The sequence below is a fragment of the Mustela putorius genome, unplaced genomic scaffold (assembly GCF_011764305.1).
Source record: "Mustela putorius furo isolate JIRA1106 unplaced genomic scaffold, ASM1176430v1.1 tig00000765_pilon_pilon_pilon, whole genome shotgun sequence".
In the NCBI taxonomy this organism is placed as follows: domain Eukaryota; kingdom Metazoa; phylum Chordata; class Mammalia; order Carnivora; family Mustelidae; genus Mustela; species Mustela putorius.
In genome coordinates, this window is record NW_025421470.1 from 1,552,244 (window position 1) to 1,620,166 (window position 67,923).

General features: G+C 55.8%; 6 protein-coding genes across 7 annotated transcripts; 2 read left to right on the plus strand and 4 right to left on the minus strand.

Moving 5' to 3' along the window:
* Positions 1-24,224: 24,224 nt before the first annotated feature.
* Positions 24,225-25,037, minus strand: LOC106006780 (keratin-associated protein 10-7-like). Its single transcript, XM_045084352.1, has one exon. It carries the CDS (start codon positions 25,035-25,037, stop codon positions 24,225-24,227), a length of 813 nt encoding a protein of 270 aa, XP_044940287.1.
* A 4,073-nt stretch (positions 25,038-29,110) lies between these two features.
* LOC123393183 (keratin-associated protein 10-4-like) lies at positions 29,111-29,938 on the minus strand. Its single transcript, XM_045084351.1, has one exon. The coding sequence runs from the start codon at positions 29,936-29,938 to the stop codon at positions 29,111-29,113; it is 828 nt and encodes a 275-aa protein (XP_044940286.1).
* Positions 29,939-36,732: 6,794 nt separating this feature from the next.
* LOC101688789 (keratin-associated protein 12-1-like) lies at positions 36,733-37,322 on the minus strand. Its single transcript, XM_004762270.3, has 2 exons — positions 37,151-37,322; positions 36,733-36,961 (listed from the first exon to the last, which is right to left on the minus strand). Exons 1-2 carry the CDS (start codon positions 37,213-37,215, stop codon positions 36,733-36,735), a joined length of 294 nt encoding a protein of 97 aa, XP_004762327.2. The 5' UTR covers positions 37,216-37,322.
* A 3,455-nt stretch (positions 37,323-40,777) lies between these two features.
* Positions 40,778-43,192, plus strand: LOC101689060 (keratin-associated protein 12-1-like). Its single transcript, XM_004762271.3, has one exon. The coding sequence runs from the start codon at positions 42,259-42,261 to the stop codon at positions 42,835-42,837; it is 579 nt and encodes a 192-aa protein (XP_004762328.2). The 5' UTR covers positions 40,778-42,258; the 3' UTR covers positions 42,838-43,192.
* A 21,043-nt stretch (positions 43,193-64,235) lies between these two features.
* On the minus strand, positions 64,236-64,839 carry LOC106006779 (keratin-associated protein 12-1-like). Its single transcript, XM_013061279.2, has one exon. It carries the CDS (start codon positions 64,752-64,754, stop codon positions 64,470-64,472), a length of 285 nt encoding a protein of 94 aa, XP_012916733.2. The 5' UTR covers positions 64,755-64,839; the 3' UTR covers positions 64,236-64,469.
* Positions 64,840-66,781: 1,942 nt separating this feature from the next.
* Positions 66,782-67,561, plus strand: LOC123393191 (keratin-associated protein 12-1-like). 2 transcript variants are annotated; one of them, XM_045084358.1, is made up of 2 exons: positions 66,782-67,006; positions 67,115-67,561. In XM_045084358.1, the coding sequence occupies exons 1-2, from the start codon at positions 66,932-66,934 to the stop codon at positions 67,340-67,342; spliced, it is 303 nt and encodes a 100-aa protein (XP_044940293.1). In that variant the 5' UTR covers positions 66,782-66,931; the 3' UTR covers positions 67,343-67,561. The 2 variants fall into 2 exon arrangements, with proteins under 2 accessions (XP_044940293.1, XP_044940292.1); XM_045084357.1 differs by having other exon boundaries at positions 66,782-67,561.
* The last annotated feature ends 362 nt before the right edge of the window (positions 67,562-67,923 follow it).

A 67,923-nucleotide genomic window follows, 5' to 3' on the forward strand; every position in this document is an offset into this window, starting at 1 on the left:
ACGCCTGGCCTGGTGGGCGAGGGAGCCTGAGCACCATGGCACTGCCTTTCCTGCTCCTGGCCTTCCTGTTCAGTAGCTGTGGGGAGGGCTCTGGGATGGAGCCATGGGGTGATGGATCCCAGGGGGTGAGAGCACCTAAGATACTGCTGTTCCTGGAAAGAATCCTCCTGGGCCCAGAGCCAGTACAAGCATGGCCCTTAGCCTCAGAGTAACCTCAGTGGCTTGGGGTGGCAGCTTGGGTGCCCCATCACAGTCAGGCCAGGCCCCGTTCAGCGCCCGGTGTCTTCCATCCCAGGACCCCCAAGTGGCCATAGTGCCCCAGCACCCCACAGCTGGAGCCCCAGCAAGGGTGGCCTGCTGACCACGGATGGCCATACCCTGGCCACTGGCCCTTGAATGGCTGTGCTGACTGGAGGGCCCACTATGTCGCTAGTAAGGGTGTGGGTGGGCGGTGGGATGGAGTCATGCTGTGGTACCAATAGTTTGTTTTTGAGATACAATGTATATAAAATCAGCCACTTTAACATGAACAGCTTGGTGGCATCTTGGACATTCAGACTGCTGTGCAGCCGTGCTCTGTTCCAGGAAGCCCTGAGGGAAGCCCTGAGCCCGCCAGCAGTCACCCCGTCCCCTACCCTGGCACCCACCAATCCGCTCTCTCCCACCATGGCTTCACCCGTTCTGGATGTTTCACAGAAATGGAGTCCCATGCCCTCTGCTCTTGGGGCCTGGCTTCTCACTGGCACGGCTTCCAGGCACATCCTTGCACCGAGCACGGGTTTACAACTGACTGCCTCAGGGGAAATGGAAGCTCAGTGTGGCCTCCTGGCAGAGGCTGGGCATTGGGGACATGGTTCTTGACCTTCTGTGGCATCCAGCTCCCTGACCTGTTCTGGAGTATGGCATTGTCCCGTCCACGGTTCTGTGTGCCTGTAGGTCTGGGGGACTCAGATTCTCTCTTGAAGTGTTTCCCCTCTGGCTCCTGGGACTCTCCTCACCCATGGTCTCCCCTTCCCAGCCCCCAGCACTGCTGAGAGGTCCCCTGAACCCACAGCTGTTACCAGTCCTTCCCCAGCATCAGAAGACCACCCCCCCATCCCAGAGTCTGGGTAGAGCCCGAGACTTTACCTTGCTACTGAGCTCCCAGGTGATGCCCCCAGCACAGGGAGGACCACCTGCACAGGGAGGGGGCCACGGGTGCTGGGACACAATAGGCACTTTTCTCTGAGAGATGCATGTCCTGCTGAGACAGGGGTTTGGATTTTCCTGTAGTTGGCATGTTCTTGACTGAGTGATATTACAGTCACATTGATAATCACGGCCTTGGCCATGGGAGTGCTGTGACAGCAGGCGACACGCCTCGTGGGAACTGGAACTAACGTTGTCAGCTGTTAATGTGATCTTCGTCAAGTCAGTGCCTGGTCGGACCAGACGGGCAGGTCACGGCGGTGGAAGGCTGATAAGGAGAAGGGCTCACGTGCGGAAGGGCCGAGGAGCACAGCATCCGTGCTGGTGGTTTGCTGCCCTGTAATGTGTCACCCCGCACTCAGTGATCTCAGATCCCCACCGTGTGTCCTCTCTTCTCTGAGGCCTGGGGACCCTGGAGCGGCTCAGCTGGGTGGTCGTGGCTCAGGGCATCTCAAGGTTGCTGTGAAGACATCGGCCAGGCGGCCTCATCCGAAGGCTTAACTGGGGCTGCAGGGTCCGCGCCCATGAAGGCCTCCTGGCAGGCTGGCGGTCGCGGTGCTGGTTGTCAGCCGGGTGTGCAGCACTCCCGGCACTCCTCTCAGATCCCAGCTGCCAGTAAAGGAGCCCAGGCTCTCCTGCTGAAGAGGCTGGGAGAGAGGGAGGCAGGGAGTTCTGATGTGTGTCTTTGTCCCTGTGCGTCACGGGTCCATCAGAAGTACAATGTGAGCCTCCAACCTCCTCCTCCTGGAAGTTGTGCAAAAGTGCAGCAGACGGGACACTGTGTGGAAGCACGGGGCAGAGAGGTGCGGGTGTGGGGAGGAGGGACAGGGAGGACACGGGAAGCATTCTGCCAAGTGCCATTTGGATGTGTGAATCTCCTAGTGCTGACATACCTGGAGGGGCGAGGGCCAGGGCACAGAGGGACCCCCGTGGCCATCTGGGAGTCCTGCCCAGCACTGTCCTCACTCACACAGGACTGTCCCTGGAGCGGTACATCCTCAGGGAGGTGCCAGGGCAGAAAAGGTCAGAACTGCCCGTGTGCTGCCTGTACAGCCTCCCACTGAGGCCCCGGCACCCCCTTTATCACACCACATGCTGCCCTTACTGCTCCAGGGATGTGCCTGTCCCTGAAGCTCCAGGGGACTTGAGGACCGTCACTCCAAGGTTGCGTCGCTTGTCTGGCTGTGGGCATTCCCATTCCCTGTGCTGCTCCCTTGCTGAGGTCACTGCTGCTTTATCTGCGGGACCGTGTATGGCCTCAGCCTGACCAGCTGCTGTGTGCTGGCCGCCCCTGTGCCAATCAAGGGAATCAGGTCCAGCCTCCTGGCTCCAGGACAAGAGAAGGCTAGCTGCAGAATGGGTCTTCCTTACTTTGTGTGGGCTGGGTGGGAAGGTGACACTGGCCAGGGGCTTCCAGGTGACAGGTGGCCCTTGTGGAGGGGCACTGGGCAGTGGCACTCACGCAGAGACTAATGCCCACTCAGTGCTCTCAGGCTTGAGGCTGGACTTTGAAGCTTAAACTAGATTATTCTGAGTAGGCGATGTGTTTGCACAGCTTGAAGCTGTAGAGGGACGCTGAGCTCCTCCCAGGCGTGTCTGCCAGCTGCCCGCTTTGTGCACATGCCGCAGCCGGCTGGCCGAGACGTCCATCGTCCCTGTTCCTCTTGATCACCTGTCTGGGCTCTTGTGCAGTGGACAGTTTGCAGCTGTGCCTCCGTCCTCTTAGTGGCTGCAGAGTGTCCCTCACACAGACATCCCAGCCTTTGTCAAGGCCCTTCCTGACGGACAGTCGCCTTGTGTCCCTCTTCTGCTCTTAGACACAGCGCTGCCCTCATACCTTGCTCACGTGTCTCTGTGCAGACGCAGGAGTAAATCTGCAGAAATGTCCTAAATGGGATCTGCCAGGTCAGAAGGGATTTCTGTTCTGCATCCTGAGGGCCTCACCGGCGGAGCCACGCTGCCTCCGCCGCAGGACGTGCCTCCAGCTTTCCCGCTATTGGTGATGAGCTCATAAGGCCTCTTCTGGACTTCGGGTGCATGTCAGGATGAGACGGTCCTGCATGTTCTTCTCTGCCTAGAGTTTCTGTCCCCTTCTCTCTCCACCAGACACGCTTTCTCATCCTTCAAGGCCTGGCTCGCGCACCTTCTCTTCCAGAAAGCCTCCCCAGTGCCCTGTGAGGCCGCCCCTCCTCCTCTGTGCCCAGACCCCTCCGTTCCAGTGGGCCATCCAGCAGAAGAGGGCTGCCTCTGCTTCTCACATGGGGGAACCTGTGCTGGGCTGGGGGGGGTCATTTGTTTCTCATGTCCTTCTGGAAACATTCCTTATTGTTCAAAATGCTTTATCTGGAACATGACACCTTTTCAATTTATTTCCCCCCAAATCACTCTTGACACTGTTTTTGACCAAAGTGAGGAAACTACAGAGGCTGTGCGGCGGCCGTGTGCTGTCTGCAGCCTGGCAGTGTGCAGGGGCACAGTGTGCGGGGACGGTCCCCTCTTGCCGGCCTCCCGCACACCTGCAGCTCGGCCTGCCTGGGCTTCAAAGGGTGTCCATGCTGTGCAGCCCCTGCCCCGGATGTCCCAAATCCTCTTCTGCCCCCGGATCTCCGATCACGTGCCCCAGCTGGCTCCCAGCCTCCCTGGCTCCCTGGCCCACTGGAGTAGGAGCTCAACCCCTTCCCTAGCCCCTGAGGATGAAGGCCCCGCAGACGCACTCCCTGCTTCCTCCTCTGCGGACCCTCCCCCCCGCCCCTTCCCCTCTCACCCTGCCCCTCCCCCTTCCCAACCCATCTCCTCACCTCTCCCTCTTCCTGACCCCTCCCCTGCCACCTGCCTCTCCCCCTCCCACCCTCTCCCAGCTGTTTTCTGTAAACTCCAGGCTTCTCCCCTAGTTTCCCTGCCTCCCTATCAAGTCACTTCTGTGGGTGTCTTGCTCCAGTCCAGGCCCTCCGCCACTCTCTGCTCCCTGGGCAGCCCTCTGCTCCCCTTCCCTTTGGGGAACACTGGTTTCCACCATCCACTGGGACCGGGCTGGGGCTCCACACAAGCCCAGGGGCACAGCCCAGAGAAGACTTGTGGGGTGGAGGTGTGGGTTGCCGCCGGCCACCTAGGTGTGCGGTGCACAGGCCTTCCTGTGGCCACAGCGGCCCCGACCTCGCCAGCTCCCTCCTGTCCCTGCCCCCTGTCGCCCCAGGTGCTCAGAGATGCGGGTTCCTGCGTTGTCCCTCCGGCTCACTCCTGTGCAGGGGCCTTGGCGAGTGATGAGACGAGGTGTTTGCTCTCCACGAGGGTCGGGGGCTCTGGGCGCGCAGTTGGCGGGACGCCCTGCAGGGAGGGCATGGCTCCGGAGGACGTCGGCGGGCCCGGGGCCCCAGAGATGCGCGACAGGGTGTGACCACAGCCCCACAGCGAGGCTTTCCTGGGGACCCCCGGCGGCTCAGGGGTGAAGCCCACAGCGGGAACAAGGCCTCGCTCCCTCAGAGAAGCCCCGGTCGCTTTCTGCCTTGGCTGCCCTGGCTGGACGCTGTGACCTCTGAGGTCAACCAGCAGAAGTGCCCACGGCTCCTGCTGGTGACTTACCGCTGCTTGAGTTGTGGCCCCAAATATGTCGGAGCCCCGGCCCCCTAGTTCCCGCAAATGGGACCTTGTTTGGAGACTGGGTTATCGCAGATGTAATGAGTTAAGATGATTTCAGGCCGGAGCCGGCCGGGTCCTAACCCAGTGGCTGCGTCCCTATGGGAAGCCCGAGTGGAGACACAGAGAGGAGCCACACGACAATGGAGACACAGCATGGTCTGTTGTGACACAGCCAGGGACCCTGGATCCCCCGGAGCTGGACGAGGCAGGACGGGTCTCCCCCAGAGCCATTACAACAGGCAGAGCCCCGTGCGGTCTTGATCTGGGACTGTCCGGCCTCGGGAATGCGGGAGGACAGGCCTCGCTGTCCTGGTCTGCCCGTGTGCGTGCGTTCGTCCAGCGGCCCCAGAAAGCGAATACCCCTGTTATCTCAAGTCGTCCGGACGCACATGGCCCTCACGGGGAGACAACTCACGCTGTGGTCCCCTGTGGTGCCTGCCTGTGGGTTGTACCCGCCCTGGACCCCGTCGGGGGTTAGAGGCCCCGAGAATTCCAGGAGTGCATGACACGCCTGGTGGGGACACCCTGTCCCCTCACTGCGGATGAGCTCTGCTTCAGCTCTAGGGCTTTGGGGTTGGGCTGACAGTCTCGGGAGGGAGGGTCCGCTGCGGGTTCTGCCCACTGTCTGACTTGGGCTGGAGCCAGAAAACACTGTATTTTTCTTGCCTTTCTATGTTCAGTTGCTGTCAGAAGGCAGGGCCCCTCTGGGTAAACATGCCCAGGGAGCACTGGGCGCGCCCGGAGGGGTGCGTGCTCCGTGCAGGCTGGTTGGAGGGCCTCGGGCAGCTGGACAGGGGAGCGCTGGAGCCCCTGCCCGTCCCCAGAACAGGCCTGGGCCAAGCAGCTCCGAGGCCGTCATGCGCTCTCCGGTCCAGACTACTCCTCCATGTTCCCCATCTTCTGGATCATGTCAGCGACACTGTCCAGCCGGACTCCTGCCTCCCACACAGAGTTCCTGGGCCCCCATTTTCATCCTGCTTCCTGGAACATGAACTTCCCCCCACTGAGAAGACAGGAGAAACACAGCTCTGGCCCGTCCAGGACCAAGGGGCCCTTGTCAGGCAGGTGCGTGGGCCGGCACACAGGTGGCCACGGGGGCCCTCTTCCACGTGCTGCACGGCTGCTGGGCCTGACAGCAGGAGAGGGAGGCCCCGGGAGCAGGGAGCCACCTGGCTTTCCTTGGAGCGAGAGGCTGGGAAAGGGTCAGGTCGGCACGGCCACGGGGAGGAGGGGCCGTTGGCGCACACGGGGCCGTTCCCTCCTTGTATCAAACCCAAGGTCAGCAGCCCGTCGCTTGAAAGGGACTCGAGAGGAGTTTGGATTGGGAAGGACCTGGAGCGTTATTGGGGAGGCCGGCTCCCGGGGAGAAGAGGGACTCGGCCCACACAGGGCGCGCGGCGGCCGCAGGGCTCTCGGGCACTTGCAGACCGAGGGTACGGTTGCAGAGTCGTCCCAGAGCTGGGGGGCTGGGCCGGGGGGTCTGGTTCTTGTTCCATGATGCGCAAGAGGACCCTGTTCTTTCTGCAAGGGGGAGGGTCTGCAGATGCACAGAGGGGGGTCCCTAAGTCATTTGTGTGCCCCGAACAACATTTTGCTGAAAGATGGCCAGACTAATCGGAAAGCCGAGGCGGCGTCCAACAGATTTGCTGGCCTCTGTGGCCGAGAACATTCTGGTCCTTCTGACCTCAGAGCCGTTGTCTGCAAATCTCAGGGAGTCAGTTAATTCTGTTACAGGTCAAGGGCCTTAGGTCAGCAAGCAAGGGTTGGGTCATCGTGAAGCAAGGGAACCCCTGTGGGGGGCTGGCAGGCTGCTGCACCCACACATCTCAGGAGAGGGCTGGGGCGTCTCCCTCCCCCGGTGGCAGGCGGGTTGGCTCTGTGCTTTTGGAGGCTCGTGCGGTCCACTGGAGCCCCAGCTGTGATGAGAGGGTGCGTCTGCACGTGTGCTGGCTCACGTGTCGTGTGTGTGCGTGCGTGTGTAGACGTGTGCGTGTGCGTGCACACAGTTCTGGCTGCTCTGACCGTGGTGCCAAGAGATGGTGTCAGGGAGATGATGGAGACTTTCCATTTCCTCCTTTTTCTCATCAGAACATGATGAAATTTCAACAATGAACCTATTTTTACTTATGTAATAAAAATAAAGTTATTTGGAAAAGCAAATGTGTGTCTAAGTGATGTCACTTCCTGGGGGTAATGGACTAGGGCTGCGGCAGGCACCACCCGAGCTCCCGGGCCCGTCAGGCCTGTCGGCGGGGAACGGGCTGGAGTGCTCGGTGGCCCTTCTGTTCCCGAGAAGCCCTGAGAGGACGGGCAGGCTGATGGCGCGGGGGTGGGGGCTGGCTGGGGACCTGCTGTCACCCCAGAGCCACATGGGGAGAAACGCAGCCCTGCCAAGCCTCAGGCCAGCCCCACGCAGGTCTGTGTACCCACGGTCCCCCACTCCCGCTCGAAGCTCCAGAAGGACCCACGTCTGGCAACCGTGTTCCTGGCTGGGTTCCTGACTCCACTGAAAGCACTTGACTGTAATTAATGACAGCTTGTCTCTTCTGGGATGAGTTGTGTCCCACGTCTTCTGTTGGAATCCGGACCCCCAGGACCTCAGAGGGATGGATGGTCTTTAGAGTCCGGGTCTTGAAGGGGTGACAGGTTAAATGGGGTCACCGGGATGGGGAGGCTGGGCCTGGCCCCACAGGGCTGGCATCCTCACAGAGTAGGAGGGGGGACCCAGCCTCAGGGAGAAGCACCGGGTTCCGCAGGGGTCTGGCCCCGACGCTGCTCCTCCGGGGCCCCACGCCCTTCCCATCTCTCCGTCTTCCTTGGACCGACTTCCACGCCTCCTCCGCTGCCTCTGGGCTACACTCAGTGGCTGTGCCTGCGGGCTGTCCCCAGGGAGCCCGCCCACACCTGTCCCCTGCCCTGCATCCCCCCTTCTCCCCTGGGGGTCCGAGCTCCCGCACTGTTGGGCTGGCCCGCCACCCCCTGGTGCAGGGTGCCCCCCCTGCAGCCCCCATGCCCCCAGCAGGGCCCCTGTGGAGACTGAGCACACGAGGGACACGCAGTTCAGGGTCATGGGCAGGCAGCCCTGCTGGAAAGCACCACAGCCGGGTACCTGGGAGGGCCCAGGGCCTGGTGACAGGAGTGCCTGGGTCACCCTCCCAGCCGTGACCCGAGTATGGCGGTGAGGCCCTGTGGCACCGCCAAGCAGGTGTGTCACGGAGGCAGCAGCTCCTGGGGGGCGGGGCTGGGGGCAGGCGGGAGGGAGCTCGGGGCCTTGCTGGGGCCTTGCTGAGACGCAGGAGCTGCAGCAGGGGGCGGGGACACAGGCGCAGGGGCTGGGGGTGGACAGTCTGACTCCCCAGGCAACCAGCTTCGCGGGGGTGGGGCGGGGGGGTGGAGGGCGGAGCTGAAGCGATCTCAGGGCGCCTGAGGATCCTGACCACGGGAAGGGCCACCCTGGACGCCGGCAGGGAGGCGCGCAGCCCCGGGTCCGCGGGTGTGGGCGCTCGGCCACGTGCCTGTCCACCCCGCTTCGGGCGCCGGGCAGGGAGCGCGCCCGGCCTCGCAGGGAGGGCGGCCCGCGGGGTGCCTGGCGCGCAGGGTGCAGGGCGAGGCCCGGCGCGGCCTGGGGGTGACTCACATCAAACAGCGGGCGCCTTTGTTGCCGCCGGCCGTGCGTGCGCGGGGCTCGGGCTGCTCCCGGGCGCTAATTACAGCCCTGCCCGCGCCCGCCCCGCGCGCCTTTGAAGTGGGAGCCGCCGCCGCCCCTCGCCCGCCGCTGGCAGCTCCGGGCCGCGGCCCGCGGAGGTTCCCCGGGTCTTTTCAGCAGGTCGCGGGGGAAATTACAGAGCAGCTCCCGGCTGGAGGGAACCCGGGCTTTCATCGGGCTGGAGCGGTGCGGCCTCATCTGCCAGGAATGTTAACCACAGGCTTTGCTGGGGGCGGGCCGGGTGCCCGGCAAGGTGCGAATGACAGCCTTGGGGAAGGCGAGGCAGCAGGGCTGGCCGGGTGGCAGAGGCGCCCCCCAGGCAGACAGCCCTCCTGCGCGGCCCCTCGGCGCCGCTTTCCCTGGGAAACTAGTTAATGAGACCAACTTGAGGGGCGCCTGGGGGGCCCCATCGGTGCAGCCCCTGCCTCCGGCTCAGGTCATGATCTCGGGTTCCGCCATCGAGTCCCACATCGGGGTCCCTGCTCAGCGGGGAGCCTGCTTCCCCCCTCCCTCGGCCTGCCCCCTGCTTGTGCTCCCTCTCTCGCAAATAAATAAATAAAACCTTAAAAAAAAACTAACTTGAGTGACTATGAGAATGTGCTTTTGATATTGGAAACAAGCCAAAGCCACTTAGTTGGAGCGGGGAGTGTTTGGTCGTCCTGGAGGACACAAAGCAGGGCTGGGACGGTGGGGGTGGGCGTGGGTGGGCTGCTCCCCCCGTCCGTGCTTCTAGAAATCACCACGTGTGTAACGACAGAGGATTTGGTGCTTCTGAAGTCACGGTTAGCGTGCCTCGGGTCTGCGAGCTCCTGCTCGATGGAGGACAGAGCCTCCCCGCAGCCGCCCCCCCTGCTCTCCACCCCGGCCCCTCCCCCCGGCCGCAGAACCCTGAGGCCCCCGTAGCAAACCTGGCCCAGCCCAGCCCCCTCTGAGGGGAACTCCCAGGCCCTCCTCGAACGGCAAACACGACAGCCTCCTGAGCCCTTAGACGGGCTCGTCTGGGTGGAGTCGGGCTGGAGTCTCTCGGAAGCTTCTCCGGGTTATTATAGGGCAGAACGGCGGGGGCTGAGGCGACAGGAAATAAAGGCCCGAGGCTTGTCATAACCGACCCAGGGAGCGGAGGGGCGCCTGGAAACATCCCGCCACCTGGATCCGCACAGCCGCCAGCGAGGTCCGGAGACCAGCGGTTTCCGCTTGAACTGCAGGAGAGCCGCCCCCAGTGACAGTACACGGGGCTCCGGGTTCCCAGAGCGCTGGAGGCATCCGCGCCCGCTTTCCCAGCCTCAGCCCTGCCCCTCCTCTCCTCTCTACCTCCCCCGACCCAGGGCTGCCCGGAAGGTCATGCAGGAAGCTTGGCTCCTCCTCCAGTGATCTGAGCTCTCCAGGGAGATGGAGCCTCGGGAACCCCTGGCGTGACTGGGGACCAGCGAGTCCCCAGCCTGATGTTAGCAGAGCGCGGCTGGCGGAGAGTGGGGGACAGCCGGAGCTAGAGACGCGGCCTGATGCCAGACGGCAGGCAGAACTGCCCCCTTGAAGGGCCCTTTCTCTTAAGGCCTTTACCGGGTGCGGCCCAGCTCGCTCGGGTTAGGCGGCGGGCAGCCGGCTGCACCCAGAGCGCCTGCTGTAAGTGGGAACCTTGAGGAAGGGCAGGCCTCGGCGCCCAGACGCTCTGGCCTCGTGGCCCCGCCAGGCCGACCCAGACTCACCGCACGCAGCCAGCCGGCGGAGCAGCACTCCGCTCCCAAAGGAAGAGGAAGTTTCTGGCGGGCCCTGAGCAGGCAGGCCTGAGCCCCAGCTGGTGGGCGCCTGTTCCGCGGTATGGACAGGGCCCAGGTCCCATGGGGCACCTGTCCTGTGGTGTGGACACAGCTGGGGTCCCACGGGACGTTTAGCTGGTAAAGAGGCTTCGAGGTGGACAGAGAAGGGGATGGCCCGGCGTCAGGCCCGGGCCGGTGGAGCTCCTGCGTGGGTGTGGGGTTCTGGCACGTGCTTCTGCTTCGGGACTGGTCGGACGTCTCCTCCGTCCTGACGCTTTCCCCAGCTGCCCAGAGGGAGAGCGTGGCTGCGGGCTCTGTGACACCTCCTGTGGTGGCGCCCGCGTGTGTGAAAGCAGACGGGAGGCCAGCACTGTGGGCACATGGCGAGAGCGGCCTGGAGAGCCGGAGCTGCCCCGGAGGAGCCGGTGGGGTAGAGGGGGGAACCGCCTGGGCTCCTCCTGCCCCTGCCGCCCGGCTGTGGTGGGGAACGAGGGGTGGCCAGACAGGTTCCCGCCCCGGGACGTGTGTCCTCGGCAACCTCTGCCGGAACGTCACTCAGGACTTGAAGAGCCTGGCATCCAGAATCCCGGGCGGTGCAGCGGGGCCCCTGCCCAGCCCGCGAACAGCCCCCCTGCCCCAGTTCTGTGGGTGCTGACCCATGGCGCCCTAGACCAGAGGCAGAGGACCGTTCATCCCTCACAGCAGGGGCCGTGGGCAGGGTCCACGGGGAACCCGGGTCTTGGATCAAAGGCAGGAGCTTATTCGTGGGGGCCACTGTCACAAAGCCTAACAAGCCACAGGCCACTCTCGTAGTCTGCGGGCCTCAAGCCCCGTCTCAAGTTTCCCCTGCTCCCCCTGGGGCCCCGGGAGGGACTCTACCCCAGGCTCTTCCCCTGCTGTGTCCGCTGGCCTCCCCGGGTTCCGTGGCTAGCTTCCCGGGGTTCCGTGGCTGGCCTCCCCGGTTCCGTGGCTGGTGCATGCACTACCCAGTCTCTGCCCACACCGTTGTCCGGAGTCCGGTCCCCTTGGTGTGTGCACGCTCGGATTTCCCCTCGCTCCCAGGGTCGTCCTCTCAGACCAGGGTCTCTCCTGCTTCCGTGTGACCTCGTCTGAACCAACACCACCTGCAACGAGTCTCTTACCCACTGAGGGCACATTCTGAGTCCGTGCTCAGGACTTCGACACGTGAGCTTGGGGGACACGATCTGGTCCCTAGCACGTGGTGTGCACGACGGCCTTCTTCTCTGGAGAGAGGCGGGATGTCTGACTTCCAAGGCCATTCCCCAGACAGATATCCTCAGCCAGATGGTTCAGGGCAAGGGCCCACGACACCGCTCAGGCTCAAAGGACAGGAGGAGACACCAGAGACTCAGGGAGACCTGTCGGCCGCCAGGTGCTCGGTGGTCCTTGGGGCTCGCTCTCCGATCCTGAGTCCAGGAACTGCTACAGCGCCACGGGAAACCCTCTCCCTCTTCAGCCATCATGGAGAGTGGCTTCCAAGAACCAGGGAGCAGCCCCTAGAATGACGAGGGTACGTGTGTCTCTTGGAAGGTCTAGGTGTTTGGAGTGTGAGTGAATGACAGGGACACCACCAGCTCCTGTGTCTTGTGCTCCCACGTCTAGGACTAAGAGCTTCCCGTGCGTACTGCGACGTTGACCCAGCCCACGGCCCGTGGACGCAGAGCCCCACGATCCCCGTGTGCTCCTGGGTGACCAGAGGCACGGAGAGGGCCAGGGAGCTGCTCGGGGTCTGCACAGCTAGTAACTAGCAGAGCCGGCACTCGGAGGAGGCACACTGGAATGGTCTGGGGCTGGGAGGGGGCCGTGTGGGGGGGGGCGACACTGAAGTGGGGGGTCGGGCAGCCTCAAACCCCAGGGCCTTGTAGACCATGCCCCGAGCACTGTCTCCATCTGGGGAGCACTGAAGCCGGGAGGGAGACCGGTCTGTCCAGGTTTGGGTTCTGCAGACACTGCCCGCACGGGAGGAGGACCAGAGTGTGCAGGAGACAGCTGGGCACTGACAGCGTGGAGTGAAAGTGGCCGGACCAGAAGGTGACAGGGTGGGGGAGGGCAGAGGTGTTCGGGGATAAACCCAGAGGGCCTCCCTGAGGGAGGTGTCAAGGATGAGTTCTGGGTTTCCGGCCTGGAGCCCTGGGTAGGGACCGTTGGAGGGTGGCTTCGTGACACCCAGGAGGGCGTCAGGTGAGAGCCTCGTACTCAGGACGGTGACGGGGCTGCGGCACACGTTCTCAGCCTTCTGCATTTAGGGGAAGAGGGAGCCTGAAGGGCTAGCTGCGGAGAGCACGAAGAGACTGTCACAGGAAAGCAGCGTCGAGACGGGGTGCCGGTTGGGGTCCCACGGCGTCGCACCGCGATCTCTGTGCTCTACACCGGGGTCGTAAGGTGGCTCGGCGCTCGGGACGAGAGCTCTGTGACTAAGAGCACTGGCAAGTCAAGAGAGAGAACACACGAGGTCATATCCGTTGATGTGCAGATGCATCTGAGGGAAACAAACGTGGTGACCCGAAGGGACATCTGCCCCCCAGAGTTCACAGCAGCGACGCCCACGACAGCCGGACTGCGGGAAGAGCCCGGACGTCCGTCGGCAGATGCACGGACAGAGAAGACGGGGTTCGTCTACACGACGGAATGTGACTCGGCCATCAGAAAGGGAGACGTCCTGCCCTTGGCATCGGCGTGGATGGAACCGGAGGGGACTGTGCTGAGCGAAGTCGGTCCGTCAGAGAAAGACAATTATACGACCTCACTCGTATGTGGGGTTTAAGAAACAAAGCAGATGGACATAGAAGAAGGGAAGGAAAAATAAAACAAGACGAAATTGGAGGGAGACAAACCGTAAGCGATGCTGAACTCTAGGAAGCAAACAGGGTCGCTGGAGGTGGGCAGGGGGTGGGGGGCGGGGGGCATTCAGGGGGCACGTGACGGGACGAGCCGTGGGTGCTGCATGCAGCGGGACTCCCTGACCTCCACCCCTGAGACCAATAATGCACTGTGCGTTAACTACACTGAATTTAAATAAACAATTAAGCAAACATTTGAGAAGATTCAGGGGTCATCCCAGAGAAGGAACACAAATTGGTACACGTGTTACAACGGAGGAGCCAAAGTTACTGTTCTTGGCGGACGGTCGTTATCCAGAAAAACAGGAGATCCTGGAACCCTTAGTAAGGTTCGGGTTGCTGGATACGAGACCTCTGTACTGAAATGAACCAGTTTTCTTTTTACCACCAGTAACCGATTATGGGCAGAAATGGGGGGTGACGTTCATAATGATGATGGGATTATAAACCCACGCAGAGGACACTTGGAGGAACAATTTGACAGAAAATGAGCTGCACGTCTACGCTCGAAAGTATAAAGATTTCTTGACGGACTTAGTGCAAGGTCGGGACAGACGAGAGACGTCCGTGTGTCCGAGTGGGAAGGCGTCGTGTCGTCACTTCTGTAAACGTATCGCCGCGCCAGCAGGAATGCTCTGGTGTTCTTGGCTGTTCGACTTTGGAGGTAGAAATGCAGACCCATCATTTCCAAAGTTCACATGAGAGAGAAAATATGAAAGAGAGAAAGCGAAGCAGCGACACGTTTTGGAAGCGAGGAAGCTGGTGCGCTTGCCCTCGGTCAGAGCTACGGGCCCCTCCTGTACACGCCACGAGGAGTGTTGGCCGAGGCAGCGGCCGGAGATCAGCAGGACGGACATGTGTGGAGGAGCTCCAAGTATGTGCGGGGCCTAACCCGTCGTAGCTGCGCATCTCCAGGTGGCGGGGGAAGGACAGGCATTCGGGGTGCGTGCAGAGCATTTCTGGGAGCGGAGCGCGGGTCGGTGCGTTCCAAGTATCCGAGATCATCCCCGGATGGGACAGGCAGCCAAACCGAAGCAGCGCAGCAGCAGGGGCGTCTGGAAGCTGTGCTCGGAGGCCCATCGTCTGCAGGGACATTCTGTGACTAAATAAAAATGTTGCACACTTGGCAAGTGGCAGAAAAACTGTTTACACCCAACGGATCAAAAAAGAAGCGGTAGGGGAGTGTTTTCAGCCACGCTTTATCCGGACAGAGGGTCACTCGCCCAGCAGCAGAGGACTCATCCCACGATGAGAAAAACAGACGCCTTCTCTCCGTCGGCGACGAGCCCTGTCCTACCACGTCACTTCTGGAGCGGGATTCCCGCCCGTGGTCCTGCGGACAGCGGCCCCACGGCCGGCGGGGGCAAGGCCGGACGCTGCGAGGGGACAAGCTTGCCAGCACCTGTCTGAGCTCACTGTCCCACGCCAGGTACACGTCCCTCCCCAGAGACCCTTTCAAACATCCTTAGAGCCGGGGTCACAGAATGTCATGTTCTGGTTTCCATTCCGGAGGAATTGTCTTTACGGAGAGCCCCGAGGTTCAGGGATGTCCCCCAAGGGACAGCTTAGTCTAACAGAGCCCCAAACTGCGCCGTTGACCTCAGCGTCTAATTTCCCGAACCCGGGCTGACCGTTTCAGATCTCCCCTTAGCCTGTGACTTCCCCGCCCCTCCCTGGAGAAAGCGTCATTCCCCGGGCGGGAGGTGGCCTGGGAGAGGCGAGCCCACGGCGATGCACTGTTGCCCCGTAAGGAGGCCCGTGGTGTGCGAGCTGCTGGACTGACCTGTGTCCCCCGCAGAGCGACCGAGGCCCTCCTTGGTCACCACGGAGGACGAGGGGAGCGACTGTCTGCACCTAAGTCAAAGGAGATGCTCGTGGGGGATAAGATCCCTGTTCCCCCTCTGGAGGCGGCGAGAGCTCCCGCCGGCGTCCCCGGCAGCTTGAGCGCCCGTCCTGCTAGCAACTGGGTAGCTACTGACCTGGGTCCCCAGCATGAACCCCGGCTGTGTAAGCCTCCGGCAGGTGTGACTGATCACACGGTAGCCCCCCCATCTGGGGTGTGTAGGGGGACCCGCTGGTCTCAGCGTCAACACGACTTCCGGGGCAGGTGGGTACGAGGCCAGGGAGCTGGAAGGACCTCCTTTCTCGCTGTGGCGGGCTCTGGGGCCCCCGGGAGGGGCGAGGGCTCCGGCGTACGTGCTCCCTCCTCCTCCTCACCAGCGTCTCCGGGCCCGTGGGCAGCACAGCCCTGCACACGTGCGGCTCCACGGGAGTCACATCCGGCCGCTCACTCACCGGCCTCCCCGCCGTCCTACAGATGTGGAAATTACAGTTTGGAGCATTTAGATGGCTTGTCCGGGGTGACAGGGGAACCAGTCTAGAGAAGGAAGCTCTGAGCTTTCTTCTGTGTTCGGGCACGCATTTTTCTAGCCGTAAACACGGACGGATCTCCACGGATGAGCCCGTGTTCCCCGATGACGGCGCGGCTGGTGTTACTGGCTCGAACGTGACAGGGCCACTTCCCTGGAGGGGCTCAAGGGTTCCTCAGACCCCGTTCTTACAACGGGATGCCTGGTCACTTACCGACAGTCCAAGGTCAGAGGTCAACGGTCAGGTGCAGAGGTCAGCGGGAGTCACAGGGATGGTGCTTGGGTCTGTGTCCTGTGGGAAGTCCCCTGTCTTCCCGGCCCGTGACCACCCAGGGCCCCCGATACCCCCAAATTATCGCCCATGGCTAGGAAGAGAGCGAGACTCTGTTCCGCGGAGACAGCTGTCCTCCCTCCAAGGCGAGGTTTCTGATGGCCGAGGCGTCCCTCCGTCCTCCCACGACGGGCGCCTGCCCGATGGGGTCAGGAAGACTCTGTCCGGGCGCTGGGCTGGCGGGGGTCCCGGGGCGGGGCTGAGGGAGGCCACCAGGGTTTGGGCGCTGTCCGGCCGGTCACGGGCAGCCTCTCCAGGTTTCCCTCCGAGAGCCTCAGCTGACTGAAGTTGGGTGAGTAGGAGGAAGGCGTTTGTCATAGCCGCTGGAGATGTCTGTCTGTCTGTCCGTCTGTCTGTCTCTCCAGCCACGGGCAGTTTCATGCAGAGCCTTGGACATTCTCCCACCCTCTCTCTGTCTCTGTCTCTCTCATCTCGGCCGCCCCCAGGCCCCCAACAAGCCCAAGTCCAGGGCCTGCCCCTGTCACAGACACCCATAGGCAAGCCCCAGACTGGGGACGGTGCCACGGCACAGTCCTTCCGCGGGGAGGAAGACGGCCTTCAGGGGCCCGTAAGAGGGGTCCTCCTGACTCGGGGGAGCCACCGGCACCAGCGGGGACTGCGATGTAGGCCCGGTTCATCCACGCCCCCCACGCCCTGGAGAGGGGTCGGCAGGCTTGGTGCTTTATTAAAAACAACAATCACACCCTTAAACGCCGTCCTGCCTGGGGCAGCATGTCGTGTCCCCTGCGGTTTGGGGAGGTCAGACCTGGGAGGCTCCCACCGCCCTGTGCCTGGCGCTCCCCTCCCCCGGGCGGTCCTCCCCGAGTCTCCTCATTAGCTGTTCCTGGGGAGGACTGGCTCCCCTCCGGAGGGGAATTCCTGAAACCCAGCAGTTGGCAAACCCACACACCCTGGGGAGGGCCGGGCACCAGATAAAAGCCGTCCTCAAAGCGGGGCCCCTCCTGGGGACGGCCGCTGTCAGCAGAGCCCGGCAGAGGCTCTGCGCCCTGGGCCCCGGCAGGCGTCCTCGGGCAGGCAGCCCCGGACCTGCACCCGAGGAAAACAGGTTCTCGGAGTTTTTCTGGTTTGCTCCCAGCTCTCCGCTGGACGATCTATTTCTGTCTTTCCTTTGGGAAAAGCGTGCTTTGCCAATGAGTCATCGCCGCGGTGTGGGGTTGCTGTCACCTGTCACCTGCGTGGCAGGACCCCAGCCCGTGCGGGGATGAGCTAGGCTGCGGCTGCGTCCGGCCGGCACCAGCTGCCCCGCCCCCGACAGAGCCCGCAGAAGCCTTCCCGCCCTGTCCCTGTCACGGAACTCTGGCATGTGGCCGTCACAGTGACTGTCCCCCGGGGGGCTGGCCCACCTGTCCAAGGAGCAGCTGCCTCCCCGCGGGCCGAGGGCAGAGCCGCTGGATGGAGCTTGGGCCCTGGACCCCTCATGTCTGTCCCGCTGATGCTGTGTGTGGTGCTCTTGGCCCTGGTGACCCCAGGCCGAGGCGCCCGGAGATGGGAGCCCTGCACAGGTAAGGGGGTGCCGAGATGGGAGCTGGGTCAGAACTGCGTCCTGTCCCCTGTCCCTGGGTGCCCGGGTTTGCTCCGGAGGTGCCAGCAGCCCACCCGGGGGACAGGGAGGGGAGGCAGAGGCGGAGGTGGAAGGCGCGGGCGTGGAAAGGCCAAGCAGGCGGGGACCGGTTCAGAGCGAGAACCCGCCACCATCCGAAGGCTTCACAAGTATGTACCTGTGGAGCGTCCTGGGGAAGCGCCTCGCACCTGTTCCAGGAATGAGGCGGCCCCTCGCAGGCCGCGAGCCCAGAGAACCCCAGGTCTGCACTTAGCCCAGTCCAGCCCCCCGGCCCCCGCCCCGGGGCTGCTCCGTCCCACAGCCCCAGGCTCTCACGCCAGCGCGGGCGGCTCCTCCGCGGGGCGGTTCTGCTCCCCCCGGTCCTCGTCGTCGACGCGTTCATGACCCCATCGCCACATCTTCCTGCAGTTTCCCCCGAGAGATTTTATTTACCAAACCCAGCATTGAGAACAAAACAACAGGGAAAGGAGCCTGGGAGCCGGAGGCCCGCCGAGCGCGTGTGGCCTCCCCCCGCAGGTCAGCGGCGGCCGGTTCGCAGCCCGCTCCCAGTTCTGTTTGCAAATTACCCGTCCTGGGTCCCCTCCCTGCTGTAGCTCTTTGCGCGGATGGCCCTTGGTTCCCAGTGACATGACCAGGAGATGACCGATGCTGACCCCACTTGGGAATGCTTGGCTGCGTGTCCAGGGCAGGTGGGGGCGAGCAGTCCCTGGCGGGTGCTGGAGCAGCGGCAGTGGGCAGGGTGGCGGGCAGGACGGAAGCCCCTGTGCCCCCTGCTCTGAGCTCCTGCCCACAGTGACTGCCTTGGGACTCAGGATTTGCAAGCGACACCAGAGCCAAGTCAGCCTGTGGCCAAGCCAAGTCCCCTGGCTTCGGAGGACAGAAGGCTGCGGAGCAGAGCAGAGGCACACGCCGGTGCTCGGGCCCACCAGCCCCACGGGACCTCCGGGCAGCCGCGAGCCCAGCTGCTGTCCCCAGCACACAGCAGTCTCCGTGCTGGGGATGACTCACTGACATGTACCTTCACGCTCCCGTCAGCCCTGGGAACGGTGTCAACCCGCACAGTAATAATAAAGCTTATTTATAAAGCCCGCCCCCTCTGCCCCGGGGGGCTGCTGCAGATAGTTAAAAGATGACCCAGTTATAAACACCGGGGACTCGGGAGGGAAAGATAAAAGACGGTAAATAATATTGAACTGTGCTTGGCGTCTGTCCAACACATTTGTGCATGAAGTCAGGACTTCAAATGGTTAAAAAAAGCACTTTGATTCCCTTTTGAAAGGCCCCTGAGCTTCCCTTGCTGGATGGGGTGGGTTGGCCTCTGGGCCTCCCGCTTGGTCTGTGGGGCTGCGCTTGGGGGAGGCACCCGGCGCCTTGGCCGCCACCACACTGGGTTCTGAAGGCCTGGCCCCGAGTCTGGGACACCGATGAGTCTGGAGCTGTGAGGAGCGGGTGACCTGCCGTTCCCAAGGGCTCCTGTGGGGTTGCTGTGCTGGGGGACTGGGCCAGAGCCGCCTCGCACTGCCCTTCTGGAAGGGGTGGGGGTGCCGTGGGCTGCGGTTTCAGGTGTCCCCACCCCGCGGGGCGGCAGAAGCGCCCTTATACCTGCATCTTGGAAAGACGGAAAGAGCTAACGGGGCATTGGGGCGGTCGGTGGGCCAGAGCGGCCTAGCGATTGGGAGAACAGGATCGTTGAGTCCGGAGGGCCTCGAGTCCACGGTGGAGGAGGCGTGGGGAGGACAGGCCGCGGGGCTGGGGCGTGGCGCGAGGGCCTCGTGTGTGCGGCTGCTAACGCAGGGGCTGTGCGCTGGACAGCTGCGGCGGGCCTGGGGTCCGGGCGGGAGAGCTGGCCGGGCTTGCGGGGGAACCGCGGCCAGGGTCACGCAGGCGCTCGGGCTGGTGCCCTTCTGGGGGTGGGGCGCCCCGCTCGCAGACACCCCTACAGGTCGCGGTTCTGGGGAGAGGAGATTGGGTTCAGTGTCTGCGCAGCGGGTGGTGCACGCCCCCCGCTGAGGGGCGGGGCCTGGGACCGCCTTTCTGCGCAGGCGCAGGTGCATCAGAAGCCGGGTCGGGGTCGGAGAGCCTGGGCCCAGCCCGACGGATGACTGGGCGGGCGGTCAGCACGAACGAGGCCATCACCGGGCGGGTGGGAGGAGCAGGCCGGGGAGCTGAGTCTCAGGGTGGGAGCGCGGAAGGGGCAGAGGGGCTGGGGGCTCGGGCTCCCCGGGGGTGAGCGGATGAGCGGGACAGGCGCGATGCTGGGGTGAGATGCCTTTGCTAAGCTGCCGGCCTCCCTGACCCCGGAGCCAGCCTCTTCCCTGACCGCGGGCCCGAAAGCCGCTCCACCGGCTGGGCCATCTGCTTCGGACAAGATGGTCGAGATGGGGGCCCCCAGACCCTTCCTAGCTCCTGCCCGTCGTCCGTGTTCCTGGGCCGCCTGGCGCGTGTGGTGCTAGGAGGGCGGCCGGGCAGTCCTGGGAGAGGCGCCTGGGTGGGCGCTCGTCGGGGGGAGCGGCAGCTGTGGGCGGGGAGGGCTGACGCTGCGCAAAGTGTCCTCCGTCCCACACCCCGCTTGTCTGCACGGGGACGGGAGGCCAGGGCGGTGGGAGTCTGTGGCAGCCGTAATGGGCACCGCTGGACCCGGGACTGGGGTCACCGGCAGCTCCAAGGGACTGGGACAGGGACTGGGAATAGGGGGCATGGATCGGAGCTGCTGCAGGGGTCAGGGGCAGTGTCTTGCCTTCTGCTTGGTGCTCCCCGGAATGTGGATACCCAGGAGCACGCATGGGGGCGGGGGCTCCTCTCCAGGCTGCGGCCCTGGTGGCGCTCAGAGCCAAGTCTGAGAGCGTCCCTTCTCCGACCCCTTCTGGCCTCCTTCATCGGCTCAGTCTCCAGGGCAGATGGTGCTGTGCCCGCTGTCCCCAGTGGTGCAGCCCGCCCCTCGCTCAGACCACTGCCCCGCCAGCCCACAGAGGCCCAGCGGCCGCCACCTCCCCCAGCACTGGAGGGGCCTGGGGGAGGTGCTCAGAGCAGGAGACCTTCTGGGGGACTGTGGGGGACCCCAGAGGCCTGGGTGCAGGAGTGGATGGAGTGGTCAGACCTCCCCGGCGGGGTGCCTGTGGGGAGACCTTCACGCGGGCAGAAAGGACCCACAACACAAGGGTACAGATCTGCATTTTCAAAGCTATGTGGGGTGTGGGGTCAGGGGAAGGGGGCCCAGGGGGCAGAAAAGGGCCTTTTAGGCATTTGTGGGGCAGGAAGCCCTCCCCCGACCGCTGGGCTGCTCTCAGGAGTCACCGACTTTGTCCTCAGGCTTATTGGCCTGGGAAGCCTGCAGGAGGGGGTGCTTCCCAGCCGGGAGCCCCGGGGAACCCCGGCCCCTCCCGGAGGCCCTCGCGCGGGTTCCTGCCGGCACGACGCCCTTTCCCGGCAGTTCCCGGGGGCCGGCGGGAGCCTCTCACTCTCCTGCATCCGGAGGCCGCGTCTGTGTCTGGCGGCTCTGGGTCCGGCGCCCCGGGTGGCCTCCTGCTCAGCCGGGAGCGCGCGGTCCGCGGGGTGCGGGGAGCTTCCGGGCGGGGTGGGAGCAGCCAGAGCCCCAGTCGCGTCTGGGCTCCGCACCCCCAGGCCAGCCTCGCTGGGCGCTGGGCAGCGGGGCGCCCCCGGGGCTGGGAACTGGTGGCAGCGGGGGGCCCTGTCTCTGCGCGGTGGGAATGAGGCTTTTCGGGTGCAGGTGCAGGTTCGGCGACTCGTCCTCCGCCGGAGACCCCGCCGCACCCCTCGCCTTCGTCCCTCCCACGCGCACCCCAGAGACAAGCACCCCCCGCGCTCCCGCAGCAGAGGAGGCCGAGCCCCATCCCGGGCGTCCCACGGGGGCCGGGCTGCCCCCGACGCTCGTTTCTAAAGACCCTTCGGCACTTTCCGTCGGCACAAACGTTAGGAAGCAAGTCGGTTCCTTTTTACTGGAACCTCGTGCGCCGCGGCGGGCCCCTGGCCTGGATCTGTGTCCGCGGCCGGCCTTTTCCGCCGTGAGACCCGCGAGGCCCCCCGACTTCCGGTCTGGACTCGGTCTCCGGCGGTTCACCCGCTCCCGCCCGCGCCCGACCCGCCAGGCTCGGGTGCCCCGCCCCCTCCTCCCCGTTAGCCCCGCCCCTCTCGCCCCGCCCCCCCCCCGCGCACCCCGTGGATTCAGAGCTCCGGGCTTGCGGGCTGTAGAGCGTCCCGAGTCTGCGGGAGCGATGGGGACCTGGTCCCTGGACACCGCCCTCCGCCTCCTAACCCCTGGGATCCGCCCGAAGGCGCCTGCGGGCCCGGGGCTCAGCGAGCGAGCCAGCCCTCTGCGGCCCCTCCGCCGCCCCCGCCAATGCCCCCCTGGCTCCCCAGGCGGAGAGCGGGGGAGTTCGGCCGTGGGAGCGGGTACCCTGCGGTGCCTCCGGGTCCCGGACGCCGGGGGCGGGGCGGCAGAGGCCGGGTGGACTCAGACCCCGGCAGCGCGGAAGACCGGCGGGGCCGGCGGCGTGAGCGCCCGCGAGTGTGTGCGCGTCTATGACCCTGCGCGGCGGGGAGAACCGGGGCGACCCCCACTGCGGTGGAGGCTCCGGTGGCCTTTGCTGGCCCAGGTGTAGGACGTCCCGGGGCGGCACCTGGCACAGGGCTGCGGCTGACCCGCCAGGGTGCAGCAGGCTGAGGGCCCCTGTCGCGTGTCTGGGGTCACCCCGGGGCAGGGCCCCAGTGCTGGTGACAGAGTGCCAGTGATGTCCCTGCAGAGCCAGAGGCACCCGTGTGCAGGCCGCTCGGCTTTTGGGGCTCCTTTCTGGTTAAAGTGGGTGCTCTTGGCCGCGTGTGTGCTCCCAGGGAGCAGTGGGCTCCCCCGTGTTGGGGGTCGGAATTTAGGGCCCTGAATGTTTTCTAACTCTGAGGCAGCCCCCATCCCCCACCCCAGATGCCCCGGGTGGGAGGCGGAGGTGAGGCGGGCTGCCACACCTGCAGCCCCGGGGTCGGGTGACCACGAGGCCACCAGCATCCTGCCTCCGGTTACAAGTGTGCGTCCGGCTCCCATCTGCAGGAGAACCCGCTGCCCCCTTTGTTAGAGCCCTCGTGGGAAAGCGAGCTTCTCACGGCATCACTTGCTTTAAAAGTCTTTTGATAACTGTGTTCACACACTCATCTCCCCTCGAAGTCTAAGTGTTGTGCTGGACGCATTTCAATACCCGTTTCCGGCAAGGGTCTTGGGTTTCATCAGCAGTTAAGGCCCGTGGGCGGGTGTCCCTGGGGCACCGGGGTTCGGGGGCCAGAGAAGCTGGCCGCTAGGGGTTCCGGCTCCATAACTGCGGGGAGAATTGATTTCTCACACGCTCTCTTCCCTAGTAGGGTCTCACGAGGGCAGGGGCAGAGGCCCCAGGGAAGCAGGGGAAGGACTCCCACCTGCCTGGAGCTCCAGAATGTGGGAGGGGGACTGTAGGACACGAGTCTGTCCTCAGCGGCTCACACGACCCGGCTGTGACTGTGGGAAGGCTTATCTGGGGGGGCATCCGCTGCCGACCTCCTCCCTTCGGGGAGTGGCTTGTGGCATCTCATGGCCCCCTAGGAGGAGGCTGGTGTGCTAGTAACAGGCCAGGATCTAGAGCGGGACGGAGCCCTGGGAGAACGGAGGCAGGGGCGTTAGGACGTGGCTCTGTCTAGGAGCGGGGCCTGCGTTCAGGAAGCTTCAGGAAAGGTGGGGGCCGCATCCAGACTGGCCCTGATGGAAAGCCCCCAGAGGGTGGCAGGCCTGGGCCTCAGACATCAGTGTGGACCCTCGAAGTCACTTATCCTCTGGCATCTTCCTCTTGACCTCTTCCACTCCAGGCTGGGCCTGGGGCCGGGGACAGAACGCGTCCCGGGCCTGTGTCAGCAGAGACGGCAGGATCCAGACCTGGGAATAAAACCCTGAAGTTCAAGGGGAGGCAGAGGGAAGCCTGTGGTCCGCAGAAATGTTCCACCCTGGCTGTGGCCCCGTTTAGGCCCTGGCCCAGCGTCCTCCTCGCCCAGAAGTGAACCTGGGCCCCGCCTCCTGGTGCCAGACCGACCGGGGAGACAGAGGCCTGGGGCAACGGGGCCCTCTCGCCCAGGGCTCTGCTGTCCAGGAGGCTGTGGCCACCTGAGTCCCGAACACTCAGGGGGGCCACTGCAGAGTTGCGTGGAGGGACGGATGGGACCACCAGCGTGGGCCTCAGCTCAGTGCCGTTGGAAACGCTCCCGATACAGGCTTGTCAGCAGGGTTGCTGACGTCGGGATTGTTACTCTGCAGGATGGGAACCACGAGCGAAGCCAGGCTGCGAGAGGGGACCAACAGAGGCCACGATGCAAGACTGGTCATTGATTTGGGGGGGGCAGAGGGAGAGAGAGAGAACCCGAGCAGACCCCCTGCTGGGTACAGAGCCCAAAGTGTGGCTCGATCTCACCACCCTGACACCAGGACCTGAGTTGAAATCAGAGGCAGAGGCTTGGCCGACAGGGCCACCCGGTGTCCCTGCAAGTGTGTTTGGTTAGCTCAGGTGTGTTCGGGGAGGAGGCAGACGGCTTTCAGGAGGGGCAGAGATGGGGCAGGAGGCCCCGAGGTCAAGAGTGGGGAGGGCTGCGTCCGGTTCATCTTGGCGTGGTGCGGAGGCTGCAGGAGGTCTCTGCCCTGGTTATTAGGGTCCGAAGCTGGTTTGTGCCACACGCACACCAGCACTTGTGCTGGGTTAGATCCTGAAGGAGGCAGGGGGAGAGCTGGAGGTGCCCACTGAGCCTTCTGGCCCCGGGGGAGACGGGCCCCGTCAGCAGCAGGACTTCTGGGCGGAGGCGGGCACACAGCAGGCGGGCCTGCACACGGGGCGACAGAGCAGGGACATGCAGGAGGACGGTCTGCAGCAGGACGAGGAGCAGGGGCAGGGCTGGCAGCAGGAGGAGGGCCCGGAGCAGACCGGGGTGCAGGAGATGGGCTTACAGCAGACAGGGGTGCAACAGACGGGCTTGCAGCAGACAGGGGTGCAGCAGACGGGCTTGCAGCAGACAGGGGTGCAGCAGACGGGCTTGCAGCAGACCGGGGTGCAGGAGACTGGCTTGCAGCAGACAGGGGTGCAGCAGACGGGCTTGCAGCAGACAGGGGTGCAACAGACAGGCTGACAGGGAGAGGAGCTGCAGCAGGAGGGCTGGCAGCTAGACTGCTGGCAGCATGAAGAGCCTGAGCAGGGGGAGGTCTGGCAGCAGACAGGGGTGCAGCAGATGGGCTTGCAACAGACAGGGGTGCAGCAGATGGGCTTGCAGCAGACAGACACACAGCAGTCTTCCTGGCATGGGGAGGAGCTGCAGCAGGAGGGCTGGCAGCAGCTGGTGCAGGCTGACTGGCAGGGGCTGGACCTGCAGCTCCCAGGGGTGCAGATGAGGGTCAGGCAGGAGGGGGCACAGCAGGTGGGGGCACAGCAGGTGGGGGCACAGCAGGCGGGGGCACAGCAGGGGGGCTCGCAGCAGCTCTCTGGGCAGTCGTCCACCTGCCAGGAGTCGGAGCAGGTGTCCCAGGAGCCGGGCAGGCAGACGCGGCTGCCGTAGCTCCGGTCACTGGAGCAGACGGACAGGGTGGTTGCGGCCATGGTGGGCGGTGGGGCTGGAGGAGGCTGTGAGTGTGTGTGTGTGTGTGTGTGTGTGCGAGTGTGTGAGGCACTTGGGCTCACTTTTATAGCCCTCCTCTGGGTTGCGTGTTTTCCCCGCAGAGGCTCAGGACCGCCTCTTCCTTGCTGGCGCTGCGGCTGGCTCCCAGGGACCCCTCATTAGCGCTGGTTTATTTTCCCAGCAGATGCCATCCAGCTCGTAAACGTCTGCACGAGTGCTGGGTCCTGGCTGAGTCTGCTGAGGGGCCAAGAGAGCACCAGGCAGGGGGGAGCTGGGCAGGTGGGTGTAGCGTGGGAAGGGGTCTCCCAGCCCCCGGACGCTGGCCTTGGGGTGTGGTGACTGGCAATCTGAGCTCAGGAGTAGCTCCTGGTGTGGAAGCCCGTCTCTGGGGCATGTGATCCCCGTGCTTCTGCGTTTGTCACCAAGTCCACAGAGATGAGGGGAGGCGGGTGATACCTGGGGGGCTCCGCCTGAGGTTAGGGCTGGCTGTCCCTGCCTCGGACCCCCGCTTGGCTGGGTGATGAGCTGGCTTTGTGCCAGGGTGACGTGTGTAGGCAGTGGCGGGGGTGGGCCCGTGCCTGGCCAGGCCACCATCATGCTCGGGGCGGGTCTCTTTCTAACCTGTGGGCTCTCAAGACCCTGGTGGCTCTGACCACATGGTCGGCATGGTGGGGCTGGGCAAGAGGCTGCCCTCCCTCGCGCCCCGCCCCCCAGGCTGGCTCGGCTCCGACTTCCCCCTGTGGCTGTCCTACTGGGTGTGCTGCTGCATTTCCTTCCGCCTCCTGTCCCAGCTCCCTCCCTCTGTCGCTCAGACTCCCCACACCTTTGCCCTGGAGGCTGAGGCTGTCCGTGAGCCCTTGGGACACCTCTGTGGGACCCTCAGTGTCCAGGACACAGCGACTTCAAGGTTCTTCGTTCCAGGCACGGGGATGGGAGGAGTGAGGCAAGGGTGGGGTGGGGTCTAGGCTGGAGTAGGGGAGGGAGAGCGGACAGGGAGCAGGCGCCGGGGCTTGTGGAGGTTCAGGGCGACAGCGAGGCAGCACGTGGGGTTCTGGGACGTCTCAGCCGCTGTGGAGGGGTCTGGCAGCCCTGCCGAGGGGTCTGGTGCGACTGGGGCAGTAGGCGGACTCTTGGAGGCTGCAGACACACAGGCATGGACACACACACACACACACACACACACACGTGTGCGCGTGCAAGTGCGTTCGGGGACGGCTGGACCCGATTCCTGCAGGGCAGTGGATTTCTTTTATTGCAATTTTTATCTTACGTTGTCTCAGTGACGCTTTTAAACAGAATACTTAGAAATCACAAAAGCTCTGCTTGTCACAGCTTTGACCAAATGTGTGCATTTGTTTCCTGCGGCTGCTCTGACCCGTGATCACACTCTTGATGCTTTAAAACAACAAAACGTTCGTCTCCACAGTTCTGGAGGCCGGTGGTGTGCAGCCGGCTCCGCTGAGCCGAGATCAGGGAGTGGGCAGGGCCCCGCCCCCTCGGAAGGTTGTGGAAGGAGGAGGTCCCTCCCGCCCCCTCCAGCTTGGTGGCTCCGGCCTCCCTGGCGTGCTGTCACGTGTGGTCGTGTGGTCGTGTCGCCTCCTCGTCTGTGTGAAGAGGAGGAGGGGGCCCCACCTCTCTGGTGTGAGGACACCGGTGCTGGCGTCTAGGACCCCCTGGCTGGCCTGGGATCATCTGCCCGGAGCAGCAGCCATTGCAGTCACCCCGCCAAGACCTCTTTCCGCACAAGGTCACGCCCGCAGGTGTGGGATTCAGGTGCAGCTGTCTCTGGGGCTGATGTGTGCCTCACCCCACAGTGGGCCCCGTTTTCTCTGTATGGCCCCGTGCCTGCCGCGGCTGCGGCTTCGTTGTCTCTGTCCCCTCCCTGGCAGGATGGGATCCCAGGGCGCCCGTGTCATAGGGTCATCTGAGGAGGATGTGATTTAAACACAGCAGGGCCCGAAGGTCCCCAAATCCTCCTGAAGGCAGGGGCAGGCCACTCCTGCTGGCGCTGAATTGGCTCCGAGACTGTGTCGTGTGGAACGGCGCAACCCGGGTACCCATGAAGCTGGAAAAGCCGTGATGCATTTTGCTAGAAAGTTCGCAGCTGCTGTCCAGACCAGAATGTGCGTGGCAGGGCCTGGGGCTTCGGGTCCCCGAGGGCAGTCCCTGTCTAGCCCTGAGGGGAGGTTCACAGGGAATTCTGGGACATGGGGCAGGTTCTGGGGAACCTGAGGTCCTTGTCTGGGCCCCGCTGGGGCTCCTTGCAACAGGAAACCATTGACAGGCCCTGGCCCGCGGCGTGCTTTAGCTAAGCTGAGCCCGGGGAGGTCCGTGCTGTCTCTTCACGCTCAGAACTCAGGTCCAGGGCAGAGCCGCACAAGGACAGGGGGACGCTCGTGGTCTTCGTGGCTCCTATGCCAATGGCTCCCCTCCCCACCTGGCCACTGCCGTGATGATGAGCCACCCTGGAAGACGGGGTCCCCTCTGAGCCATCGACTTCCCATCGTCTTTCTGCAGGATCGGCATCTGCTGGACAGTGTCCATGTTCTTCCCAGAACTCACTCTGTCGAAGAATGTGCACGGGTCCCTGGGAGTCCTCAAAGCAGGTGGCTTTTCCTGTCCCGCCTGGTCTGTTGGCACCTCTGAGGTCCTCATCGTACCTGCCCTGAGAGACCGCTGTCTGGGGAATGGCTGGGGGAGAGGCAGACACGGACCCCAAAGTCCTCTGCCTGATGGAGCCACAAGCCGGGCGCTGGGGAGGGGCTGGGGCTGGAGCAGCTGGCCTGCAGAGCCGCCACGCCCCGGGGAGGCCAGCTGGAAGGTGCTAGCTCAGCTCAGGGGGGCTAGGCTCAGCTCCTGGGTGGGAATCACATCTGGAGGTGGGTATGTGGCCTGGAGCCCAGGAGAAACTCCCGGCTGGACTAGTCAGCAGAGCGAGCCAAGGTCTCAATGCCATAGCAAGGTAGGGGTGCGGAGGTCAGGGTGAAGAGCCCCGGGAAAGTCAGAGAAGTGAGGGGCAGGAGGGCACTGTGTTCTCGAGCCCGAGGTCCGGCTCTGCAGGGACAGGCCCACAGGAGAGGGGACAGGAGAGACTAACTTTAGCATCGGGGCTTTGGAGCCTGGGCTGGGCAGGGGCTGGGGCTGGGGTGTGGGAGGGTGGGGGGAGGGTGTCTCAGTGGAGAGCAGGAGGCTCTGCTCTGAAGGGGGCACAGGCAGTGCCGGGTCGGGACAGCAGGGAGTTCTAACCGGCATTAAGGTAGGGAGGGCTTGTGCGTATGCACCGGACCGGTGGCTCCGCAGACAGGCTAGAGAAGGAAGGAGGGGCCGGGGGCTCGGGTGGCCGAGTCAGGGTGCTTGCTGGCGCCCCGTATCCTCCTGCCCTCCCTGTGGACCCTGTGAACTCTGTGTCCTGCCAGGCTCCCTGTAGGGGGAGACATGCCAGGGTCACTGTGCCCGGGATTGGCTCCCGCTGCATCCCTGAGGCTCTGCCCATCAGGACCAGCTTCTGGGACAGGGGCTGCTGGTGTCATGGCCGTGGCCGTAGTCGCCATGCCGGGGACTGGCCCTGATCTTGTGGGACAGGAGTCCTGTGCCAAGCCAGCGAGGGGCGGAGCCTGGAGGAGACACAGGTGCGGCTGAGGGTGGGCGGGGCTGCAAGGGCCCCGGGCGGCTGCCCCCACCCCCAACTTGATGGGGGACTGGCTAGCCACCCAACTAGAAATGGTCCAAAGAGAGCCACGTGCCATCAGGGTTAAGTTCATGTCATGTTTATTGGTTGATCCAAGCAGCTTCTGAGGACGTGAGACCAGTGAGGCCTCCATTGTGGACATGGTCCCTAGGCATGACCACTGGGACCTTGGGAACAGTGAGGCAGTGGGTATGAGAGGGGTCATCCTCAATTGAATGGGAACCCCCTTCCTGGCCTGAGAGGAGGGGCTGCTATCCACATGTCACAGGGGTTCCTGAGAGACAGACCCTAAAGCAGTCGGGACGCTGGCAGGGGCAGAGCTGGGGGTGCCCCTGAGCCTGCTGGCCCCGGGGGAGACGGGCCCCGTCAGCAGCAGGACTTCTGGGCCGAGGCGGGCACGCAGCAGGCGGGCTTGCACACGGGGCGGCAGAGCAGGGACACGCAGGAGGACGGTCCGCAGCAGGACGAGGAGCAGGGGCTGGGCTGGCAGCAGGAGGAGGGCCCGGAGCAGACCGGGGTGCAGGAGATGGGCTTACAGCAGACAGGGGTGCAACAGACGGGCTTGCAGCAGATAGGGGTGCAGCAGACGGGCTTGCAGCAGACAGGGGTGCAGCAGACGGGCTTGCAGCAGACAGGGGTGCAGCAGACGGGCTTGCAGCAGACCGGGGTGCAGCAGACAGGCTGGCAGCAGTCTTCCTGGCAGGGGGAGGAGCTGCAGCAGGAGGGCTGGCAGCTAGACTGCTGGCAGCATGAAGAGCCTGAGCAGGGGGAGGCCTCACAGCAGACAGGGGTGCAGCAGACGGGTTTACAGCAGACAGGGGTGCAGCAGACAGGCGTGCAGCAGACAGGGGTGCAGCAGACGGGCTTGCAGCAGACAGACACACAGCAGTCTTCCTGGCATGGGGAGGAGCTGCAGCAGGAGGGCTGGCAGCAGCTGGTGCAGGCTGACTGGCAGGGGCTGGACCCGCAGCTTGCAGGGGTGCAGATGAGGGTCAGGCAGGAGGGGGCACAGCAGGTGGGGGCACAGCAGGAGGGGGCACAGCAGGTGGGGGCACAGCAGGGGGGCTCGCAGCAGCTCTCTGGGCAGTCGTCCACCTGCCAGGAGTCGGAGCAGGTGTCCCAGGAGCCGGGCAGGCAGACGCGGCTGCCGTAGCTCCGGTCGCTGGAGCAGACGGACAGGGTGGATGCGGCCATGGTGGGGCGGTGGGGCTGGAGGAGGGTGTGAGTGTGAGTGTGTGTGAGTGTGTGTGTGAGTGTGTGTGTGTGAGACAACTGGGGTGTCTGGGCTTATATACACCTGAGGGCTGTGTGCTTCCGTCACGAGGCCCCGGAAAACCTGTTTCCTTGTTGTGGGAGCAGGTCCCTGTGGATTCGAGTCACAGCCACAGCAGGTGCTCATCATTCATGACCCTGGAGGGGCAGCGGCTCCTGCTCCCGCCCTCACCCCTGTTCCCAGCATCTCTCTGGGACTCTGTCCTATTCATCCCCTGGCTCCTTTACACTCAGCAGAATCATACACATATTTTGTTCTCTTTTTTTGCATATATCATCTTTATCTGGGGATATAATTCTCTCCTGAGTCCTTGAACCCATCAATGGCTGGAAGCCGTATATTTTAGCGCATCAGCAAGTGCGTGTGTAATCGGTCTTCATGCCAGAAAGTATTTTGAGCAGCTTTGTACATGTCAACCCAGTGACCCTTACACCAACCTCGTGAACCTGCTGTGCCCACTCTACCGATGGGGAAACGGAGGCGAGAGTAAGCACTTGCACCACACGCCACACAAGGGCGCAGAAGAGCCAGGTCAGAACTGTGGCACATGGTCTCTGCCGTGGACGCCGGCGCCCCGGGAAGCAGCGAGCCATCTGGCTTCTGGGAGAGGGTCATCGAGACCTGCTGGTGTTGGAGTCTGGGCAGGTGCCCGGTGGGTGCCCGGCAGCGGGAACCACCTGGAAAGGAAAGGAGCTGCTTCTAGGAGAGCAGCAGGACTCGGCTTAGTTATGGCAGGAGCACGCACAAACAGTGGGACATGAGGTCGTCACGTTGGTAAGAGCGAGACTAAGCCCAGCTGGGAGCGAGGAGCGGGGGAAGCTGCTTGGGGCTGGAGAGTCTGAGGGGAGGAGTGGTCAGAGAGAGTTGGCAGCTGGGCAGGGAAACCGCCTGCAGGGGTCCTGGGTGTGGGGCAGGGTTGCTGGCGAGCTGCATCAGTGGGGACAGTGGGGACCCAGCACTTGGGGAAGGAGGGGTCTCGGGTGCCGAGTTCTGGCCAACCTGAGGGGTCTGAGCCTAGTGGAGCATGGCCAGGGGAGGCCCCTGCAGGTGGCCTGGCGGGGACCGCCGGCTTTGTGCGGCGATTGCTGCTGACTGACCCCCGTCGCAGCGGGAGGTCTGAGAAGTGTGCAGGAGACTGGGAGCGCCCAGAGGCCTCGGGAATGGAGGGAGAGCCGGGCAGCTCCCCACAGTTTGGGGTCCCCTGCTGGAGGTGGTGAGGGACATCTCTGGAGAGCCTGGGGGCCCCCATGGGCCTGGCTGGAGCCCAGAGTTCGAACGTGGTGGGGTGTGACTGATGATGGCTTGTGCGGGGGCAGGGGTGGCTGGTCCACGGGCCCCTCCTTCCTGAGCTGAGGCGGGTGCGGGGGCCGGGTGCTCTGCAGCAGCTCCCAGAGGGCATGGATGGGACACACGCGGCCACCGTCAGTGGACAACATGGCCAGACACGAGTGACCAGCGAGGAAGGCAGATTTAATGGAGGGTCACGCAGTAAGACTGGTGTTGCTGAGCAGGCAGGGTCTTTGCTGGGCGGCCGCCTGGGTTTGCGACGGGCCCTCTGGGTGGAGGCCCCTGGCTTCCAGAGAGATCCGGCCGGCCCCATCTTTCCTGATGTGGCATTTCAAAATGGGGGCTTTGTGAGAAACGCCCGCTGCCTCGGACAGACGGGGGCCGTAGGGGCCAGCCTTCTAGGGAGGCCTGTTGTCCAGTGTGGGGTGGGGCTCGCGGGAAATCGGTGCAGGGGTCGGAGCTTTCCAGACGAGCGCTTGGAGGCGAATGCTTCTCCGTCTCTCAGTCCTCGCCTCGGCCTGCAGCTGCCCATGCCTCTTCCGACACCCGCAGAAGGCGCACTTGGGCCCAGGGGGGCCGGCGGTGCTCACACCCATGGCCGTCCAGTGGGTAAGGCCTCTGAGGGCCACGGTGAGGAGCCGTCCCAGCCCGCTGGGGAGCAGGTGCGCGCAGCCAGAAGCTCATCTCCAGTTGAGTCGCCTGGACGTGGCCCTGAGCCCACGGGTGGGACCTCCGCCGACACTCTGCACCCCGAGTCCCCGGCTCGTCTCAGAGATCACAAGCCCGCGTTGTTCTGTGACATTTGCCAAAACTGTGTTCTGGTCCACGTGCCTTAAAAATTCTTTCAACTGCTGGAAAATGTATGTAACATAAAATTTGCCATTTTACGTATTTTTAAGGCTCGTTTAGGGGCCCTGAGTACATTCCCGCTGTGCAATGTTGCTTTCCTCCGTCTTCAGGACTTTACCATCATCCTGACCTGAAGCTCTGTCCCCACGAAACACCACCTCCCTGTTCCGCAGTCTCCCAGCCCCCGGCACCCCCCACCCTACTCTCTGTCTCTGAGTCTGGGTCCTCTAGTCCCTCCTGTATGTGGAGCCAGACTCTGTCCCTCTGTGACATTTCACTCATTATCACGTCCTCAAGGCTCTTCCAGGAAGCAGGGGTCGGCCCTGCTTTCAGTTCACGGGGGAAGAGCGCGCCACGGAATGGATGGGCCACGTTTTGTTGGCCCGCCCACCTGTCCTCGGACCCCTGGGTTGCTTTTACATTTTGGCTGTTGTGAATAACGCTGCAAAGGTCGTCTGAAAGCCCTTTTTCTTTTTTGGGGTGTATTCCTAGGAGAGGAACTCCTGGGGGCATATGGAGAGCACCCAAGTGCTCCCACCGAGGTGCCCCCTCTGTGTTCTCATGGGCAATGTTTGAGGGCTCCAGTCCCTCCACATCCTCGCCAACGCCTGCCTGCTTGTGGGACACAGTCCTGTGGCTGGGTTTGCGTTTCCCCGATGACTAATGACGCGAGGCATCTCTTCATGTGTGCGCTGACCATCGTCCAACTTTGGGGGGAAATGTCCACTCACGTCCTCTGCCTGTTGTCAGACCAGGCGCTTGTCTTTTTGGTGCAGAGTTGTACACATTCTGTGTGTATTCTGGATGTCCAACTCTTACAGATACACGATTTGCAGATTTTCTCCCATCCTGTAGATTGTCTTGTCCCTTTCTTGACGGTGTCTTTTGAGTCACTAAAGTCTTGAATTTTGGTGACGTCCAATTTATGATTTTCTTTTGATCTTCCTGCTTTGGCGTCCTTGCTACGAGGGCATTGTCAGTTCCAAGGTCAGAAAGGGTTTCCCCCGTGTTTTCTTCTAACACAGTTTGATTTTAGTTCTTACGTTTGGGATGTTTATCCATTTTTAGTTAATCTTTGTATGTGGGGTGAGGTAGGGGGTCCAACTTAGTTATTTTGCATGAAGAAATCTGGCTTTTCCAGCAGCATTTTTGAAAAGATGATTTCTCCCCCCATCGAATAGTCTTGAAACCCTCATCCAACACCAGCCGGACACAAATACACGGGTGCGTCTCTAGGCGGTGGCTCTACTCCGTCAGTCTGTCTGTCTGTCCTTTGCCACTTGGTTCATCGCTGCACTTTTGTGGTAAGTTTTGAAATCAGTGATTGTGAGTCCTCCAACTTTCTTCCTTTTTTCCAAGATGACTCTATTCTAGGCCCCTATCAATTCCGTATGACTTTGAGGATCAGGCCTTGAGCTTTCAATACGATTCTGTTGAATGTGCAGGTCGCCTGGGGCGGTACTCTCCCCTTAACACTGGCTCCCATCCATGAACATGGGATGTTCTCCCGTCCGCGCCCGGCGTCCCCGGCTCCGGCAGCACGGTGCCACAGTTGTCTGTGTACAAGTCTTTCCCCCTGTGGTTAAATTTATCGCCAGGTATTTTATTCTTTTGGATGCGATTTTCCCTGCTTTAAAAAAATGTTGAAAATCAGATGACTGCATGAAAAAAGACATGTCACTCAGCTTTAGAAAAACACACGTGCTTATTTAATGTATCTATGACCAATGCTGTGCTGTCGTGTTTGCTGCTCACTTGCACGCTGTTTACACTCTTCTGTCCCCTCTGTGTGTTTATGACATGCTTATGTCTGGAGGCACAAGCTGCATCCCCGTCCGAGGACTTTGGGAGCTCCCTTCCCGAAGCGCTGTTAATGGCAAGTCTGAGGCCCGTCTGATTTTTATTTTTCCGCGGATGACTTCTGTTTGTTTTGTTCTCTGGGGAAGCTGTTAGGAACCACTTATTATCCCTCATGTTCAGCAATTTCTACAGGATGTGTCTGGGTTTTCCCCATTCATTTTTCTTGGCATCGGTTAGTCTTTTCAAGCCTGGAGGCTGTGTCTTCCACTGTGGGACAGGTTCCTCCCCAGGGAAGCACTTCCACATCCCCCTTCGTCCTCACGGTTCTCCCTCCGGGAATCCCACACGGCAGAGGCCACAGCCCCGGGTGGGTCACTCATGCTGCTTTCTTTTCCCTCATACTTTCTACCTCCTCAACGTTTTGTTCTAAGTCGGAGGGATTTCTCAACCTCTCCTTCAAGCCCTTCTATTTAATTTTAAATATCAACAGTACATTTGATATCTACGACTTTTGGGGGGTCAGTTTTCGAAGTGTACCCTTTCACAGCCTCTTGCCCTCGTTTTATGGCTCTAACATCTTGATGGTATATTTAAGATTTTTAAATTCAATTTAATTTAAATTTTCATTTCAAAGGTGGTTTCTTCTTTGTAAACTATATACTTCCTCTGGGGTGTGTTTTTATGTTGACGGTCTCGGGTTTTCTTTCTCACGCCACTGGCTTTGCTCGTGTGTGGGGTGACACGGGGGTGGTCCTTGGTAGCCTGGGCTCCTCCTCCACCATGTGACAGTCTGTGCTGAGTTAGAGAAAGCTCGCCCGTGTGGGGAGGCTGACATGGCACTCTGGGGTTGGGATAGGGGTCTTCTGGGTGGTGGGCTTCACTTGAGGATAAGAAAGTTGGGAGCCCAGAAGCCAGAATGAGAGTTATATCTTTGGGGGTGCCAATAGCTCTCCAGGAACCTTAGCCCTTCCTGGGTAAGGTGTTCTACTGTCCCAGAGATACCGCTGGTGGTGTTCTGTGGGGAGGTGGATCGCTGGACACTCAGCCTGGCTGGGTGGCCCTGGCTCCTCCCCTCCACTGAGGACACACCCGTCTTCATTGAGCCTGTTCATGGGGACCAAGTCCTGTCCCGCTGCAGGGCCCCTGCCTTGGGGTCAGCACACTCGCCGCTTCCCATTGAATTTGCCGGGCCCCTCGCCCATCGTAAGCTGACTTCTCCCCCACAGTGGGTCCCGGGAGGGTTGGGATGAGAGCGGTGGGCTCAGTTGGCCATCTCGAACAGTGGCGTCCACTCTCGCAGAGTGTTGCCTTTCCCACAACCAGCACAGTACTCTGGGTGTTTGGCCAACCCACAGTCCACCCTTACTGCATTGGAACACCGGGCGCCCGTGTGCCGTGACTATTAGACGGCCACAGCATGCAGGCTCTTGGTTTAATCTCCCATCCAGAGCAGGAAACCCATTTGTGTCTTCTGTTTTTTCCTTTAAAGGAACATTTTATTGTAATCTGCTTAGCTCAATGATTATTTTCATTTTATTATGAAATATTTCAGACACAGAAAAGCGGAGAGAATTAAATGTTGCGTGTATCCAGCTCCACGTTCCTCAAGCCCATCACTAACACCGGGCCTCATTCACATTCTTGGACACTCGCCCATCACACCACCCCTCCCTCCGCACCTCGTAGCTCCTTGGAGCATCTCAAAGTACGTCACAAGCAATAGTACGTTCCACTCAAATATTTAGGAGGCATACCCTGAACAGGAATTCAATTTTTATGCTTTTGTGTGTGAAATAATATGAATCTTGGGTGTTTCCCTTGAAGAATTTTGCCAAAGGCATTCATCTGAGTAGCCCAAGCCCCATCAGGACACACATCCTTGCTCCAACCTTCTCAGGGCCCCGGATGTGACCTGTGCCCTCTGCTCAGGCCGTGGACCCCACCACCCTCTCCAGATAGCCTCTTCTGCCAGCCAGCGTCATCCGAATCCTCCAGAAGCAGCCGCTGTTCTGATCTTTAAAAGAAGAAACCCGTTTGCTTGTCTTGGAGCCTCACTTTAAGGGGATCATGCCGCGGGCGCTGTGGCCCAGCTCCGCCCAGCACCGCGTCCTGAGACCCATTCGCGTGGCGGCAAACGCAGAGCGCTCCTCTTCCTTGCCTGCCCCTTCTCCCTCGTGGGACTGTCGTGCCTGCTTTCTCCATCCCTGTACATGGACCTGTGGGTTCATTCCAGGTCTGCCTCTTATGGGGAGAGTGGAGTGAACGTAGCTTCTCTTGAGAAGCTGGAACAACGTCCAGGTGCCCATTATCTGTAGGGTAGCTCTGGCGTGTAGGGAACTCTCTTCTTTGAGCTGAGATCTACGTTCCTGTCCCACTGGCTCCTTGGTGCAACCCATCATCTGTGCCTCATCGGCACTTTCTAGGATCAAAGAACCATGCATGAAGTCCTCACTTGAAACAGTGGGAAGGAATGCCTGGATTCCTTCCTGTTCAGGTTCTAAGAGCCTGGATTACAGCTTTTCTTCATGGGTTTTCCCCAACATGCTGAGGGGCTTGACTGCCCCAGGAGAACCACCCTTGGATGGCGCTTCTCGGGCATTGGCTTGTCCAAGCGAGCAGGTGACTGGGAGAGACAGCTTCAGGGTGAAATCACAGAAAGACACAGTGCTGAGGAGCAGAGAGATTTATTTTTAATAGGTCACTAAGCTCTTATGGGGAAGAAAACACCATCACTGATTCGGTAATGAGACATGGTGGGAGAGGTCAGTAGAGTGATTCGTCAGCAGCAGGTAGGGGTGCCGCAGGGGGCAGGCCTGCAGAGCAGGGTGGGGCAGGAGGGCTGGCAGCCCCCAGAGGACTGGCAGGAGGGAGCCACATACACAACCGGCTTGCAGCTCACGGGCATGCACACGGCTGGCTTGCAGCTCATGGGCACGCACACGGCTGGCTTGCAGCTCACGGGCACGCAGCAGGACGTCTGGCAGGAGCTGGGCACACAGCAGGCTGAGCTGCAGGAGGAGGCCTGGCCGCAGGCCACTGGGCAGCACAGGGACGGGCAGCCGCATGCTGACTGGCAGGAGACGGCTGAGCCGCACGCAGGCTGGCACAGCAGAACCATGCAGGGGGCACTGCAGGAGCCCCCACAGCCTGGGGGAGGGCAGCAGGTGGGGATGCAGTCCAGGGAACCAGAGCAGGACATCTGGCAGGAGCTGGGCACACAGCAGGCCGGCTGGCAGCCCGTGGAGCAGCTGGACTGGCACATGGTGGCGTGGGGCTGGAGTGGAGTCAGGGTGGAGGACGGGGCTGGTCTGGAGGCTCCTTCCCCAGGCAGCCTTTATACCCGGGCTGTGGCATCCTGGCAACAAGCCACACGGGGCCTTCCTCCTGGTGGCCTGATTGTTTTCCTCTTCCTCCTCCTCCCCTGTGCGTCTCTTCCTGGAGTTTCCTGGTGGAAGCGACTCTGTTCAGGAGACTCTGTGACAGCTGGAGGCTCAGCGTGACCCAGCAGCCCCGCGATTTCTCGACCCAGCCCAGGTAGGATGGTGAGGGACCATCGGCTGGGGACAAGGACCCCCATATCAGGATGCTCCAGGTCCTCCCCGAGCTCATGTACCCTGTCCTCTGTCCACACAAGCACCGTCCTGCTTGCCAGACTGGGGATCCCTGTGTTTTTTTTTTTTTAATTTATTTATTTTCAGCATAACAGTATTCATTATTTTTTCACCACACCCAGTGCTCCATGCAATCCGTGCCCTCTATAATACCCACCACCTGGTACCCGGACCTCCCACCCCCGCCCCTTCTAAACCCTCAGATTGTTTCTCAGAGTACATAGTCTCTCATGGTTCACCTCCCCTTCTAATTTCCCCAACTCCCTTCTCCTCTCCATCTCCCCATGTCCTCCATGCTATTTGTTATGCTCCACAAGTAAGTGAAACCATATGATAATTGACTCTCTCTGCTTGACTTATTTCACTCAGCATCATCTCTTCCAGTCCCGTCCATGTTGCTACAAAAGTTGGGGATTCGTCCTTTCTGATGGAGGCATCATACTCCATAGTGTATATGGACCACATCTTCCTGATCCATTCGTCCGTTGAAGGGCATCTTGGTTCTTTCCACAGTTGGGCGACCATGGCCATTGCTGCTATAAACATTGGGGTACAGATGGCCCTTCTATTCACGACATCTGTATCTTTGGGGTAAATACCCAGGAGTGCAATTGCAGGGTCATAGGGAAGTTCTGTTTTTAATTTCTTGAGGAATCTCCACACTGTTCTCCAAAGAGGCCGCAACAACTTGCATTCCCACCAACAGTGTAAGAGGGTCCCCCTTTCTCCATATCCCCTCCAACATATGTTGTTTCCTGTCTTGCTAATTTTGGCCATTCTAACTGGTGTAAAGTGACATCTTAATATGGTCTTAATTTGAATCTCCCTGATGGCTAGTGATGATGAACAGTTTTTCATATGTCTGATAGCCATTTGTATGTCTTCATTGGAGAAGTGTCTGTTCATGTCTTCTGCCCATTTTTTGATATGATTGTCTGTTTTGTGTGAGTTGAGTTGGAGGAGTTCTTTATAGATCCTGGATATCAACCTTTTGTTGTTGTCATTTGCAAATATCTTCTCCCATTCCATGGGTTGCCTCTTTGTTTTTTTGACTGTTTGCTTTGCTGTGCAGAAGCTTTTGATTTTGATGAAGTCCCAAAAGTTTATTTTTGCTTTTGTTTCCTTTGCCTTTGGAGACATATCTTGAAAGAAGTTGCTGTGGCTGATATCGAAGAGGTTACTGCCTATGTTCTCCTCTAGGATTCTGATGGATTCCTGCCTCATGTTGAGGTCTTTTATTTGGAAACTCCATGACCCAAAAGGTCTTCCCAAGGGACCAGAGCCCAGCGGCTGGGCTCCTCACTGGGGACAGCTGTGGCCATGGCATCCACCTTGTCATCCGGTCCCGGCTTTGTGCCAGGTGCCACGCTGTCAGCTCATCACTGACTAGTCACCAGTCCTTGCCGCCATCATAGGGGTAGGGGAGCCCATGTACGCGGATGCACGATTGGATTCTGTGATGCGTGCGCTCTCCCACTGCGGCCAAGAAGCAGGCGTTTGAAGCTCAGTTTCACTCTGGGGTCTGCGGTCATTACCGTTGCGCCAAATTATGCTGGGGTTTTAGGGGTTCAGTAGTGACATATCGTACAGTCGCGAATCAGCTCGCAGAGACAGGAGCAAGAGCGGGAAGATCATGTGTCTTCTGTGGCTTCCAAGCTCACATGGCAGAACTGCCCTCCAAGATGGGGCAGCACCGGCCGGAGCCCGGGAGGGGCGGTGAGGGGCGAGCTGCCCACGCCAGGCTCCTCTCCTAACACCAGCGTCTGGTCCGTCTGGCTCTAGCAAGGCTGGCATGACCTTGTATGAGACCCATCCACTGGGAAGAAGGCAGCGGCAGGGGTGGGGGTCGATACCCCCCACAGTCCCCGGACCCCTGACCTGACATGTCATCTCTAGCACATTCTTCTGAGTTGGGGGCCATTCGGCAGGGGCACTGTCGCTCCCCCTCTGAGGCTGCACCCACTGGGCCCTCTGCACAGGGATGGGCCCCCCCAGTGACAGCAGGTGTGGACAGAAGGGCTCCTCAGGTGGCCCCGTAACAAGCCACACTAGTTAAGTTATTCCAAGACTGTGGTCTTGGGGGCTCCCACCGTGGTCAGAGCGGAGACAAGAACAGCCTGGAGCCCACCTGAGACCACACAGCAGCGTGACCTTGAGACCTGGGGGTGAGCCACGTCCATCCACACGCTCCTCCGTCCTGTCAACAGGTTAAAACCCGTCAGGACCAAGAGGATCCAGGGTGACCACACGTGACCACAGGTCCACATGTGACCTAGTGACGGAGCTGCAGGTTTCCATGGGTCGCTTGTCAACAACGAGAAGGACGAAAACGAGGCTGCTCCTTCCTCCTCCCCTAGGGCTCCTCCCAGCGCCCCCCTTCGGGGTCCCTTGCCCCGCACTCCACAGCGGGTGGCTCTCTTCCTTCCTGTATCCTGGGAGGGTTTCGTCTCACCCTCTTTCAGAGGATGTTCTCTCTCCTTTTGCTACGCGTGGCATCCTTGATTGGCAGTGCCCGTCTTCAGCAACCTCATCCCATTCTCGTCCGTCCTCTGGTCTCTGCTGCTGATGAGAAGTCAGCTGTCACCTTTTCTCCTCGTCTGTGAAGTGATCTTCCTCTCACTGCTTTGAAGGCTTTGCTCTGCATTTTTGGTTTTCATCACGGTACCTATTATGTGCCCAGAGTTTACTTTTTAAAAAAAAAATTTATTTATTTATTAGAGGGAGAGCGAGCAAGCAGGGGGAAGAGTAGAGGGAGAGAGAGAATCCCGAGCTGGCTCTCCGTTGAGTGCAGAGCCCGACAGGGGGCTCGATCTCATGACCCGAGACCCTGACCTGAACTGCAGTCAAGACTTGGACCCCCAATGGACTGAGCCACCCGGGGCCCCTCTTTTTATTTTTCTTAACTCTTCCTTCTCCTTCCAGTCAGATAATTTCTCTCAACATGTGTTCACTTTCACGTCCTCTTTGTTCTTCTGTCTTCAACATCCCAGTGAACGTTTCATTTCCACTGTGTGTTTTCAGTTCGAGAATCTCTCTCCCGCCATCTTTCTTTTTTTTTTAAACCAGTTTCCATTTATCTGTCAAACATTCCCTCTCCATTCAGTCATGAAGATAATACTTTCATTTAATTCTTCAAATGTATCCTCCTCAGACTCTTTACACGTATTTAAAGAGCCACTCTCCCACCATTGTTTGCCAGCAACGTCGAGACTGTCTCAAGTTGCATGACTATTGATTGACATGTTTCTTTCACTGCAGATTCCGTTTTCTGTATCTTTTATGTCTAGTGATTTTTTTTTAATTGTATATTGAAATTAATTATGACACTGGATGTAGGACGTCTGTGTTCTCTTTTACTGGCTGTTGATTTCTGTTCTGGTACACGATCACTTGTTCACTGACTATCTTGGACGTGCACAGCCTGGCTTTACACTTTGTTCGGGGGAAGATCTGTTCCGTCACCTGCAAGTGTCCAGGTGCGTGGCTAGGTGTGTGCCTTCCAGAACAGAAACTGACGGACTCTCCTGTCCATGACAAGCTGTATTGGAAAATTGTAAATGACACCCCCCCCCAACAAAGGGGTCAGTCTTTGTGCTGAGACTGCCCTGTCCACGTGGACCCCAGCAGGTGCTGTCTGCAGGCAGGTGGGCCCCAGAATCTCTGTGTGCAAGGAGTGAGGAGTGGCATGGAGGAGGGGGTGAGGGAGCTCAGATGGCTGTCCCTCCTCATGGAGGAGACCCTGGAATGGGGAACAGTCAGTGTCTCCCTAACAAATGAACTCAGACTGTGAGTATGCTTGGGTGTGGGTGCCTGGACCTCGCTGACCTGTGTGTCCATCTTTGGGCCCTAATCTGGAAAACTCTTATAAATCTGTCCCAAATCTTATAATTCAGCAGCATCTTGCAGGAGTGTTTTCAGAAATACCATCTTCTGTGTTGAATTCTAGAGGCGTTCTCACCGACCTGGGTGGGGTGGAGAAGGGGTGCTAGAGACTGTGGGTTCTTCGTACGTCCAGTGTGGACTCCAGTGTCTACCAGCCAGAGCCCCGGGGGGCAGACAGAGGACCTCCCTGCCAGCTTTCTGGCGATAGAGGTCAGGCGAGAGTCCCTGGAGGAGAGGAAGACCCACCACCAGACTCAGCCAGACTTCCTCGGAGTCCCACGTGACTGTTGACCTCTGTGGGCTGTATGTGTGTGGCTGGTGTTCCCTCCCACTTCCCAGGGACACCCTTGCTTCTGGTGGGGCTGTGCCTCCTGCCAGGAGGTCCATGCCTTTGTTTACTGTGCTTCTCTAACAATGAGGCTTTCTCAAGACAAGGATCCAAGGTTGTTGCCCGCCAGGAGTTCTCTGTGACCCACACCCTTCCGTCCACTCTTGTGCTGTGGGCAGCTGGTCGCCGTGTCCTTCCTTCATGTTGGCCGTGCTTGACCTGCAGCCAGAAGCTCCTGGGACACTCGGACATGAGCCAGACATACCCGTTCTCTGAGCACTCGCCTTGGAGCCTTCCTGACGTGGGGTAGGCCGTCCAGGGGCCATCATCATGTGTGCAGGGGTTGGGACACCCATGTTTTCAGAGTCACACAGAAGTGGCTCCAGAGAAATCATAAGGAAGGACGCAGAATCCGGCTGGTGCCAGTGACACACCTGGGCACGTTTCCAAGTGTAACTTGCATTTGGAGAGGGGCCAATTAGTCATGAGGGTTAGGGCCAGACAGACAAAACACCTGCAGCAGAATCCAAGTTCTGGGACACAGCCCGGAAGAAGCACAAACAAGGGAGACAGCAGCTGCGTCCTGTGCTGCCCGGACCCCCGCAGCGCAAACATAAAGGCTGCCCGGGGCAGGAGCCTCCAGAACTCACCACGCTCCTCTCTGACTCCACTCCAGCCCCACGCCACCATGTGCCACACCAGCTGCTCCACGGGCTGCCAGCCGGCCTGCTGCGTGCCCAGCTCCTGCCAGACGTCCTGCTATGTGCTCAGCCCCTGCCAGACGTCCTGCTGCATGTCCAGCCCCTGCCAGACGTCCTGCTGTGTGCCCAGCCCCTGCCAGACGTCCTGCTGTGTGCCCAGCTCTTGCCAGCCGGCCTCCTGCACCCCCAGCTCCTGCCAGACATCCTGCTACGTGCCCGTGAGCTGCAGGCCCGCCCTGTCCGTGAGCTGCAAGCCCGCCGTGTACGTGGGCCCCTCCTGCCAGTCCTCTGTGTGTGTGCCCGTGAGCTGCAAGCCCCTCGTGCTCATGGCCTCCTCCTGCCAGTCCTCTGGGGGCTGCTAGCCCACCCGCCCCGACAGTGAGAACGCCTCTAGAATTCAACCCTGCTCTACGGACCCGTCTCCTGTAGCACCCCGTCCTGCTTCTGACCGGGATCCCCCCCAGCTGCTCCCAGGGCACAGGGGGCCACATCTGCGCCCCTCCTGGAGGAAGTCTTCAGCACCCTCCGGGTTCTGCACAGGCAGATGAAGAACGTGCCCAGCGGACCTTCGAAAGCCCATGGTGAGGATGTGGCAGGATGAGCTGGATCCCTCTGTGACCCAGCATGTTCCCTGTGGGAGGCCTAGTTTCTGGGGTCCTCTGTCTCCAGTGGGAACCAGTCATCTGTGAGCCCAATAAACCATGCTTTCCTGATGCAGCTCTGCGTGCCTGTCTTCTGTTTCTGCACACCCTGTCTCTGCTACAAAGTGGGGAAGGCTAAGCCCCTTCTCACAGCGGCTCATGGAAAGTGGGAGCCCCTGTGGAGGACTTGGTGGTGCACGTGGCTGGGGGGTGGGGCGTCACGTCAGATGTCCTGTGTCCTGGCTCCTGTGTTCCGGAAGGTTGAGTCCAGCTCCTAACTCTTTGTTACATTAGATCTGCAGAACCCGACCAGGACTGGCCCCTGGATCATGACTCACTTCTGTTGCTGGTCCATGTGTGGCCCATTTTTAGCCGGATGGATGATCAGTTACTGGTTATTATAATACCCCCAGGTATCTACTCCCTAACGTGGATGCCGGGACAGCATCAGCCCTTCACCGCTGGCTTCTCAGGGTGGATCTGTGCGCTCTCTGCTGCCTTTTGAGACAGAGTGGAGCCATACCTCTGTGCCCTGGAGAGGCATGCTTTCTCCCACAGCCTCCTAATGATGGTAGGAGGCTGTCCTGCATGTACTGGCCTTGAACTCGCTTCCACCGCATGCGTTCTTGGGAGGATTCGTGTGCATGCGTCCTCTTGACACTTCCCTGCTGCTCTATCTCGGGTCGCTGCTGTACAAGGGCAGGTGTGGGTGCCGGGGGACGGGGGCAGGGGGGCCGGACCGTGTGCTGCCTTGTCCCACCTTTGCCGCCTGGGACCCTTCCATCGAGGCCAGCTGACACCCTGTCTCCCCCTGCGGCAAGGCCAGCTGACGCCCTGTGTCCCCCCACGGCAAGGCAGTCACCTTGTGCATGTTGGGCAATGCGGCAGGCGGGTGCATGGGGCCAGGCTGTGTGGTCAGGGACACAGCTTCCCCCTTGCCACCCTGAGAACGGGCACCATCTGGAAGCCCTGGGCCATGGTGGAGATTTGGGGAATTCGGCTTCTCAATCACCTGGTCTCTGCAGACAACATAGCTCCATGCCTTGTTTCTGGGGGTTTGTTTTGGGATGAAGTTTCTGGGTCAGAGAGTGGGTGCACTTGAGACCCACTGGCCTGGCACCTCACTGGTGTGTAGCAGGAGGGGGCCTGGCTGCCGGCCACTGGGCAGCAGAGGGACGGGCAGCCACCGGCCAGCCGGCAGGAGGCACGGCTCAGCCATGCAGGGGACACCACGTAGCGGGCACAGCAGAAACTCCCCTGGCCTGGGGGAGGGTGTTGCCCAGGGGTCCTGCAGCAGAGCAACAGGCATGGTACACAGGGGCTCGAGGCTGGGCTGGGCCCGGGCAGGGGGCATCAACACAGAGCAGAATGGCCGTCTCCCTAGACATTCCCCTGGACGTTCCTCTGGACATTCCTACCACCCAGGTGTCTGCATTTGATGTGTTGGCTGTACCGCTTGGCCCGCGACACCTGTCACAGGCTCTGCAGCCTCGCCCGCCACAGGGAGGAGCCTGGTCCTCTGTTTCCGGTCAGTTCTATACTTGACCTCCCAAGCAGGTGTGGCGTGGACAGCACCACTGACATGACTCAAACCTGCCCCAGTGTCTCGGACATCAGAGGACCGGGAACCAGGAGACAGCCTGGGAGAGGCCCCTGAGCGTCCCTCCCCAGACCTGCTCCACTGGGCACCTTCTGTCTGTCCCTGTCTTCCGCCTCACCCACCTCCACCTGCCTGTGCCCTAGACAACACGGAACTGCACACACAGACATGAACACGTGCGTACACGGCATGCACACGCACACACACGAACAGGCTCACACTTGAGCACACACATGGGCATGCACACACGCACACCATGAGCACACACAGGCACACACAGGTCACAAGGGCACACAAACAAGCACCCACACACGCATGCACAGAGGTGCACACATGTGCACACACACATACAGACACACTTGGGCACACACATGCACACATATGGCACAAGGGCACACACACGAGCATGTGCATATATGGCACACATGGGCACACACAGAAGCACACACACATGCACACAGAGGCACTTGCACACAGAACTCTGCTGGCTTACCAGGCTCCCTGGTGAAACTGGCTGGTGGGAATTCCCATGAGGCTCATGGCGTAGGTAGGACACTGGACGCCAGCGTGGGGTACCTTCTGCTCTGTTGCTGCACGAGAGGCGTGTGGCAAGAGAAAGGCTGCTGGCAGAGTCTGGGGAAGGGAGAGGAGTTTTACCGGGTTAGAAAAGCCATCCCTAGCGCCCCTTGCAGGAACCCGCTTGAGATTGGGGTTGCTCACCCCAGTGCACGTCTTCACCGATGTTCTGAAATAAAGCAGTATATTCTGGCATTTTTTTAAAGCATTTAAATGGCATCATAAGCCCTGCATCCTTTTGTAACATGCTTTTCTCCCCTTAAACGTTGTGTTGGAGCAATCCATCCCAGACAACACCCGTAGCCCTTGCCATCTCTGTTCTCGGCTGTCTAGTACTCCACTGCACGCATCTGCTGCGTCTGCTGATTCTCCTTCATGGGCTTTAGGTCGTACGTAATTTTTAGCTACTGCCTCGGATGCTGCCAGTTTCCATTCCTCTAACGTTTCTGGTGCATGTGATCAGTGCTCCTCTCTCCAGAAGTGCTCCTGCTCATGCACGGCCGCCGCCTACACTGGAGTGTGGAAGCCACTGTGAAGAGTGGCTGTCCTCACCTCACACCCCAGCTGCCATGGCCTCGGATACCCTGTCTTTAAAATTTTTTTAATTTAAATTCAGTGAACTAACATATAGTGTATAATCATTTCCAGACGTAGAGGTCAGTGATTCATCCGTGTTCATTCCGTCGCGCGCCCTCCTCAATGCCCAGCCCCACCCCTTTCCCTCCAGCAACCCTGTTTGTTTCCTATGATTTAGCGTCTCTTATGCTTTGTCTCCCTTTCTGGTTTCTCAGTGTATAAAAATGCAACTGATTTCTGCGCCTTGATTTCATATCTTGCCACTTAATGAATTCCTGTATGAGTTCTAGCAATTTTGGGGTGAAGTCTTTTGGGGTTTCTACATAGATTATGATGTCCTCTGCAAAGAGTGTGAGTTTGACTTCTTTGCTGATTCAGATGTCTTTGTTTCTTTTCGTTGTGTGATTGCTGAGGCTAGGACTTCCAGTACTGTGCTGAACAGCAGTGATGACAGTGGGCATCCCTGCTGGATGCCTGACCTTAGGGGGAAAGCTCTCAGTTTTTTCCCCATTGAGAATGATATTTACTGTGGGCTTTTTGTATATGGCTTAGATGATATTGAGGTATGTTCCCTATCCCTACACTGACGTTTTAATAAAAAAACGCTGGATGCTGTGCTTTGTCCAATGCTTTTCCTGCATCTATTGAGAGGATGTTATGGTTCTTGTCCTTTCTTTTTTTAATGCGGCGTGTCACACTGATTGATTTGTGGGTGTTGAACCACCTGGCAGCCCAGGAATAAATACCACTTAGGGTGGATAGTTCTTTTTTAAATTTTTTAAGATTACTTATTTATTTATTTGACAGGCAGAGATCACAAGTAGGCAGAGAGGCAGGCAGAGAGAGAGGGAGAAGCAGGCTCCCTGCTGAGCAGAGAGCCCAATGTGGGGCTCGATCCCAGGACCCCGAGATCATGACCCGAGCCGAAGGTAGAGACTTTAACCCATTGAGCCACCCAGGCGCCCCGTGAACAGTCCTTTTATTTTTATTTGTTTATTATATTTATTTTTTAAATTTTTAATTTATTTTAAAAATTTTTTTCAGTGTTCCAGAATTCATTGTTTATGCGCCACACCCAGTGCTCCATGCAATACGTGCCCTCCACAATACGCACCACCAGGCTCACCCAACTTGCCACCCCCCACCCCTCCAAAACCCTGTTTGTTTTTCAGAGCCCAGTTTCTCATGGTTCGTCTGCCCCTCCAATTTCCCGCAGCTCCCTTCTCCTCTCCATCTCCCCATGTCCTCCGTGTTATTCCTTATGCTCCACAAATAAGTGAAACCATATGATGATTGACTCTCTCTGCTTGACTTATTTCACTCAGCATAATGAAGAGTCCTTTTAAAATACTGTTGGATCCTCTTAGCTAGTACCTTGGTGAGAATTTTTGCATCCATATTCATCAGGGATATTGGTCTGTAATTCTCTTTTTTGGTGGAGTCTTTGTCTGGTTTTGGAATCAAGGTAATGACGGCCTCAGAAAAGTTTGGAAGTTTTTCTTCCAAACACAGGCAGAAGGCATTTCTAATTTTTGAAACAGCTTCAGAAGAACAGGTATTCATTTTTCTTTAAATGTTTGGTGAAATTCCCCTGGGAAGCTTTCTGGCCCTGGGCTCTTGTTTATTTGGAGATTTTTGATGACTGCTTCAATTCCTTACTAGTATGGGTCTGTTCAGGTTTTCTATTTCTTTCTGGTTCAATTTTAGTGGTTTATAAGTTTCTAGGAATGTATCCATTTCTTCCAGATTGTCAAATTTGCTGATGTATAGTTGCTCATAATATATTCTGATAATTGTTTGCATTTCTTTGGTTTTGGTTGTGATCTCTCCTCTTTCATTCATAATTTTATTTATTTGGGTCCTTTCTCTTTTCTCTTTGATAATTCTGGCCAGGGGTTTATCATCTTATTAATTCTTTCAAAGAACCAGCTCCTAGTTTTGTTGATTTGTTCTACTGTTCTTTTGGTTTCTATTTCATTGATTTCTGCTCTGATCTGTATGATTTCTCTTCTCCTGCTGGGTTTAGGCTTTCTTTGCTGTTCTTTCTCCAGCTCCTTTAGGTACAGGGTTAGGTTGTGTCCTTGAAAACTTCTTGTTTCTTGAAAAAGGCTTGTATCACTGTACACTTTCCTCTCGTGACCACCGCTGCATCCCAAAGGTTTTGAATGGTGTGTTTTCATTTTCATTTGTTTCCATGAATTTTTCAATTCTTCTTTAATTTCCTGGCTGACCCACTCATTCTTTAGTAGGATGCTCTTTAACCTCCATGTATTTGAGTTCTTTCCAAATTTCCTCTCATGATTGAGTTCCAGTTTCAAAGCATTGTGCTCTGAAAATATGCAGGGAATGATCCCAGTCTTTTGGTACAAGTTGAGACCTGATTTGTGGCCCAGGATGTGAGCTATTCTGGAGAATGGTCCATGTGCACTCAAGAAGAATGTGTATTCTATTGCTTTAAGATGGAATGTTCTGAATATATCTGTGAAGTCCATCTGGCCCATCTGGTCCATCAGTGTGTCATTCAAAGCCCTTCTTGTAGATCTTCTACTCAGATGATCTGTCCACTGCAGTGAGTGGGATGTTAAAATTCCCTCCTATTACTGTATTACTGTATTATTATGTGTTCCTTTAATTTTGTTATTAATTGGGTTATATAATTGACTGCTCCCATGTTAGGGCATAAATATTTACAATTGTTAGATCTTCTTTTTGGCTAGATCTTTAATTATGGTATAATGTCCTTTGTCATCTCTTATTACAGTCTTTGGTTTAAAATCTAATTCATCTGATAGAAGGATTGCTATCTCAGCTTTCTTTATGCCCAATAGCATGATAAATGGTTTTCCATACCCTCACATTCAATCTGGAGGCATCTTTGTAGATAGCATACTGATGGGTCTTGCTTCCTTTTTTTAAAAAAAGATCTTATTTATTTATTTGATAGACAGAGATCACAAGTAGGCAGAGAGGCAGAGAGAGAGAGATGGGGAAGCAGGCTCCCTGCTGAGTGGAGAGCCCAATACGGGGCTCAATCTCAGGACCCTGGGATCATGACCTGAACTGAAGACAGAGACTTTAACCCACTGAGCCACCCAGGTGCCCCAGGGTCTTGCTTTTTTATCCAATCTGATACACTGTGTCTTTTGATTGGAGCATTTAGCCCATTTACATCACAGTAACTGTCAAAAGATATGAACTTGCTGCCATTGTATTACCTGTAAAGTCACTGTTTCTGTATATTGTTTCTGTTCCTTTCTGGTCTATGTAACTTTTGAGCTCTCTCTTCTCTTAAAGGATCTCTTTTAACAGTTCTTCTGGCCTGGTTTAGTGATTATAAATTATTTTAGTTTCTGTTTGTCCTGGATGCTCTCTATCTCTCCTTCTATTCTGAATATCATCCTAGCTGGAGAAAATATTCTTGGCTGCATATTTTTCTCATTTAGCACCCTGAGTATATCATGCCAGTCCTTTGTGTCTGCCAGGTCTCGTGGACCGGTCTGCTGCAAACCTTGTGTTTCTAGCCATGTAGGTTAAGAACCTCTTGTCCTGAGCTGCTTTCAGGATTTTCTCTTTATCTCTGAAATTTGCAAGCTTCACTATTATATGTGGAGATGTTGACCTATTTTTATTGATTTGAAGGGGGGTTCTTTGTGCCTCCTGGACTTGAATGCCTGTTTCCTTCTCCAGATTAGGGAACTTCTCAGCTATAATTTATTCAAATAATCCTTCTGTCCCATTCTTTCTTTCCCTCATCCTCTGGGACTCCAATTATTCTAATATTTTTTTCACTTTATGGAATCACTGCTCTTTCAAATCCTTCTCTCATAATCCAGTAGTTTTTTCTCTCTCTTTTTCTCAGCTTCCTTATTCTCCATCATTTTGTCTTCTAGATCACTGACTCTTCTGCTTTATTTGTCCAGCAGAGCCTCCATTTTTTATTGCATCTCAATTATAGCCTTTTAAATTTTGATCTCATTAGGTTTTAGTTTCTTTTACTTCTCCAGTAAGGGATTCTCTAGTATCTTCTATGCTTTTTTCAAGCCCAGCTAGTATCTTTATAATGATTGTTCTGAACTCTAGTTCTGACATCTTACTAATGTCCATATTGATTAGGTTCCTGGAGTCAGTATTGCCTCTTATTCTCTTTCTTGAAATGAGTGTTTCCATCTTGTCATTCTGCCCAGCTCTGTCCTGGGATATAGTCCACGTCTTTTACCATGGCCACTACAGTCACATGATCCACATGTTGGCAGTCTAGTAGTTGTGATACACATATTGGGAGTTTTATTTTCAATTTTTTAAATAGGACAACATGCCTACATAAAGTACAGAAAACATAAGGCACAGCTTGATGAACAGTGTTCCCTGTAACCGCCACCAGGTCCAGGAGTGGGCACACCCCATGTCCGGACCTTCTGGTTCCTCCCCCACACCCATCCCCATCTTCCTAGGGTGGCTGCCACCCTGACCTCCAGCATGTTTGAGGACTTTCCCTTGTTTCTAAACTTGTACGAGTGGGATTTCCTGCTAACCTGTAGTCAGTTTCTGGTGTTCAGGTTCATCTAGCTCATAAATAAAAGAGAGGGAGTGGTCTCATTTTTGTCCTCTCTGTGAGAGCTTGTACAAGTTTGGAGATGTTTTCTCCTTGCCAGCAGACACTTATAGACCCTCTGGGTCTGGTGTTGTTTTGTTGGGGATTCTGACTCCTGGCTCAGTTTCTGTAATGGTTATAGGCTAGTCCAGCTCTAAATTATTCATTTTGGAAAGTTATATGTTGTTATAGAATTTATTGGGGTTAGGTTGTTCGTAATAGTCATTGCTGATTTTAAAATCTCCATTTCATCTGTAGTCCTGCCACATTTTTATTCCTGGTTTCCTGATAGTCTTTATTTGTGCCTTCTCATTTATTCCATCAGCCAGTCTTGTCAAAATAGTTATTTTTTCATAGAGTCATCCTTGGCTCTGTTGATCTGCATGGTGTAACTCTTTCCAAGTTCATTAATTTCTGCCTGTGCTTTTGCTATTTCTACATGGGATCACTTTAAGTGCACTTCCATGGCACTTTCCATAGGAAAACTTCAGAAGGCTAAGCACAAATGCTTTCCGTAGGTCATAGAGTGGAACAAAGAAAAAAGGGAAATCGAAGTCCCTTGTTTTACAAGGATGATAAACTCAGGCTTTCAACCTGTCATGGCTGGGCATCATTTGTTGTGATAGAAACCAGTTTGTTTTGATCTTGTTGAAATTCTTCATTGATAGATGTGGAAGAGTCTATGCATATGTACCATGAGCTCAGTGTTTCAGGCCATGGTGATCTATCTAATATGTATATGTACATCTATATCTATATGGCCCCAAAATGAAGTACACGATGGCATGTCATATATTTGAAGATTTCCAAGATAAAACACTAATCGCCAGTGTCTCACTTCATCATGATTTATCTAAAACTAAAGAAAAAATTTTAAAAAATAAGCTAAAGAAAAGTGCAACTTTTCAAATTTTGAGTAAATTGATTGTTAACATCATTTTTTCTTCTTGTCCTGTCATGTCAAACAGGACATGTTTGACGCACTGTGTGTCACAGTCTTTCCCTATGATGGAAGGACTGTGGCTCCTCTTTAGAATGCACCAGATTTTGTGATTTGAGGCTGTTCTTTGTGGTATGTAGAAGTTGAGGATCATTATATCTTCCCACTGAGTTGAATTTTGTTATCACTAATGAGACATCATTTCATTAATAACAGCACCTTCTATCTTAAGGTATATTTCATCTATTAAGATACTTTCACTAGATGTTTTTGGTTAATGCTTGCTAGGTGCACTTTTTTACTTTTGGTCTTTCTGTTCTGTTTTAGACCAGGGGTTGATACCCTTTTTAGGTAAATGACTAGGCAGCAGATCTCTCCAGTTTGCGGACTCCTGAAGCAGCCCTGAAGCAGCACAAATAGCCATAGTCTGTGCAAGCAAAGGAGCGTGGTCATGTCCATTGAAACCACACTGACACCTGGGCAGAAGCTGGGCGCCCTGAATGAGGGCTGTGGCTTGACACCCTGACTTAGACTACAACAGTGCAGAGCTGAATTTTATTAAAAAAAAAAATTCAATCCCTGCTTTTTAACTGGAGATTTTAATCTAATTATGTTTATTATGGTCATGAATATATTTGAATTTATTTCTGTCATCTTATTTGGGATTCTCTTTGTCCTCCCTTTCCGTGCTGTTTTTAAAAGTTTTTTTCTGGGGCGCCTGGGTGGCTCAGTGGGTTAAAGCCTCTGCCTTCTGCTCAGGTCATGATCCTAGGGTTCTGGGATCAAGTCCCACATCAGGCTCTCTGCTCATCAGGGAACCTGCTTCCTCCTCTTTCTCTGCCTGCCTCTCTGCCTACTTGTGATCTCTGTCAAATAAATAAATAAAATATTTAAAAAAAAAATAAAAGTTTTTTTCTACTTGTGTTTGCATTCACATTTTACAAGTCTCGTTTTGTTCTCTACCTTCTCCGGTTGTGACATTCTTAGGCTTCTAGTCTTTATCGGTGGTCCTCAGGATTTCAGTGGTCTGATGTTGGTCACATCTCTTCTTGCCTTGAAGATAAAAGCAGATTCCCTGCAATGTACAGGCATTGTCTGTCCAGGGCTCTAGTTTTACCTTCATTAGTTTCCTAAGCACACTAATTAGTACACATTGCTGCAATTCTACTCAGTTAATATTTGTTCATCTATGTGTCTACCAGCTTCTTAAGTCACTGTCCCTGTCTGCCTCTCAGATGGCCCCTGATATTGTCCTTCCTGGGTGTGTCCAGCAGTTGCTCCTGTGCTGAGTGAGTGCTGCCCCTGAGTGAGCTTACTGCGGAACGCAGCTGGAGGGTGAGGATGAACACATCGTGGCATGCTGACCTTTCTGTCTCCCTCACTGTCTCCTCGCGTGTGGCTCTGGGGTCCACTCCAGCCACCCACCATGGGCAAACCAAGCTTTTCTCTGGCTGCTTCCAGCATATTCTCTCCTGAGAGCCCCCAGTGCCCACTACCTGGACAGAGGCACGTGTCTCTTTCACTCACCTGTGCTGCACTTTGTGAATCTGCGTCTGGGCTTCGGCATCTGTAGAAAACAGCCCCTCCCCCTGGGGCTGCCTCAACCAGTTCTCTCTGGTCTCTCCCTCTGGAAGATCATATAATTGAAGATCAGACCTTCCCCTTCTATCTTCCAATCCTCTTGGCCACATTCGGTTCTTGCAGGATCTTTGCAGGTTGGCCTCTTTGTGTCGACCCTTGGCGTCCCATCCACTCTTTCCTCTCCCCCGTGAAGTAGGCTTTTAGATCAGGGATGTTACAGGTTTTAGCTTTAGAAGTTGTATTTGGTTCTTCCAAATACGTATTCCTTTAAAAGGATAGTGCCTTATTCCTTTTCCATGCTTCTCGTCTCGCCTTTTTGTTGCACCCATGTTTCAAACACACTATGTCCCGTGTGTAATAGGAATCGTGCAGCCGGGGCTACTCAGGGTCTGTGTTTCTATGGCTGCATGTGTGGATGTGTGCACTCATGTGATTTGTGTCTGGGACTGTGAGGTCATGCTCAAGCGGCTTCGTTGTGTGGACTCTGAAAAGCCCAGACTGCAAGTGTGTGCCTCTGGAAAGCATGCACGGGGAATGGCATTAAACTCAGTGTGAAGAGATTCCCACTGAGCACTCATGCCAGCCTCCTGTTTCAGGCGCTGGCCAGTACCCATTTTATAGATGGGGACACCGAGGTTACAGAGAGGCTGCCCCAGATGGCAGAGTTTGCAGATGGCAGAGCTGTGACTCTAACCCAGCTACACCCAGCTGTGCAGCACGGGCTCTTAGCCGCAGCCAAGCCTCTGGAGACAGGGGTACTAAGCTGCCCTTTGTGTGTGGGGAAGGGGATGGCAGCCCGGCCAGATCAGAAAAGCTGAGAACAGGGAGCCATGGTGAGAGCACAGCAGGTGCATGTGTGCATCCCTCCGCACCTTCCTGTGTTCTGGCCAGAGGAGCACCTTCAGGGGACCTGCATGGCCGTCCCCACCCTGCCTGTGCTGGTTCACCAGCATCCACCCTGGGCCCCATGGTGGTGCTTGGGGAAGAGCAAAATTAGTGTCAGGGGTCAGAGAAGGATCTGGTGTCCCTTCTCCTCTCTGTCCCCAAAGGAGCTGCGGCCAGGAGCATGAAGAGGAGACCCTCTTCTAGTATTTTAAAGATGTCATTCTGTTGTCTTTTGAATTTTATGCTTTGTAATTAGACTCTGAAGAATTTATGATCTTTGTTTTGTAAGAGCATGTCTTTTTCATGCAGATGCCTTCAAGATTTCCTCTTCTCTTTCAGTTTTATAGTCAGACTTGTAATGATGTGCCTAGGTCATTCTATTTTATAGGGGTTGGGGGTATATTTATCCGACTTGAGGTACTATGAACTTTTTGCATCTATAGTTTTATGTATTTCATTATTTTTAGAAAGTTTCTCAGCTCTTATCTCTTCAAATATTTCTTCTGCCTTCTGCCTTCTCTCTCTCTCCTGCTTTTCTGGGACTTCATTTTTTAAAAAAAGTTTATTTATTTGACAGACAGAGATCACAAGTAGGCAGAGAGAAGCAGGCAGAGATAGAGGAGGAAGCAGGCTCCCCACCCAGCAGAGAGCCTGATTTGGGGCTTGATCCCAGGACCCCAGGATCATGACCTGAGTTGAAGGTAGAGGTTTTAACCCACTGAGCCACCCAGATGCCCCTTTCTGGGACTTTAATTACACTCATTAGTGATGCCTTGATGTTTTCCTAGAGCTCTTTGATGTTTTGTTCTTGTTTTACCTCCCACTTTCTCTTTGTGTGTGTTTAAATATTTTTTAAAAGTAATCTCTACATCCAGTGTGGGGCTAGAACTTACAACCCTGAGATCAAGAGTTGCATGCTCCACTGACTGAGCCAGCCAGGTGCCCCTCTTTGTTTTAGCATGGGAAATTTCTATTGACTTATCTTCAAATAGAATGATTCCACACTTGGCTGTGGGAAGTATATTCACGAGCTCATGGTAGGAATTAATCTCTGTCAGTGTATTTTGAACTTTTTTTTTAATTTTTAAAATTTCTTTTCAGTGTACCAGAATTCATTGTTTATGCAGCACAGCCAGTGCTCCATGCAATACGTGCCCTCCATAATACCCACCACCAGGCTCACTCAACGTCCCACCCCCCGCCCCTTCAAAACCCTCAGATTGTTTTTCAGAGTCCATTGTCTCTCATATTTCATCTCCCCCTTCAATTTCCCCCAACTCCCTTCTCCTCTCTATCTCCCCATGTCCTCTGTGTTATTTCTTATGCTCCACAAATGAGTGAAACCATATAATTGACTCTCTCTGCTTGACTTAGTTCATTCAGCATAATCTCCTCTTAGTCCCATCCATGTTGATACAAAAGTTGGGGATTCATCCTTTCTGATGGAGGCATCATACTCCATAGTGTATATGGACCACATCTTCCTTATCCATTCGTCTGTTGAAGGGCATCTTGGTTCTTTCCACAGTTTGGCGACCATGGCCATTGCTGCTATAAACATTGGGGAGAATACAGCCCTTCTTTTAAATACATCTGTATCTTTGGGTGTAAATACCCAGTAGTGCAATTGCAGGGTCATAGGGAAGCTCTATTTTTAATTTCTTAAGGAATCTCCACACTATTCTCCAAAGTAGCTGCACCAACTTGCATTCCCACCAACAGTGTAAGAGGGTTCCCCTTCTCCTCATCCTCTCCAACACATGTTGTTTACTGTCTTGCTAATTTTGGCCGTTCTAACTGGTGTGGTTTTGATTTGAATCTCCCTGATGGCTAGTGATAATGAACATTTTTTTTCATATGTCTGTTAGCCATGTGTATGTCTTCATTGGAGAAGTGTCTGTTCATGTCTTTTGCCCTGTTTTTGACATGATTATCTGTTTTGTGTGTGTTGAGTTTGAGAAGTTCTTTATAGATCCTGGATATCAGTCTGTTGTCTGTACTGTCATTTGCGAATATCTTCTCCCATTCCGTGGGTTACCTCTTTGTTTTGTTGACTGTTTCCTTTGCTGCGCAGAAGATTTTGATCTTAATGAAGTTCCAAAAATTCATTTTTGCTTTTGTTTCCTTTGCCTTTGGAGACATATCTTGAAAGAAGTTGCTGTGGCTGATATCGAAGAGATTACTGCCTATGTTCTCCTCTATGATTCTGATGGATTCCTGTCACAGGTTGAGGTCTTTTATCCATTTCGGGTTTAGCTTTGTGTATAGTGTAAGAGAATGGTTGAGTTTCATTCTTCTACATATAGCTGCCCAGTTTTCCCAGCACCATTTATTGAAGAGACTATCTTTTTTCCACTGTATATTTTTTCCTGCTTTGTCGAAGATTATTTGACCATAGAGTTGAGGGTCCACATCTGGGCTCTCTACTCTGTTCCACTGGTCTATGTGTCTGTTTTTATGCCAGTACTGCCAGTACCATGCTGTCTTGGTGATCACAGCTTCGTAGTAAAGCTTGAAATCACGCAACGTGATGCCCCAATTTTGTTTTTGTTTTTCAACATTTCCTTAGCAATTCAGGGTCTCATCTGATTCCATACAAATTTAAGATTGTTTGCTCCAGGTCTTTGAAAAATGCCGGTGAAATTTTGATCGGAATGGCATTGAAAGTATAGATTGCTCTAGGCAGTATAGAAATTTTTAATAATGTTTATTTTTCTGATCCATGAGCATGAAATAGTGTTCCATCTTTTTGTGTCTTTGATTTCTTTCATGAGTTTTCTGTAGTTCCTTGAGTACAGATCCTTTACTTCTTTGGTTAGGTTTATTCCCAGGTATTTTATGGTTCTTGGTGCTATAGAAAATGGGATCGATTCTCTAATTTCCTTTTCTGTATTTTCATTGTTAGTGTATACGAAAGCAACTGATTTCTGTACTTTGACTTTGTATCCTGCCACATTATTGAATTGCTGTATGAGTTCTAGTAGTTTGGGGGTGGAGTATTTTGGGTTTTCCGTATAAAGTATCATGTCATCTGCGAAGAGAGAGAGTTTGACTTCTTCATTGCCAATTTGAATACATTTTATTTCTCTTTGTTGTCTGATTGCTGTTGCTAGGACTTCTAATACTATGTTGAACAAGAGTGGTGAGAGTGGGCATCCTTGTCGTGTTCCTGATCTCAATGGGAAGGCTGTGAGATTTTTCCCATTGGGGATAATATTTGCTATGGGTTTTTCATAATAGACTTTATGAAGTTGAAGAATGTTCCCTCTCTTCCTATACTTTGGAGCGTTTTAATCAGGAACAGACGCTGGATTTTGTCAAATGCTTTTTCTGCATCAATTGAGAGGACCATGTGGTTCTTCTCTCATCTCTTATTGATTTGTTCTATCACATTGATTGATTTGTAAATGTTGAACCATCCTTGAAACCCAGCGATGAATTACACCTGCTCATGGTGGATAATCTTTTTAATGTGCTGTTGGATCCTATTTGCTAGGATCTTGTTGAGAATCTTAGCATCCATATTCATCAGGGATATGGGTCTGAAATTCTCCTTTTTGCTGGGGTCTTTGCCTGGTTTGGGGATCAGGGTAATGCTGGTTTCATAGAAAGAGTCTGGAAGTTTTCCTTCTGCTCTAATTTTTTGAAACAGCTTCAGGAGAATAGGTGTTATTTCTTCTTTGAAAGTTTGGTAGCATTCCCCAGAGAATCCATCAAGTCCTGGGCTCTTGTTTTTTGGGAGGTTTTTGATCACTGCTTCAATCTCGTTACGAAATATCAGTCTATTCAGGTTGTCAATTTCTTCCTGGTTCAATTTTGGAAGTTTATAGTATTCCAGGAGTGCATCCATTTCATCTAGTTTTCTTAACTTACTGGCATATAACTGTTGATAATAATTTCTGAGGATTGTTTCTATTTCCTTGGTGTTAGTTGTGATCTCTCCCTTTTCATTCATAATTTGATTAATTTGGGCCTTCTCTCTTTTCTTTTGGGTTAGTTTGGCTAACAGTTTATTGATCTTATTGATTTAAAAAAAAACAGCTTCTAGTTTCATTGATGGTTCTACTGTATCTCTAGTTTCTATCTCATTGATCTCTGCTCTAATCTTGATTATTTCCCCCTTGTATGTGGAGTTGGCTTAATTTGTTGTTGATTCTCCAGTTCTTTAAGGTATAGAGGCAGCTGGTGTATTCTGGATTTTTCAATTCTTTTGAGGGAGGCTTGGGTGGTTATGTATTTCCCCTTTAGGACAGCCTTTGCTGTATCTCATAGGTTTTGGACTGAAGTGTCTTCATTCTCATTGGTTTCCATGAATTGTTTCAGTTCTTTGATCTCCTGGTTGATCCAAGCATTCTTAAGCAGGGTGGTCTTTAGCTTCCAGGTGTTTGAATTCCTTCCAAAATTTTCTTGTGGCTGAGCTCCAGTTTCAAAGCATTATGATCTGAGAATATTCAGGGAATAATCTCAATCTTTTGGTATCAGTTGAGCCCTGATTTGTGGTCCATTCTGGAGAAGGTTCCATGTGCACTCAAGAAGAATGAGTATTCTGTTGTTTTAGGGTGGAATGTTCTGTATATATCTATGAGGTCCATCTGGTCCAATGTGTCATTCAATGCTCTTGTTTCTTTATTGATTTTCTGCTTGGATGTTCTGTCTATTACTGAGAATGGTGTGTTAAGATCTCCTACTATTAATATATTTATATCAATATGACTCTTTATCTTTTTTTTTTTTTTAAGATTTTATTTATTTATTTGTCAGAGAGAGAGTGAGTGAGAGCGAGCACAGGCAGACAGAGTGGAAGGAAGAGTCAGAGGGAGAAGCAGGCTCCCTGCGGAGCAAGGAGCCCGATGTGGGACCCGATCCCAGGACGCTGGGATCATGACCTGAGCCGAAGGCAGCTGCTTAACCAACTGAGCCACCCAGGCGTCCCGACTCTTTATCTTGATTAACAGTTTTCTTATGTAATTGGCTGCTCCCATATTTGGGGGCATAAATATTTACAATCATTAGATCTTCTTGGTGGATAGTCCCTTTAAGAATTATGTAGTGTCCTTCTGTATCTCTGACTACAGTCTTTAGTTTAAAATCTAATTTATCTGATATGAGAATTGCTACCCTAGCCTTCTTTTGAGGCCCACTGACATGAAAGATGCTTCTCAATCCCTTTACTTCCAGTCTGGATGTATCCTTGGGTTCAAAATGGGTCTCTCGTAGACAACATATGGATGGGTCCTGTCCTTTTTTCCAATATGCAACCCTGTGTTGTTTTATGGTCACGTTTAAGCCATTCACTTTGAGAGTGATTACTGAGAGATACGTTTCTATTGACATTGTTACCAGTGAAGTCTTTGTTTCTATAGATTGCTTCCATATATTTCTGTTTAATGATATTCTTGGGTTTTTTCCTCTTTTATAGGACCCCCCTTAATATTTCTTGCAGTGTTGGCTTGGTGGTCACATACTCTTTTAAACCTTGCCAGTCTTGGAAGCTAGTTGTCTCTCCATCCATTTTGAATGTCAGTCTTGCTGAGTAAAGTATTCTTTGCTGAATGTTCTTCTCATTTAGTGGCCTGAATATATCTTGCCAGCCCTTTCTGGCTTGCCAGGTTTCTGTGGACATGTTTGACATTATTCTGATGGGCTTTCCTCTGTACATAAGGGATTTCTTCCCCCTAGCTGCTTTCAAGAGCTCCTGTCTAAAATTATGATTCATCATTTTCACAATCAGGTGTCTCGAGGTCCTTCTAGATTCTATGATATTGGGGGGAGACCATTCTGCCTCTAGTACACAAATGCTGGTTCCATTTGCCAGACTGGGAAAATTTTCATGGAGAATTTGTTAAACTATATCTTCTAGCCTTCTTTCTTTCTCCTCCCCCTCACGGATTCCAATAATTGACGTTGGAACATTTCTTGGTGTCACTTATTTCCCTAATTCTGTTTTAATGGCTTCTAAGTTGTTTGTTCCAGGCTTCCTCCTGATCCTTTTTCTCTATCTGTTTGTCCTCCAGATCACTAAATATATCTTCTGCCTCAGTTATCCTAGCTGTTAGAGAATTTAGATTTGATCGGAACTTACTGAGAGCACTGTTCACACCATCCCTAGTGGCTTTCACTTCTGCCTAATCAATTCCATTTTGTCATCAAAGACCTTCTCCAACCTAGCTATTGCCTGGATGATTGTTAGCTTGAATTCCCTTTCCAACACACTGTTTATGTCCATATCCACTAGCTCTGATGGAGAGGGCCCAGTCTCTGAATTTTTCTTCTGTTGGGCATTCCTCCTCCTAGTCATTTTGGTGAGAGATGGCTGAACGGATGTGTATCTGAATGTATGAACCATGATGCAGGCAAGGTGCACCCTGGAGCACTTCTGAGCAATCAAGAGTCCCCACCAAAAAGAAAGAAAAAAGAAAAAAAGAGAGAGAAAGGAAAAAAGAAAGGTAAAATAAAAGAGAAGGCCCAACCCAAATGGGCCCCACGGTAAGATTTATGAAGTATGCAAACAAAAACAGACAAACAAAAAGATCGACAAAAGTAGATGACAAGAAGAAAAATAAATAAAAGAACCCCGTCAAAATGAACACCAAGTATAAGATTTATATACTACCAGAACAAAAACAAATACACCGAAACACTGGCAGAAGAAAAAGATGGGAGGGAGCTTATAAATTGTGTGTGTGCAAGGAAGGTTATTTTGATTCCTCCTGGATGTATCGTGACATCTTTGTTAAAGGACTTAACTTTCCTGAGATAAAGGGGATTAAAACTGGTTTATCTATAGGGGTAGCATTGATTGGGGAAAGGGATTACCTTGAAGCTTATCTCTATATGAATATTTAAAAAATAATAATAAAATAAAATAAATTAAAAATACAAAAGGAAAAGAAAAACACAGGTATACGTATCAGAAAAGTTCAAGTTAAAAGGTTATTATGGAATTTGATGTACAGAACATCTCATTGTGATGGTAAATAGGTTAAAATTTATATGAAAAAAAAATGAAGAGAACCACAATAGTGGGAACAAATTAAAAATAAAAGTTGTATGTATGAAGTAGTGGTGGTTGTTTTTGTTTTTTGTTTTTTGTTTCTGGCTGGCTTTCTGGGGGAGGGGCCTGCCGCGTGGTTTGCAGGGAGTCTTGCTAGAATTGAGTCCTCCTTCCCCCATCAAGGGCCTGGGCTCTGAGGAAACTAGTTTTTCAGGCTTTTGTTCTCTGGAGGTTTTTGTTTGTTTGTTTGTTTGTTGTTTCTCCCCTTAGCCGCTCTCAGTGGTTCTGTGGAGGTTAGAGGAAAGCACACTGCACCCAGACCTCCCTCTCCGAGAGAAGCCTCAGTCTATTCCCCTCTGGGTGCTCCAGAGCACACAAATTCCCCCTCGGCCACCGGCAGAGCACATCCCCAGTCACGGTCTCTGGGGTCACAGGAATTCCCACTTGTACCCAAAACCACGAGAAATACTAGCCGCAGCTGTCTGGGCAGCTCCAGACGGCCAGAGAGGTCCCAAGCAGCGATAGCGCGCTGAGATTTTCACGCTGGCCGGGCTGAGAGTGCTCAGACTCTCGGGGTCTGAGAGAGTGCCCGCTGGCGCCTGCACGCACTCAGGGGAGGGTGTGGGGCGCGACTCAGACCCCAGTCGCACAGTACATGTGCACAGTGCCAAAGGCTGTGGTTCTGCCGGCTGGCATCCACAGCAGGCTCCTTCACCCTCATGGATGCTGCCACCCAGACGCTCTCAGGTGCACTGGCGTCTGAGGGACCAAGGCCTGGCTTCTTCACTGCTCTCTCTGGTTCCCTGCCAGTGGTGGGGCCATCCTGGGTCCTTGGACTTAATCCCCTGTCCCTAATCACCCAATTCCACCAATTTCCCCTTAAGATCTTTTGCTCTTTTTGAGTGCTTTCAAGCAGACTCCAAGTTAATGCTGGTCCCCAACCACAGAGCACTCTCGTGCTGGAGTATTACTTTCCAATGGGTCGCTTCTGGTGGCTCCCTCCCCCTTTTGTTTATCTTCCGATATCAGTCCGATGTTCCCCCTCCGCTTTATCTGTCCGCTGGTGTCTTCTGCCCCGTAGGGATCCAGACGTGTATAATTCTAATCTCAGGCTGATTTCATGGGTGATCAGAGTTCTTTGGTAGGTGATCAGCTCACTTTAGGGGACAGGTTGAAACAGCATCTCCTCCTACTTCTCCGCCGTCTTGTCTCCCACCTATTTTGAATTTTATATGATCTGTTTGGCTCTTATAATTTCCATCTCTTCTGAAATTCCCCATCTGCTCATATATGTATTCTGTGTGTTATACTCTATCCTTTTATATATTGTGATATTGTGAGCCTGGAGAGTCACGGACGGGTCACACTCTCCCCCCACGCATGCTTTGCCTTCTGTATCTCTTCCAGCTTGCTGGGTCTGAACTGTATCCTTTCATAATAAACTGGTGATCTAGTAAGTAAAAGTTTCTCTGGGTACTGTGATCCACTCTAACAAATCAACTGAACCTTAGGACCTTAGATCTAGAGCTGGTTGGTCAGAAACACAGGTGACAAGCTAAGCTTGCAGTTGGCCTCTGAAGTGGTGTGGGGTCAGTCTTTTAGGCTGGGCCATTGACCTGGGAGGTCTGATGGTGTTTCCAAGTAGATAGTGGCAGAACTGAGTTGAATTTTAGGACACCAAGTGGTATCCCAGAGCACTGTTCGTTGGAGGTACAGTATGAAAATTGGGTCTAAGAACCCAATTTTATGTATTAAGCACAGTTAATTAATTAAAAGCCTTCTTTGTCCCACAGGATTCAATGTTTCATTCCATCCCACAGGTAACTATCACACTAAATTTAATATTTGTCATTCTCATGCTTTTATCTACACATTTACCATGTGTCCTCCATAAGTATTTATATCTCTTATGTATTTACCACTTCTTAGACTCTTTTTGCTGCATTCTGGATACTTTCTTTGGACCTGCCTTCTGATTTTTCTAATTCTCTCTTCAGCTATGTTTAATATTCTGTTTAAGTTGTCCACTGTTTCTAATTTCCATTACTTGACTTTTTTTTTTTTTTCAATTTCTAGAAGTTATCTTTGGTTCCCTCAAGTCCATTTCTTTCTTCTATTTTAATAGACACTCTGTTCTTCTATTTACATTTCTCTCCTCTATTTCTTTAAATATAATAACGTGTTTTCTTTTACAGTCACTAGACTGTACCTTACATCATGAGGACTTACTTATTTTGTGAATGTAAGTTTGTGTCTTTTGATAACCCTCACCATTTCACTCTCCCACCCCTTACCTCTGGAGACCACCTGTCTTGTTCTCTGTATTTATGACCTTGTTTTATTTTATTTTTAAAATTCCACATGTAAGTGAGATCATACAGTATTTGTCTTTCTTTGACTTACTTCACTCCTCATAGTTATTTTATTGTTTCTATCTGATAGTTCCAATATCTGGGTCATTTTTGAGTCCAGTTTTGTTGATTGCTTTGTCCCTGACAGTGGATGGATGTCCTTACTTTTTTTGTATGTCTTCTAATTTTTTATTGAACATCAGATATCATGTATTAATTGAAATGGACATTAAAAAGTGTTTCCTCTGGGAAATGGGTGAGTTTCTTCTGTCAGGTCATCTGTGTGGTGGGGAGAAGTTTGGACCAACCTCCTCAGATGCTGACCTTAGTTTCGGTTTTCTCATTATTGCGATGACCTTCAAGGTACTTAAGACTTTGGATTCCTTTGTGGTGGGCCATGTGCTTAGGGCAAGGGTTGGAGGCACAGCATTCCTGCTCTGCCCTAAGTTTTCAGCTGTCCCTGTGTGCCTGGCACATGGAGGGGACCTCTCCACATGCCTGCCTCCCCCCTCCCAACCCCCACTCCATGACTGCTGTTGCTCCTGCAGCAGTCCAGCCAGGCTGAGTGGGAGCCAGGAGGGCTCCATTGTCCTAGTCCAAGGTCAGTCATGAGCGGGCCCTGTGTGCCTGGGTCTTGGGAGGTGAGGCTTTGTCCCTTCCTGCTGCTCTTCCCTGCAATGGCCAGACTTCACTCTGTAGTTGGGGTGGGTTTGTGTGAGCTTTCCCTGCCCTCCCTGTGGTCATGCTCTGATTCCCATCCCCTATTCCGTGGGGGTAGCTTTTCTGCTGCCCTCCCCCATCTACTAGGTGAGTCTCAGGTGCTGGACGTGGGAACGGCACCTCCCCCTGCACCCTCCACGGACCCCCTCCCCCCTCCAGCTGAGCTGTTGGAGGGAGGGCTCTTTGAGGAGGGGCTGCTCTGCTCATGGCTGTATAGGTCTTTGAGAAAAATACTTGGAAATACATGAAATAAACCAGGGACAAGCTGCATCAGGAAAGCATGATTTATTTGGATCACACAGAGCTGGTTCCCGCTGGAGGCAGAGGACCCCGGAAACTAGGCCTCCCAAGGGCCTTCGCTGGGTCACAGAGGGGTCCGGGTCATCCCGCCACATCCTCGCCATGGGCTTCTGAGGGTCTGCTGGGCACGTTCTTCATCTGCCTGTGCAGAACCCGGAGGGTGCTGAAGACTTGCCCCAGGAGGGTCGCAGATGTGGCCCCCTGTGCCCTGGGAGCAGCTGGGGGGGGGGCGATCCCGGTCAGAAGCAGGACGGGGTGCTACAGGAGACGGGTCTGTAGAGCAGGGTGGGGCGGGAGGGCTGGCAGCCCCCGGAGGACTGGCAGGAGGAGGCCATGAGCACGAGGGGCTTGCAGCTCACGGGCACACACACAGAGGACTGGCAGGAGGGGACCACGTACACGGCGGGCTTGCAGCTCACGGACAGGGCGGGCCTGCAGCTCACGGGCACGTAGCAGGACGTCTGGCAGGAGCTGGGGGAGCAGGAGGCCGGCTGGCAGCCCGTGGAGCAGCTGGTGTGGCACATGGTGGGGCTGGAGTGGAGTCAGGGAGGAGGGCGGTGAGTTCTGGAGGCTCCTGCCCGGGGCGGCCTTTATACCCGGGCAGTAGGCGTCCCGGCAACACAGAAGCACAGCTGTTGACTTCCTCATAGCTGTTCCCCAACATCTTGTCGTGGGATGCGTTCCCTGTGTTTTGCTCCACTATAATGAGTTTGGCTGAGAGGCTGATTCCTTCTTCTGTAAACAGGATGTTCTGGTTTGGCTTTACGTGGGGCTCGTGCCGTTTCTCCAGACCAGTACTGTGCACACAGCACCGCTGGCCCCACTGGGGATCGCATCCTTTATTCTTTTTGTCTCACAGCCGTCGGTGGTGGCTTTGAGGCGGTAATGCTTCTTGAGCCTTTATTTGGCACAGGAAAACATTAGACTGGGGATCTGCAAACTGGGAACCAGGGCAGTCTGTGGGACAAATCTGGCCGTCTCCTTGTTTTGTAAATAAAGCTTTATTGGAAACAGACACGCTCATTTGCTTACATGCTGTCTAGGGCTTGCACTATAATGTGGAGTGGTTATGAGCGAGACCATGCCCCTGCAAAGCCTGAAATACTTACTCTCTTTCCTGTATAGAAAGTTGACCAACTTCTGTCTTCTAGTAATCTATACAGTCATTGATCTGATCATCAACAAATGTATATTGTGTGCTGGCTATAGAGACGTCCTAGCCTCGTGAGCCTCGTGGGGCAATGAATAAGCGAGAACATGGAAGTTAACGCATGAAGTGATGCCACGGTGGGCTGAGCCCCAGGAAGGAAAACGGGCTCAGTAGGTGGACAGGAATGGGGGTGCTGGCGAGTGGTTTGGGGACCTGTGTGCGGAGGCGATGCTGATCAGGCACGACGTGGGGGATGTTGGGGCGGGGGGAGGGGCAGGGTTCCAAGCAGAAGCAGCCGTGGGGGCGCGAGGACACCCGGGCAGAGATGGGCACGTTCCCGAAACAGTGGGAAATCCTGTAGTGCGGGCACCGGGCAGCAGGTGCAGGTGCACAAGTGCAGACCGCACAGCATGAGTCCAGGCCTCGCGGTCCGGGCCGATATCATAAGAAAGACTGTCGATGTGATGACGCATCAGTAGGAATCACCCAATCGGAGGAAGAGAGAGCAGAATTAAGAATCATGAAAGGGTCTATGGACAATATCAGGCAGTCCAACAAGAAGCAATTTCAACCCATGGAGAAGAAGAGAATTATACTGAAGCATAAATAATAGACAATTCTCCCTGCTTTTTCAACTAGGCGCCATGCCCAGTTGGAGCCCAAGGCAGGGCTTGAACTCATGACCCTGAGATCCAGACCTGAGCTGGGATCAAGAATCAGATGCTCAACCAGCTGAGTCATTCAGGCAACCTCCCAAATTAGATTTTTTAAAAATAATTCTAACTTACAGATCCAAGAGTCTCAGAAAACCCCTAAAACCCCAGCATAATTTGGCGCAACGGTAATGACCGCAGACCCCAGAGTGAAACTGAGCTTCAAACGCCTGCTTCTTGGCCGCAGTGGCAGAGCGCGCACGCATCACGGAATCCAGTCGCGCATCCGCATACGTGGGCTACCTCTACCCCTAGGATGGTGGCAAGGACTGGTGACTAGTCAGTGACGAGAGATAACGTGGCACCTGGCACAAAGCCGGGACCAGATGACATGGTGGATGCCACGGCCATGGCTGTCCCCAGTGAGGAGCCCAGCCTCTGGGCTCTGGTCCCTTGGGAAGACCTTTTGGGTCACGGAGTTTCCCAATCAAAACAGGGATCCCCAGTCTGGCAAGCAGGGCAGTGCTTGTGTGGACAGAGGACAGGGTATGTGAGCTCGGGGAGGACCTGGAGCATCCTGATATGGAGGCCCTTGTCCCCAGCCGATGGTCCTTCACCATCCTACCTGGGCTGGGTCGAGAAATCATGAGGCTGCTGGGTCACGCTGAACCTCCAGCTGTCACAGAGTCTCCTGAACAGAGTCGCTTCCACCAGGAAACTCCAGGAAGAGACGCACAGGGGAGGAGGAGGAAGAGGAAAACAATCAGGCCACCAGGAGGAAGGCCCCCGTGTGGCTTGTTGCCAGGATGCCACAGCCCGGGTATAAAGGCTGCCTGGGGAAGGAGCCTCCAGACCAGCCCCGTCCTCCACCCTGACTCCACTCCAGCCCCACGCCACCATGTGCCAGTCCAGCTGCTCCACGGGCTGCCAGCCGGCCTGCTGCGTGCCCAGCTCCTGCCAGACGTCCTGCTATGTGCTCAGCCCCTGCCAGACGTCCTGCTGCATGTCCAGCCCCTGCCAGACGTCCTGCTGTGTGCCCAGCTCCTGCCAGACGTCCTGCTGTGTGCCCAGCTCCTGCCAGATGTCCTGCTGCGTGCCCGTGAGCTGCAAGCCAGCCGTGTGTGTGCCCATGAGCTGCAAGCCAGCCGTGTGTGTGCCCATGAGCTGCAAGCCAGCCGTGTGCCTGCCTGTGAGCTGCAAGCCCATTGTGTGTGTGGCTCCCTCCTGCCAGTCCTCTGGGGGCTGCCAGCCCTCCTGCTCCACCCTGCTCTGCAGACCTGTCCCCTGCAGCACCCCTACCTGCTGCTGAGCCCACGGCCTCCTAGGACCCCTCCTCCAGGGGTCAGAGATAGCTGCTCTCCCAGCTCCTACCAGGCAGCCCAGACATCACCCACTTCAGACCTTCCGGACCCGACTAGACCATCTTACAGCAAAGCCACTTGATCCCCGGTACCCAGGCGGAGAGTCGCCCCCAGTGTCTCTGGCTGGTGCAGGGTGCCCAGCTCTGCAGCCCCCGCACAAAAGTCTAATAAATCCCAGAGTGATCTGAAGCCCATCGAGTGTGTGCACCGTCTCTCCTTTGCGCCTGTCCCTTCCTCTGGTCGTGGCTCCTAGAATCCAGGAACACTCCCTCTGCGGAGAGGCCACAGGTTACCAGATGTCTGTACCCTGGGGGACCGGCCACTCTAGGGTGGCCTCTTGGGCGAGTGGGAGCTCCTAGCTCAGGGGCCCTGGGCCCTGGGGCTTCCTTTGGTCCCCCTTGGTCCCTTGAACCAGCGAGGTTATTTCTTACTCTGCTGGGGGTACTGAGGGAAAATCCCTAACTTTGAGGTTTGACCCTTTTTAGGTAAAAAGGTCCCCTGCTCAGCAACCAATATGCAGAGCCAACCC

Coding starts and splice junctions, on each gene's coding strand:
- LOC106006780 (XM_045084352.1), bottom strand. CDS start 25,037: ATGGCCGCAACCACCCTGTCCGTCTGCTCCAGTGACCGGAGCTACGGC.
- LOC106006779 (XM_013061279.2), bottom strand. CDS start 64,754: ATGTGCCACACCAGCTGCTCCACGGGCTGCCAGCCGGCCTCCTGCTCC.
- LOC123393183 (XM_045084351.1), bottom strand. CDS start 29,938: ATGGCCGCATCCACCCTGTCCGTCTGCTCCAGCGACCGGAGCTACGGC.
- LOC123393191 (XM_045084357.1), top strand. CDS start 66,932: ATGTGCCAGTCCAGCTGCTCCACGGGCTGCCAGCCGGCCTGCTGCGTG.
- LOC101688789 (XM_004762270.3), bottom strand. CDS start 37,215: ATGTGCCAGTCCAGCTGCTCCACGGGCTGCCAGCCGGCCTGCTGTGTG. Junction 36,962..37,150: donor GTGCCCAGCTCCTGCCAGAT/GTCCTGCTCTGG, acceptor CTCCTCCTGCAG/CTCAGCCTGCTGTGTGCCCA.
- LOC101689060 (XM_004762271.3), top strand. CDS start 42,259: ATGAGGGTTAGGGCCAGACAGACAAAACACCTGCAGCAGAATCCAAGT.